This window comes from Pelodiscus sinensis, chromosome 25 (genome assembly GCF_049634645.1).
Source record: "Pelodiscus sinensis isolate JC-2024 chromosome 25, ASM4963464v1, whole genome shotgun sequence".
Taxonomy (NCBI): domain Eukaryota; kingdom Metazoa; phylum Chordata; order Testudines; family Trionychidae; genus Pelodiscus; species Pelodiscus sinensis.
The window spans coordinates 18,931,004-19,002,061 of NC_134735.1; the positions used below are offsets into that span (position 1 = coordinate 18,931,004).

Genomic DNA, 71,058 nt, shown 5'->3' on the forward strand with positions numbered 1-71,058 from the left:
AAGGTCCACCAATGGACACCCTCTTAAGGGGGAGTGTTTGTGACAGAGGATACCCACCATGCATGGTTCAGCGGGAGCTAATCATGATCTGTGGGCTATGCCCCTTCATACTTGCTGGGAATGCTCCAACTGGAACCAGGAAACCAGGATATAAAAGGGAGCAGCTCAGTTCTGTCTAGGCTGACAGCTGAAGGGAGCAGAGGTGCTTTGCAGGCTTTTGTGGAGGGACTGACAGTGCCCTAGGATGCAGAAACCAGCCAGCCTGTGGTTCCAGTTGACCCCCCTCCCTTCCCCACAACCATCCAATGCCACAGATGGAGGAGAGACCACGGAGTTACTGAGATGACCTGCTGCAGAAGAATGGTGGGAAGTAATCTATGTGAACTAAGCATTATTGAGTTGAGGTATTAGACTTTGACTCTGCATGTTTTGGAAGAAACCCCATTGAGCTGCAAGACAAGGCCCTAGGCTGGGACCCTGTGGAGTAGGTAGAGCCTGGTGGAGAAGGGCTGGCCACTAGGCAACACTGGTTTGCCCCAAAGAGTAGTTGAGCACTAGGTTGAACGGTCGTACCTAGAAGGGCTTGGGTCGTTGAGCTGAAGAGCCTCATCAAAGGGCTGCTGCACTGACCCTGACTATTAGGCAATGCTGCTCTAAGAACCAGGCCTGCTATGGTGGTTGGGGAGACTAGGCCACTTGGGCTGCCTTAGTTCTTGAACTCCTCCACAACCTGATACCATCCAAACAGGGTGGACCTACCCTGTGACAGGTGACTTAATTACAGTCTATAATATCTGCATGGGGAAATATATGTAATGACCTAGCAGAGAAAGGCATGACATGATCCAGTGGCTACAAACTGAAACAGGATACATTCAGATGGGAAATAAGGTCTACCTTTTCAGTGGTGGGATATTAGCCATTCAAACCATTTTCCAAGAGTCAAGGGGATCATTTTAAAATCAAGATTGGATTTTTTTCTGAAAGTTCTGCTTTAGGAATTATTTTGGCAATTTCTAAGGCCTGTGTCATACAGAAGGCCTGACTAGTTGATGACAATCATCCCTTTTGGCCTTGGAATCTATGAATTCCATGAACCTGCTTCAGTCATTGAATATTGCTCCTTTGTATGCCCACCTTCTAACTTTCACCCTCTGTTGTAGAGTCTGAGGCAGCTCTTGGAAGTCTCTGGTGAATATAAGATCCTTCTACCTAAAGGGAAATTTCAAGCCATCTGCAGTGCTCTGCACAACCGGGTGAGGGGAACTTCTTCTTGTATCACTTGAGCTTAAGCACAGCAGATCTGAAGCATATTAACAATAAACATCTTTTGAATGCTAGTGAAGAGCTCGGAGACCTTCTTATGCCTTATTGGTTTCTGCTGGCTTAAGAATAAGCAGATAGTGGTCTCATTTTATTAGCTAAAATCCAGCTCAGTTTGTAAAGCAATTTTAGCATAAGCCAGTTATTAGAGGGAGTTAGAGTTATATAGTAAAAACTGATCCCATCCAAATGGGGAGGACCTATCCTGTGACAGGGTGACTTAATTGCAGTCTATAATATCTATGTGGGGAAACATATGTAATAATCTAGCAGAGAAAGGCATAACGTGAGCCAATAACTAGAAAATGAAGCTGGACAAATTCAGACTGGAAATAAGGCCTACATTTTTATGGTGGAATAATTAACCATTTGAACCAGTTACCAAGGATCAAGTCTTGATTCAATTAGCTCTGCTGCTAAAAACACTTTGAAAGCAGGAACTTCTGTTATCCAATGTATCGGTCATTGTTTCTGATTCTTGTTGTGCAGTCAGTACCATTTATTTTGGGTTCAGAGCCCTATTTGGAAAGGTAGGAAGTGAGTGCTTAGAAATTAATTGAGCATCTTCTTTTCAGTTGCTTGTTCTGATTAGTTTTCCTTTGATCACTTCTCTTCTTCCCACAGATCTGTTCTCCAACTCAGCAGCTCATCATGGAAAATCAAATGGAGCTGTGCTATTGTATCCTACTGCTAGGTAGGGGAAGAGACTCCAAATTACACAGTAGTTTCCTTGTAACATCCTTCTTTTGTAGATGTGGTAAGAATGAGCTTTCAGTTGTTAGTGAGGATGTGATTTCTTCCTTTGCAGCCCGTTCTTCTCCTGATGACCTCATAGCTTTTCTGCACTCGCAGCTGAAGATTAAGAATGAGACTGTTCGTGTGGCATCCCTGAATCTGCTCACAGCTATTATTGGTGCTGACTGTAAGTAACACAGGAGTAACTGTGACTGCTGCGATCATCGCCATCGTGCTGGGGGTTGAGTTGGGGACATCCAGAGCTAAAAGCATGAGCTGCTATAGGTTGATCTAAAGAACCAAGGCTTTGCAGGCATGGTAGGGCTATAACATACTCATGATCTCTGCAAATGGGGCACAGAGGATCTGTAACACAGGGGCGGATATAGGGCAGGGCGAGCGGGGTGGCCGCCCCGGGTCCCGCGCTTCAAAAAGCCCCGCGCACGCGCCGTGGTGCCACCGCGCATGCACATGACGTCACTGTGCATGCGCCGTGGCAAAGGGGGGGCCCCGCGGCATTATGCTGCCCGGAGCCCCGCAAAATGGTCATCTGCTCCTGCTGTAACACACAGAGTCATATAGTCATAGATTATTAGAACTGGAAGGGACCTTGAGAGGTCATCAAGTCCAGTCCCCTGCCCTCATGGCAGGACCAAGCACTGTCTAGATCACCCCTGATAGGTGTCTATCCAATCTGCTCTTAAATACTCCAGTGGTGGAGATTCCACAACTTCCCTGGGCAATTTTTCACAGTGTTTAACCAACCTAACAGTTGGGACGTTTTTCCTAATGTCCAACCTAAACCTCCCTTGCTGCAATTTAAGCCCATTGTTTCTTGTCCTATCATCAGAGGCCAAAGAGAACAATTTTTCTCCCTTCTCCTTGCGACACCCTTTTAGCTGCATGCTCACCAGAGGGTTGGAAATTCACTAAAGGGACCCAGTGCTGCTCTAAGTTACTCCCATGTGGTCACACAGAAATCAACAGGGTTAATTAAGTGCTGAATGTAGCCTAAGATATTTTCAAGGTTCAAATACAAATGTAATCTTGTGGCGGATGCATGTTAATAATAATGAGATAAAAACAAAATAGTACTCCTGACTGAATAAGTATTAGACACTCTAGAATAGATTCCGAATTCTGCTATACTGGTGGTAAACACAGACTAACTTCACTGACCTCCATTTGTCTAACTCTCTTACAATATTTCCATCAGGATAGGATGATGGTGCTATTTACAGAAGTGGAAATACTTCAGACTTAGACTGGTGTAACTGAGATCAGAGCCTGGCCCTATATTTTCCCCGCTGATTCTGTATATGAATGAAGCTTGGTAGTACTCTTAAATAGGGCCCAGGACACATTCTAATGTGGAGCATGAGTGTTTGGAACAAAGATATACTATACTGCACACTTCTCCTTATCTTTCAGTGCCTGAGACAAGAGTTAGAAAGTTTCTGATTGTGAAGGCAGTGCAATCTGCTCTCAGTGATCAGAGTGCTAAGGTAAGATTGTGTGTGGAATAGTGGTATTGCTGTTAATATCTGGGAAGTATTTCACTCAGTGGAGAGTCTGGCAACGAGACACATTTTTAGGCTGAGATTATTAATAGGGTTTCAATTAATCACAGTTAACTAAAAATTAATGGGATTAAAAATTGAAATTTATTACATATTTTTGTGGTTTTTTACATTTTCAAATATATTGATTTCAATTACAACACAATGACAAGTGTGTACTATGCACTTTATATTATTTTTATAACAAACATTTGCATTGTAAAATTGACAAAAGAAATACTATTTTTCAATTCATCTCATACAAGTGATGTAGAGCAATCTCTTTAGCGTGAAAATGCAACTTACAAATGTAGATATTTTTTGTTAACTGTAACAAAACAATGTAAAACTTTAGAGTCTACAAGTCCATTCAGACCTACTTCTTGTTCAGCCAGACACTAAGACAAACAAGTTTGTTTACATTTATAGGAGAAAATGCTGCCTTTTTCCTAATTACAGTGTCACCTGAAAGTGAAAACTGGCATTTGCATGGTACTTCTGTAGCCAGTGTTGCAAGGAATTTACATAACGGATGTGTTAATCATTTGTACTTCAGCCACCATTCCAAAGAGATAAAAGCAAAAGCAAAAGGACTCTCATATCCTGTCTCATATTGCATGCAGAAGGGATAATAATAACTCGTGCATAATCTCTACCCTTGCAGGTGAAGATGGCAGCTCTCCATTTTGTCCTGAAGCTGCTCAGTTCAGGAAGTGTGGAGAATTGTGCAGCAGGGGATATGGTTGCATACGTTTTCAGAGAGTTCGATGTGTCCACCAGAAATCTGGTAAGGAGAGTTCTTAACACTTAGGACTCAGTTCTGCCATTCTGGCATGCTGATTGTTCCCCTTGACTTCAGTGGGAGCTTTGGATGCTCAAGGATGCAGCTGGACTGAAGGATTAGAGCTAGAATCTGATCAGTGATATTCGTGTAAAGCCAGGGTAATGCCCCTGACTTCAGTGGCATTATTTTGGATTTACACAAGTGTAACAGAGACCAGAATCTGATTCTGGATATTTATATCTGACAGTGCGACCTACATTCCTTAGACCTCGGGCAAGTCAGTGAAAATTCTGACAACACAATCTTTCAGTGAAATGCTCTTGTATAAGGAAGCACATCTTTTTTATGAATAGACTCTCCAAAGAACACACTGGTGCCCAATCCTGTGGCTGCTGAAGCATACATAAACTATTAGCAAAACACTGAAGTTATGCAGCCTACATCAAGATGTCTAGAACCTGGAAAAGTTTGCTGCACACTTCATACTCTGTTCTATGTGTACTAGTTCAAAATCTTTTCAATGGGTATTTCCAGCTATGGGCAGAGTCATGGACTCCAGACACAGAGTTCCATGATGGGATCCATGATATACATTAACTTTACAGTAAGTTGTTGAGGATCTTAGCTCTGCCTGGCCCTTTAGCTACGAAGTGGGAGCTTATGGCAGTACTCACCAACTGCCTCTTTTTCATGCTACCCATCTCAAAGAAAGTAGGAGGCAACTCTTTCTCATCAGGCCACATTTGCTCTTATTTAAACTGAAATCAGTAGAGCTGATCAATATTTAGTTTGGTGTAAGGAAGAACAGAATTTAGCCTATAGATAGACTCACATTCACTATGCACAGAATGATCAAGCTGCTTGGGGCATCAGAACAAACAGAATGGCTCCCTCTAGGTTCTGCATATTTATGTCCACTGGGCAGAGTCTGAGTGGCTCTCCTCAGAGATAAAAAGAAGAAATGTTCTTTTTTGAAAATTTTTCAAAAAATGAATACTGTTCAGGGAACTCTTTTATAGAATCATAGAACGATAGGGCTTGAAGAGAATTCAGGAAGTCATCGAGTCCAACCCCCTGCTAAAAGCAGAACCAATTCCAACTAAATCATCTCAGCCAGGGCTTTGTCAAGCTGGGACTGAAAAACCTCTAGGGATGGAGATCTCACCACCTCCCTCAGTAACCCATTCCGGTGCTTCATCACCCTCCTCGTGAAATCGTTTTTCCTAAGATCCACCCCCCACACACAACTTGAGACCACTGCTTCTTGTTCTGTCATCTGTCACTACTGAGAACAGCCTCTCTCCATCTTCTTTGTGTCCCCTTGTGCTGGGGTTTTCCTAAGCCTGGGTTCTGACCCACCAGTTAGGTGTTTCTGTTATTCTCTTCCCTTAAGAATCTCCATCATTCGAGGTTTTTAATGCCAGGCTTGGCAAAGCCATGGCTGGAATAATTTAGTTGGGGCTGGCCCTGCTTTGAGCAGGGGGTTGGACTATATGACCTGCTGAGGTCCCTTCCATCCTTAATCCATGATTTTATGATTTGTGCACTCCTAATGCAATGGAAAAGCTCTCATAGGTCAATATTCAGAAAGGCTTTGTAAGAAATAGACACCGCTTCTACAGCCAGTGTTTTCCCACTAGCTAGTAAATTCTATGTATCTATCTCATAGCAGGGGACAAAACTTCCCTCCCAGGATGTTCAGGAAGAAAGCACTATCCAAACTATGTGCATTCACATCCTGCAAGGCCTGGACATATCAGTCACTGGAATGACCCAAGTAAGTGACATGTTGCTACTGCTTCGTGAAATAAAGACATTCTTCCGTATATCTACTGTACCTCTCCATAAGGAAGCTTCTTGCCAGTCAGGATAATGGAGGTACAGCATGTCAAGTTCATGTCAGAGATGATGGGACCTCTGTATCATGGAGGAAGCGATTCACAGTACAGACAAAATAAAAAGGAACTTCACTGGAAGGAACCATAATGCAGTGGTCTTCTGTTAATTACCACGATTGCCTGAGTGCAACGTCTCCTTAGATTCCCCATGAATCCCTTGGAAATGTAGACTTGGTGATCCTGTATTTAAACAGTTATTGGGGCCGTGATTGTGCCTTCTGTATGTCTGAAAAGTGCAGGATGAATTTATGGTGCTGTCTAAGTAGCTTTATAATGCAGGGAAAGATGATTCATCTCCGGATGAGAACCAGATTGCTAATGCTCTCCAAACAAGGCAGTGTACTTAAAATGTAGAGAGAGGGATCACTGGGACAGGTAGAGTGAGATGATGGCGGAGGGGAGGAGAAAGTGAGATCGAGATAAGGTAACGAGATAGGGAAGGGTCAGTGATGACTAAATGGAGAAGGTGCATGACAGAAGGATTCAGCCAGTAGGAGGTGGGGGAATGAAAATAGCCAAGTGTTGAACTGTCTTGCTCTTCTGTGCAGGTGTTATGGCCAAGGCTTCTAACGTATGTGGTGCCAACTCAGTACACTGGCACTTTGAAGCCTCTCTGCAGATGCCTCCAGGAAATGGCTGAGAAAAAGATGCAAGAAGGAGGAGAAGCTGCTTGCCTGGACTACAGTGGACAAGGTTTATAACAGAAACTCTTTCATTTATTCTCACCAGCCACTATGAAATGACCAGATTCAGCCTGTTCCAATTCTCTCATCTTCAGTCAAGAGACTAAAAGGAATGCAGGATGGTCTTGGGATTAAAACATGGCAATGGGAGGGAGCTAGAAATTGGGGGTTCTGGTTCCAGATCACCACCAAAATTCTGATATAACATTGGGGAAATCACTTGCTCTCTCTCAGCTTTCCCACTTGTGAAATTGAGGACTAGTTAATGCCAGTTTCTTAGAGGTGCTATGAGGAGGAATTAACTCATGTTTGTAAAACACTTTTGAGATGCTCTGCCTGAAAACACTATGGAAATGCAAATATTATCAGCTGCATGCAACATTGGTGGGCATATTGGAAATGGCTAGGTGAACAACATCAGCGGGATTCTCCAAAGTCTGGCATAATTAATGATCTTCTATTTCTTTTCCCAGGGAAACTCCCTACACCTCAGGGATTGCTGGCACGACTCCTGGTAAGTAGACCACAGAGAACAGGTTTTCTGAGAAATGTGAAGTGGAACAGTTAAGTATAAAAATCAGTTTTCCAGCTAAATGCTTTAGGCTGAAGAATGTGTATGATTGGGTCTCTCTCCACCCTCCCCGATCAGACAGAGACACACTGTTCTACACCCTCATGCTAGTTAGAATATTTTCTTCTTTAGGAAGTCACTGCAGTAGAAGCAGCAGCTCTACAGTGTGTAGTCTCCACAGTGAGAGAATCTGAAATATTTCCTCCTTCAAGAACAAGCTGGTATCTTGCTGCAGAACTTAGCCTGTGCTTTCTCCCTCGTTGACAGGTTGTAGCCTCATCTCCTTATGAAAGAGAAGGACACGGATATTCTGTCTTGCAGCTGCTAAAAGCCTTGCACCAAAATATCCATGCAGCAGTGGGTGAGATGTGGGGAGTAAAGATTCCAGCTCTGCTGCAGCACCTTGAAGGTAAAGTGCTAGTTGGGAGTGACGTGGTCCATGGAGGATAGAAGAGAAAGCAGAAAATGCAGATTCCTATTGACATGTGTGGTGCCATGCATGTTGCAGTCCGTGGGAATAGTGTGGAATTGAAACTGGGGTTCTAGACACCTCACAAAATTTTTCTACAATTGTGAACCAGTGAGCTAACTCCAGTGTCAAACCGGGGGCCAACCACTTAGGATGGAATCAGGCCAGGAAGGTTTCAGTTGAATGACCATTTTACAGCAGTATCTTCCTGATCTTAGCTAGGTGATAATCTTACATGAGATCATCAGTGTTCTTGCGGAAATTCAAGCGGCCAGTGTAGACAGCTGGCAAGTTTTTCCTCAAGAGCAGATGATTTTGCAGAAAAACTTGCCAGTCTAGACTCAGCCTATGTTTCTTGTCAAGATTAGTTCAATTTAAAAATCCACAGTTTTTCTTTCTGTTAGGAAACTTAATCCATATATTAGCGATAGAATCCATGCCTGTCACAACAAAGCTACGTTGACCAAGTGGGTGCCCTACATATAATGTGTAATCTACGTATTGTAGGCCTGATGTCTTTCACCAATTTTACAGTCGTATGAAACTATTGACATCAGTGGGAAAAAATTTAGCGTTGGTTGTGTCTATACTACGGGGTAATGTCAATATGGTTATAGTGACAAAGCTAGGACAATATAGTCTCTGTACTATGTAACTGTGAGCCAGCAAGCTAAGTTGCACAACTTCAGTTATGTGAATAATGTATCTGAAATCGATACACTTAGATCTACTTACCAGATGCTTTCCTGTCAACTCTACCTACTGTCCTCATTCTGGTGGAATTCTGGAGTTGACAGGAGAGTACTTGGTGGTCAATATATCGCATATATACTAGAGGCAATAAATTGACCCTTTCTGGATCAATCGCTGCCTGTTGATCCAGTGGTTAGTGTAGGTATATCCTAAGTGACGCACAATCCCAATGTGTTTCTGATATATATTGGACCCTACAATTTTCAAGTGGGCTTGCTATTAAAAAAAAAAGAGCTGTATCTTCCCTGGCTGCTGTTTCTGTACAGAGTCCACAGCACTATGTTCTGCAGACATTAAAGAAGGGTAAGTTAGAGCCGGCTGTTCAGAAACAGGGCCAGATTCTTAGTCAATGTAAATCAGTATAATTCCACTGACTTCAGTAAAGCTACACAAGTTTAGGATCAAGTCAGAATCTTGTATTATGCAGGAAAAATGTGCATGCATATTTAAGTCCAGTTTTCTGATGTTCTAAATAGGAATGTAAGTAACTAGTTGACTATCTGATAAGCAAAAGCTTATCGGATACATGACTAGTTCCTTGACCAGTTGCTTCCCCCCCTCTTGCTGCATCTAGCAGCGACAGCAAGTGGGGGGAGCAGGAGCCAGTGCTGGGGAGAGCCGGCTTAAAAGCTGGTTTCCCCCAAGCACCATCTCCGCAGGAGACAGGGTAGTAGCGGGTACTGGATGCGAGCCGGAAATCAGCTTATTCCTGACTTGTGCTCCATCCCAGATGCTGCGACTCTGCTTTTTAAATGTATTAAGAACCTGCCATCTCTTAATACATTAAAAAATCAGAAGCTCAGCAGGGGAGAGCTAGCGTGAGCCAGCAGTCAGGTATCCCGGCTCGCGCTTCAGCCTTTTATATGTATTAAGAGCCTGTCAGCTCTTAATACACTTTAAAGGTAGAGCCGCAGCAGGGTTAGCTGCCGGGACTGAGAGCTAACCCTGCTGCGGCTCCCCCGCTTATTGACTAATCAACTAGTCGATGGAAAATTCATCAACTAGTCAATTAGTCGATTAAACTATATTTAATGTCCCTTGTGCTAAATAGTTTGATGAGACGTCCAGTGCCCCCAGCTCCCATTGAAGTCAAAAGTAATTAGGAGCAGGGCTGTCAGGGGTTGTAGGGCTTGGGGCACTCCCCAGGGGCGAGGCTTAGGGCAGCCCACCAGCCCCAGGCCCTACCTTGCCTCTGCTTCACCTTTTCTCCAAACTCTGCCCCTGTTTTGCCCTACCCTATCCCTTCCTGCCCCTGCTCTGCCCTGCTGCTGAAGCCCCCTCTTCTGAGCTGAGGGATTACTGGGGGGTCCTGGTGCAGGATGGCAGTAGGATGGGCTCCTGCCTTCAAAATCACCAAAGCAACAGGAGTGACAATGGCTCGGCAGCCCGCTTCTTTGCCCCACAGCCCTCTCCCAGCATCGCCGTGGCCATGGGAAGCGCATTGCCTTGGAGCCGGGGCACCTTGCTTCCTACTGCCACAGATACAATGCACACAGCAGGCTGGGAGAGGGCAGTGTGGCAGGGTGGGGCAGGGCAGAGCAGGCTGCTGGGTCTCTCTTGGACCCATCCATAGGACAACTGAGGTGGCCACCATGGGCTCTCCCAAAGTAGGAGCTGGGGTGGCAACCCCAAAGTATCCTATGGAGTGTCCAGCATCTCGCTCCTCGTGGGTTGACTGACTCTGAATAAAAATGATACTTGTTCTTAGCCCAGTAGAGAACTTTGGCATCGGTCCTTTTTATCATTGAAATCCCAGGTATGTTACATTGGCATCGGTCCCTTTTAGCATTGAAATCCCAGGTATGTTACATTGGCATCGGTCCCTTTTAGCATTGAAATCCCAGGTATGTTACATTGGCATCGGTCCCTTTTAGCATTGAAATCCCAGGTATGTTACATTGGCATCGGTCCCTTTTAGCATTGAAAGCTCAGGTAGTTTTAAGAAGATTGACTGCAGAGGGTATATTGGGGACAGCTATTCTTGCTGTTGTAAATTACACTGTTGTTTTGCCTCCTGCTTTATAGGAAACACAGAGAATTCTCTGAACCACGAACAGTGGGAGCACATGCTGCTTCAGGTACAGGATGACTTTCAGATGTATTAGCATACATCCCCGCACCCAAATGTATCAGCTGGGAAAGAATTAATTATAAATTATTCATTATTAGCAGAGTGGGACAAATCATTTTATTTGCAATGTTTCTTTGATGAAATATGGGGGTTTTTTCAAAAACATTTTCATGGAAACTTTTTATTTTGTATTATCTTTCGACCAAAAACAAAACAACCCCAACCCAAACAGAAAATATTTAGGTTTTTTTTTAAACGGATGGGGGGGGGGGGAGGGTTTCAGTAGTTTTCCTGTTTATTTCTTTTTTTATCCTCTTTTCAATCAGAAAATGGAAGAGGGAAAAAAGGGATGGTGATGAGGGGTAAGAAAAGGAGAAAACAAAGAACTGAAAAATGGTTTTAGTTTTTCACTTTTTGTTTGTGGCATTGAAAATCAAGAAAACAAACAAACAAAAAATTCCACCTGTTTTGCGAAACAGACTTACCATTTTTCAGACTGCTCTAATTATAAATAGCTTCATAGTACCACTGGGAATGACACAGAACTTAACCTGAAAACCAGCATGCTAATGATGGTAGTGCATCACTGGGGTACTCGTAAAGGAGTCTTTCTTACTTTTTACATTCAAAAGAAAATCTATGATGTGAAAACCTAAAAAGCAGCAAAGACAAGACAAGGTTTGGTGACTTTCTCATGTATCTTTTTCTAGTTAGAGCTCTTTACAGTCTCGTGTAAATCGAGACAAGGAACATTTTTGTGGCAAGTGCTGAAAACGAAATGAAAGAACTTAGTGACAGATAAGCCTGAGAAGGTCTGGGGAAATTCTGGATTACTCACCAGAATTTTCCATTCTTCTTCAAGTGCTTGCTCCTGTCCATTCCAATACGTGTGTGCATGTTCCATGCACACAATCACTAGGGCTGTGTCTAGACTGGCAGGTTTTTCCGCAAAATCATCTGCTTTTGGGGAAAAACTTGCCAGCTGTCTACACTGGCCGCTTGAATTGCCGCAAAAGCACTGACGATCTCATGTAAGATTGTCAGGTCTTTTGCCGAAATACTGTGCTGCTCCCGTTCGGGCAAATGTCTTTTTCCGAAAACCTTTTGCTCAAAAGGGCCAGTGTAGACAGCAGAGATTTGTTTTCCGCAAAAAAGCCCCGATCGCGAAAATGGCGATTGGGGCTTTTTTGCGGAAAAGCACGTCTAGATTTGCCACAGACACTTTTCCTCAAAAAGTGCTTTTGCGGAAAAGCGTCCGTGCCAATCTAGAAGCTCTTTTCCGAAAATGCTTTTAACGGAAAACTTTTCTGTTAAAAGCATTTCCGGAAAATCATGCCAATATACACGTAGCTTTTTTACTAGCAGTACTGTTGGATCAGATTTGGAAACTTCTGGAGTGGCGCTTTCAGGGTGAGCAATGTATGTTGATCCCTCCTGAGCTGATCAGCCGTCCAGGTCCTTCCTACCGCCAGTGATGGTCTTTGGAGAATTTGATTTCATGTTTTGCAAGGCATCTCTTGCTGTAGTTATTGTACGTTGTTCTGACTTAATTGTCATTTCAGTGTAATAATTAGCATTTTTAGTAGTCAATAGTAAATTTCCTTGGGGGGGGGGGGGTTCCTCTTTTTGTTTTCCATTCTCCCCATTCATGGGGCATGTAGCAACCCTAGGGATTTAAGCACTGTGACTCCTGAGGCTAGACTAGGTCCAGAGAGGACTTGCATGCTGCTTGCTTCACGTGCTTAGGTGGAGGCCATCTGCTAAATAAGTGCATCATTTGCAAAGGCTTTATGCCCAGAACAAAGGAAGAAAGAGACTGGCACTTGAAACTCCTGCTTATAGAGTCTGCACTTCTACCTCCAGTTCTGGAGCTGGCACCGGATCAGATCACCACAGATTTCTGGATGCTGAGCACAGTAGAAGTGGGATATTCTGTCTAGTTCGTTACCCGCCTACCCTCCCACCCACCTGTCACATCCCTCTTCAGGGACTCTTTAACAAGTAACTCTTTGTCGAGGAGGTGCAATGGCTCCTTACACTGGCGGCGATAGAGGGGGTTCCTCAGGAGTTCAGGGACAGGAGTTTCTACTCCTGATATTTCCTTATCCCCAAGGGCAACAGTGGGCTCAGGTCCATTCTGGACCTTCGAAACATCAACACATTCATAAGAAGGTTCAAGTTTCATATGGCCTCTCTGGCCACCATTATCCCCTACCTAGACCCGGGGGACTGGAATGCCACCCTCGATTTGAAGGATACGTACTTCCATATTTCAATCATCTCCGCACACAGCAAATTCCTGAGATTTGTACTCAACAGCCCTGCATTACCAATTCATTCTGCTCCCATTCAGTCTCTCCATGACCCCACCTCTATTCACAAAGTGCATAGGAGTGCAGTGGCAGCCTTCCTGAACAAAAATTGGGTACAGATCTTCCTGTACTTGGATGACTGACTCATCAATGGCCAAGTTTAGAAACAGGCTCTCGATCCTGGGGTGTTGATGTAAGCCATTTCTAGTGACCTAGGTCTCATTCTGAATGTACCTAAGTCCACACTGGTCCCTCCCGACACAAGAGACAGAGTTCTAGACTCCACGTGGGCAAGAGTCTTCCTGCCCAAATCCCAGTTTCACACCATCATAGACCTCATTGGCAGCCTCCAGTGGTTCACCACCACTGCAGAAAGGAGCTACATGAGGCTTCTTGGGCACATGGAGGCCTGCAAATTTGTCCTATAGCATGCCACGCTGTGGCTTTGCCTTTTAAAGGCCTGGTTCGTGTACAAGCCCAACAAGGATTTGTTGCATAATTTGGTCACCCTTCTCACCTTAGTTCTAATCTAGAATATCTCAACTGGTGGCTTCAACCTCAGGGGTCTGTGAGGGAGTGCCCTTTGCCAATCCCAACTCTCTTTCTCTGGTCCTGGACGCATTGGATACAGGCTGCGGGGACATACCTGGGCAGCTCAGAACTAAGGGCCTGTGGTCACAATCAAAACTACTGCTGCACATTGGTGTCAGAGGGCTCAGGGCAGTTCACCTCGCCTTCCTTCCCCAACTGCAGGGCAGGTGTGTCTCATTACTGACAGACAACACCACAGTGATGCCCTGCATAAACCAACAAGGCGGTGCTTGCTTCTCTCTTCTATGCCTGGAACCCCTTCACCTGTGGGACTTCGGTGTAGATCACCACATCTACCTGTTCGCCACTTACCGTCAGGGATGCAAAAAAACCTACAAGACCATTTCAGCTGCTCAGTCAACACCCGTGAATGGTTCCTCAGGACAGATATTGTCCTTTCTGTCTTCCAAAGTTGGTGTTATCCCTAAATGGGCCTAGTTGCCAGAAGGAGCAACAATAAGTGCATCCAGTTCTGTTCCTTCCAGACCCACAGTTGTGGATCGGTAGCAGATGCAATCAAGATATCGTGGTCCAGTCACCTGGTGTACATGTCTCTGCTCTTTCCTCTAGTACACAAGGTTCTCCTCAAGATCTGGCAGGACAAGGCGGAACTCATCCTCATAGCAGCAGTGTAGCTGCAGCAGCATAGGCTCAGCAGCCTGGTGAACCAATTTGTAGACAGACCGATAATCCTTCTGCTCCATAGCCTGATTTCATCACCGAGGACCATCACCAGTTACAGCACCCTCACCTGGGGCACCTCCATTTCATGGTGCAGAAACTCCATGGTTAAACCAGCTCGAGCTACAGTGCTCAGACTCCATTAGAAAGGTTCTGTTGGGCAGGAGGCAACCCTCCCCTTGGGCAACATACCTAACAATCTGGAAGTGATTTTCAGTTTGGTCCCTCCAAAAGTACATCCCCCTACAAGAAACCTCCATCTCCCTTGTGCTTGACTACTTTTTATACCTTAACCAGTGCCAGGGACTGACACTGTCATCCATTAACGGCCACGTAGTGGTTATTTGCCTTCCATCCTGGGGCTGGGGAAAGATCTCTGTTCAGCAATGCTATGCTGGGATGTTTCCTTAAGGGTTTGGAGAGGCTGTATCCCCAGGTCAGACATCCCCATTTCACAGTGGGACCTTAACCTGGTCCTCTCTAGACTTATGGGACTGCTGTCTGAGCTCCTAGCAATCTGCCCTCTAGCTTGCCTCTCTTGGAAGGTGGTCTTTGTGGTGGCTATAACCTTGGCTAGTTAGGTCTCAGAGCTCCGGGCCTTTACCTATGAGTTTCCATACACTGTCATTTGTAAGGACAAAGTGCAGCTCTGTCCGCATCTGGTGTTCCTACCCAAGGTTGTCTCCCTCTTCCATCTAAACCAGGACATTTTCCTCTTGGTTTTCTTCCCAAAACATCATGCCAACCATGTGTCAGACAGACCCTACCCTAGCCTTCTACGCTGAATGCACAAAGCCATTTTGTAAATCACCACAGCTCTTTATTGTCATGGCTGAAGGAATGAAGGGACTTCTCATCTCATCCCAGTATATCTCATTGTGGATATTTCCTGTTATTACTTTGCCAAAATTCCAGCGCCATCAGCTCACTCCACCAGAGCACAGGCATCTTTGGCAGCGTTTCTCCTACAGATTCCCATTGAGGATATTTGCAGGGCAGCAACGTGTTCCTCTATTTGCACCGTCATGTCACACCACAGCATCACCCAACAGGTAAGGGGTGATGTGATGTTTCAATTAATTCTGGCCCCCTCCTCCATGGGAACTGCTTGGGTGTCATCTATCAGAATAGACATGAGCAAGCCCTCGAAAAAGAAACAAACCAGTTACCTACCTTTTTGTAACTGCTGTTCGAGATGTGTGGTCATGTCCTTTCCAAATCCCACCCCTCCCCACTGTCAGAGTAGGCTGGCCTGAAGGAACTGGATGGACGGTAGGTCAGCAGGGACCTATATATGTCTCCATGAAGGCTCTCTTGTGAGGTTTCCAGTATAACCTGGCTGCTGTTCAAAATTTGGATCTCCTACTGACTTCAATGGGAGTTGAGGGTATGACTTTGGAAACTGACAGAGGTTGCGGGGTGCATAGAATTGCCAGGATCCTCTAGAGCTGATCTCTACATTTCAGTTCATCAAAGAGTATCATGTAAAGCCTCTGCTGGCCACACTGATCATCATAATCATTGCAAAATGTCTGGATGGATAATATATAAGGCCTTCTGGACAGGCCTTACAAGCTGCGTGTCTGCATGGCCACGCACAACAAATTTTAAGCCCACACACCTCGCCTGCAGAGCCACGCAGCAGCACTCTCCTCTCACTGTCCTGCTGGATCGGAAGGTGAGTGGTGACAGAGGCAGTTTAGCAGGGCCGCATGATGGCAAGCAGGCTGCCCTGCCCCTGTTTGCTCCGGCTGGAGCCAGGGCATGGTGAGGCTTTCGCTGCTCCAGTTCCAGCTGGAGTGGACAGGCCACCACGGCCCCGTTGGTGGGGCCAGGTGGCCAGGGGTAGCTGCTTGGACGGCCGGGGCTCGAGCCGCGTGGCCAGTGGTGGCTGCCAGCAGCGGCTGTTTGGGTGGCTTTGGCCGCCCTCCTAACTTTCCAGTAATAAGCTGAGGCAGGACCAATCACCTTCATCACAAACAAGTAACATCACAAATACCTCAGTCCTCTGCTATCCCTTCAGTGGAGTTTGGATACTGCAGTGGGATCTGGCAAGCATCTTGGGTTTAATTTCCTCATGTTGCGACGTATGGGCTCTGCTGAGCTACTCAAGCTTGGCTCCTGAATTGGCTTGTACTGGATACTTTGGGCACAGAAACCCAGTTTCGTCAGTTCTGTTGGGCCCTGAGGGATTGGCTTCTCTTGGTAGGGATCAAGAGTCCCTCAGGCTCTGTTCCTTCTTTCTGGTTTGATGGCTTTACAGGTCAAATTGAAGACATAAATTACGGTAACCAGCTGCCACTCACTCCTAAGACCAAAGTGAAGTGCCTTTCAGAATAGACTATGACTGATGTCCTCACTATATTACATGCTTTGTATGAGCAACACAATAACCAATGAATACATTTAAATATCATCACTGGGCATCCAACTTAATTCATGATTGACCCAAATAAGGCAATTCATGTGTAGCAGAGCTATTTTTTATGACTTTCTGAAAATACGTGCAGCTATCACCATGTCTCTTAGTTGCACTTGCTTCACATTTTAAAGAGTCTTCACAACTACAGCTCTCTGAAAAAACCTGAATTTTTAAAATGTCAACTGCTTTGGGGGTTTTAAGAGGTTTTTTTTAAATTGTTCAAATGTGCTTTTTCAAGTAGGTTAGAATGCACACTATTTTAAGTATCACCATAATGTTTTGCAAACTTTAAAAAGAACAGACATTTCTTTTCTGCACACTTTTTAAAAAGTTATGATTTGAGAGAATATGATGGCAGTCTGAAGAAAGAAAAAGACTGCATATATATATACAGTATATATATGTATGTTAATAACTGGTAGGTGCCACAGCAGCGCACAAGACAAATCTCATTCCGTTCATGGATCGGAAATCTCAGGGTGTGTCTAGACTACAGGGTTTTTTCGAAAAAAGTGGCCTTTTTTTTGAAAAACTTCCTCTGCATATAGACGGCCACTGCATTCTTTTGAAATTAAATTGAAAGAATGCAGCCATTTTTTCGACCGCGGTAAACCTCATTTTAAAAGGAATAAAGCCTTTTTTTGAAAAGAGGTGTTATTGAATGCAAATGGGGCTTTTTCGAAAAAAGGCTTTATTGAATGCAAATGGAGCTTTTTCGAAAGAGAGCATCCAGATTGCCTGGGTGCTCTCTTTCAAAAAAACGGCTCGCTTTTTTGAAATAAGTGGTTGCAGTCTAGATGTTCTCTTTCGAAAGAGGCTTGCAGTCTAGACGTAGCCTTAGAGGGAATACTACTTCTGGATGTATACTGAAAATTTATGCTTTTGAGGTCTATGAGTTGAGGCTGGTCACCAGAAGGTGAAAAGCAACTTTGTCTGGCTGTATGTAGACTGAGTAATTATTCACAATGGATGTTAATTGACTGAGAAAATTCTAATTAAGTGATTGCAAAGTCTCCAGAGGCGACTCTATCCAAGAAAACCAAACAATAGGGGATACCTGTTTACTAGTGAGATGCTTGAAACTATTTTGGGAGGTCCAGAGGTATCCTGTACCAGTTATCCTTCATCTAGGGAATAAGCTGCCAACTTGCTTGACTTCGGAGGATCACATTTGGTCTGGGTGCTTCAAGCTGGGAGAGCTATCCTTTGTGAGACAGAGGAATGTTTGGTTATCTAAGTTTAACCTTTAGGAAGTGTGTGGTGATTTTACTTTTACGTAATCTTTGTTTACATTAATTCTGCTTGCTGCTTCTCAAATTTCCATTCTTTGTGAATGAAACTCTACTTATTTTCACTGTATATGCACCTAAGAGCGGTGTGTTAAATGGATCAGTGATGCTGAGGTGAAAATAGTAAGGTGGTAAGTAGTAAACCTGTGAATTCTGGGAGTGTCCAGTGGAACAGGGGCTGGACCTTCTGGGAATATGTAGAGGGTGTGATGATTGAAGCATGCCTATTGCTTATCTGCAGGACAGCAAAGCTGGGTCCGGGTGAGAAGGGTGTGCTTGCATTTCCTGTGTCTGGCAGAGTCAGGAGCTGACACCTGGCAGGCATAGAGAATGCTTCCTCATGCCAAGGGCAGGTGGTAGTGAGATACCTCACAACCCTGCATACCCGCAGAAAGTGTTATGAAGAGTCTGTAGCACTTCAGAGAAGGTGCTTGGCTCTTTGTTAATGATGGCCCATTGATCAAAGTTCACTAGACCTATCCTCTGTCTGCTATAAAATCAATGGTCAGATCTCATTCTCCAATTTGCTGTGCATCTGAGTTTGGGGACTGAGCAGAATCATAAGGCAAAGGTTAAAGAACAACCGGCAGAGGAAGTCTGGGTTGTCAATGCTCATAGTTCTCAATAGGGAAATAATCTTTCTATGACACCTGAATATTGGAATGGTTACAACAGAGAACAAGGAAGGGAAAAAACTCTCAAGCCCCAACCAAAAATTCTTTCAATAAACCAGCTCTTGTTTTACACACAGTTCCTCAGAACATCTCTGGAGCAGATAAATGACAATGCCTGGAGCAGCCAGCTAAGCTCTGAGTTGAGCCAGCAGATGGCCGGCTATGCCAGCCCCTCCAAAGAGAAGGTTTGTTCTCTGTTAAGGTTTAGTTTCTAGTTAATTGCTCTTGGAATTCTTGTTGGAGGGCTGCATGAGACTTCTCTCTGCTTCATTGGTTTTTTTGTGTATAAAATTTGTGTTTGCTTGTTCCCTGCTCTTCCCCTGCTGGCATTTGCTTGGAGCAGCTATTGGTACTGAATTGTTCCCTAACTGGGTGGCGGAAGATGATGGGATGTGTCTGCAGCAGGGGTGCTTGGTCTTGGCTCGGTTGTTTTTTCCTGTGTCAGTGTGTGTTGCTGGGTTGGTTCTATACTGACAAGCATGTGGTGTTCTTGATATCTCAATGCTGGCCTCTTTCTTTCAGTGTTTCCTCTATAAGGCACTAGGAATTTGCTTGGCAGTTTGTCAGGACCCGGTCCATATTAAATCACAGATTCAGAAGTTTCTGAAGACAACAGATTACATGGAAGCCCCTGATAGACTGGTAAGGACCCTGTCCCTCTCCCTACCTTATCATGTACCCTCTGAATGTCCCCTGGGCAACTCAGCTCTCAGTTGTCCTGGGACAGATGCCATTTTGCTTCATGTCCTCTTTGTTGCTATTTCACTCACCCTTTGCTCCCCCCTCCCATAGGTCTCAGGCCTAATTGGCACTTTACACTACTTTGGGTGAAAGGAATTGACTTGTGGGGGTCTATTGGGCACCTGGTCAGATTCACTAACCAATATTTTTCTTGAGTAACAGGGAGTCATTTCCATCCTTTCATTCTCTGCCGAGAGCCACTTGGACCTTATCTTGAACACACTTCAGGAGTTTGGGGCAGCAATGGATAAACTTACGATTTCTGGGTTTATTGGTCACCTGAAGGTAAAGGAGCCAGGGGGTTCTCTCAAACTTCCTCTCCCTCTAAACTAGAGACAGTATCTCCTGCCCCCGGTAGAGTCTCATTGGTCAGCTAACACTGTCCCCCAATGGATGTGCTCTGTGTGATGCTTACATTTAAGCAGAGAGGAGCACAGTCTGGATCCGTGGCTCTCTCAACTGATTTTTAGCATCTGATGATTCATGGCTTGAATGCCTCTCCTATGCACAGTGTGTAGGAACTATACCAGTTAATTATATGGAAAAGTGTTGAATGTATTTGTAGCTGTTTTTTAAATCCAGGTTAGTAGCTGTAAAGGAGGAGGTGTTGCAAGCAACATGTGACTAACCAACCTGCTCTCTGGACAACTGTTATGGACCCTGTGCTCTAGAGCAGCGGTTCTAAAACTTTCCACACTAATATACCCATTTTAGAAATCTGAGTTGTCTAGTGTGCCCCAAGTTTCACCTCATTTTAAACCTTCTTTCTTAGAAAATCAGGCATAAAAATACAAAAAAGTGTCACAACACACTATTACTGAAAAAATGCTTAATTTCCCATTTTCATATGCCATACCAATTAAAATAAATTAATTTAAATATAAATATGTTCCTTACATTTCAATGTGCAGTATATAGAGCAGTGTAAATAGGTCATTGTGTGTATGAAATTTTAGTTTGTAACTTTGCTAATGCTTTTTAGGTAGCCTGCTCTAAAACTAGGCAAATATCGAAATGATCTGATCTGTCCTCCTCGAAAACTTCTGCGTACCTTTGGTTGAGAACCATTTATCCAGAGGATAAAACAGCATATTAGGTCTCTTGGCCACCATTGCCAGATTTGCTGTTTACTCACTGTGCAGATTTAGGCATATCATTTAGCACCTAATTCTGTGCCTATCAGTGTCAATGACAAATCTCCCATTTATATCACTGGGGTAGGGTCAAAACTTTGGGCTCTCTGTGTCAGAATTATCCAATCAGTATGTTTGAGACACCAATACCTCTGTGCCTCACGCAGTTATGGTTTGGCTTAAATACATTTTTCAAGTACAAGCTATTATCGCTGCCAAAAGCAATTCCTCAGTCAGCAACAGATCAGAATTTCAAGGCAAAATGAATCAGAAGTAATTGTCTCTTGTGACATTTCCAATTGTCCAGGACTACCATCACGGGAAAAGAGCCAAGACCCGCAGCACGCTGATGCTGACATACAGCAAAGTGGCTATGCATGCTCCAAAAGAGCAACTTCTGTCTCGGGTGGAGGCAGACATCACAGAGAACATCCTACACCATTATAGAACCGGTTGCCAAGTAAGAGTTTTTGCATAAGTGTTGGGGATATTACTCTGAAGTTAGATCAGTGCTTCCACTGGACCTGAGTTTTCTAAGAGAGGGCTTATTTTTCTAAAAATCTCCTTTGAACAACCGTTTGTCATGTGCATCAAATCTAAAACCTTCATGGATGGAGTGTGAGCTGTAACAAATATCTTATTTGTTGCTGTTGTTTGTATTTTCTCTAGTTTTTCTGTGTTCTTCTGAAATTCTCTAGGTCACAGTTACATAGTATTTCGGATGCAGTCACACTCAGGCTGTGCAGTATAACACTCTAAGGCTATGTTTACACTGTGAACCTATTTCAGGGTATCAGAAGTATCCCGAAATAGCTATTCCGCATCTTTTGAGTGCGCCCGTTATTTTGAAATCTAACGGGCTCACTATCCCAACATCCCTGTAAACCTTGTTCCATGAGGGTTAAGGGACTTTTTGGAATAGTGCTTCATTTCAAAATTTGTTGCTGTGTAGACAATGCCAAATTTCAAAATAAGCTATTTCGAGGTAAGGGTGACCTGTCGATGCACCTTAATTTCCTTAAGATGTATGAGTATCTAGCTCTACCTCTTGCTACTCAAGGGAGAATAGTGCTAGCTTGTATTTAGTTTATTTGCTATCACTGTTTCTTGGACTATCTACTTCCCTTTCCCCATATCTGTCTTCCTATTTGTCTGCCTGCTCATTATTTCTGCTCCTTAGATATATGGCTGTCCACTTGCCAGCCCTGATTCTGGTCTCAGTGCATAGTTCTAATCTCTCCACATCACTTTGCCATTCCATTCTACTCTGTCTAAGGCTATGTCTAGGCTGCAGTACTTTTCCGGGATCCCAGAGGGATCCCAGAAAAGCAATACCGCATCCACTTTTTGGAAAAGTGGATGCGTTCTTTCACCATCCCTGTAAACCTTGATTTATGAGGAAGGAAGGGATGGCTTGAAAGAGCAGGTTTTCCCAAATTTCGAAAAAGCCTTTTTTGAAAGAAAAGCAGAGACAGATTCATACTTTGCGTATCTTTTTCAGACTTTGCAGTCTAGACTTAGCCTAACTGAGACTCTCATTGTCAAAAAAAGTTGATCACAAATGAACCAAGTTGACATTTTCCAGTAGTTCACAAATACAAATAATAAGAACTATGGCCCCTGATATTGTCCACTGCAACACACCCAGACTGGGCACATTTCCTGCTTTTTTGGAAGAGTCAGTAATAGTGATATCTCTCTACTTCATATTCATTAACCAGGATATTTGTAGAATGTGCATAATGTGGCACAATAGAAATTGCTAGTAGCGGTTTTACATTTTGTTTTTCAGGTGTTGGGGATCAATGTTGCGAACAAGTTAAATTCTAAATAATCTGCCCTCGTATCTTGTGCATTTACTATGCACAAGTTTCTTGTTTAAATTGCATAAAATTTGTTTTCCCTCCCACATCAAGCAGGAGTCATGACTACTCTGTGTAAATGGACCTGGGTTTACTTGATCAACCTGGGCCTTTTCTTTTTCTGAGATGGGTGTAGAGCTGGGGTTCTCTGTCTTCTGGGGTCTGCAGACACTTCTCCTGAGACTAGATCTAATTTCTACTCTTCTGGAATCTGATTCTCTCAGTTTCTCACCCACATCCTCTTCTTTTTCCTGGAAATGTAGGACATGGACCTGAAATCAACCCTCATCCAGAATGCAACAGAGATTAGCTGTGCAGTTTTGAAGACTGGAGACTCCCAGGCATTTGAATTCTCTTACAAACTGGAGCTCCTTGATTACATGATGGTGAGTGATTAGGAACTTTGAAGCCTGAGCTACAAGGGATTTTGTTATTATGTAATGAGACTGATTGTCCGGGTAGATGTTATTCTTTCCATTGGCTGTAGCTATACTACTGCAGTGTCATGATTTACCTGCCTGGCACCCAGAATGCTGGGTCCACTGTGCTTGGCCGGGATGCTGGCATATTGTGGGCTGTAACTGGAAGGAATGGATAGTGTCTGATGAGTTGCCAGGATACAGCTTGATGACCTGTGTATAGCAGATGTCTCTACGGTCCATTTCTGAGGCAGAGAGCCACTGAAACAGCGTCTGTTTCTTACAGGTCTGGCATAAAGCCCTGTTTCAGAAGGTGAGGGGGAGGCTTCTCTGCCTTTCAAACCCACTTCCTATTTTTATGTCTCTGTTCATGCATTTCAGGACTTCATTAAAAAGGAACCATTGGATTCCCTGGTGTCTCCAGTTCGTTACGAGGCAATGTTTGCGATTGGACAGCTGTGGTATGATATTCTATGCCATATTTCTTGGCACTGTGATGTCTTCTCATTTGTTAATTCATGAGTGTCAGGTTGGGAGCAGGCTGATGCTCACATGGTGTTTTTGTTTTGAGGGTTTGAATGCGTCATGTCTGTTTGGAGATTTGTGCTTGAAAGGCACAAGAGTGGAGGTTGTGGGGCATGCCATACTACGGAGAAGAGTTCAGGTGGGGATGGAGGTGTCTGGCTAGCTGGCAGGGGGAAGGAAGCTGGTGGATTCCTCTAAAAAGGGAATTGAAGTTTTAGCTTTACTTCTAGATGAGCAAATAATTAACAGAGGTACAAAGAGGTGCACAGCTGCAAAGTGAAGGGCTGTTTGCATTTGGGGTTCTAGATTGGGATAATCTTTATTCATTTAACCCATTTTTTACTTGGCTATGGTATTGAATCTAACACGTGACTTCTCTTTCTGTCTTCGGACAGCAAACTCAAACCATCTCTGACCCTGGAGGAAAACCGTGAGATCCTTGATCTGTGTTTTAAAAGTGTATTTCCCCTTCCTCCCTTGGAGAAGATGAAAGAGGAAGGCAAGAAACTAGAGGATACTCTGCACATAGAGGTATATGACACCAATTCCCCTCTGGCAGACTCCACTGAGATCTCTGCCCAGCAAGCACTGGGTGATAGCAGCCACACATGGCCTCCCTGCGAAGTCATGGCTAACTTCACCTCCACCTCCTGCAGAAATTATCTGGTGTTGAGCCTCGCTCCTTCTCTTCTGGTTTCAGTTGATGTATGAGTGCTCCTTAGAAACCCTTAGTGAGCTAATGAAGATCCTGCTTGAGGAAGAACCAACCCCAGACTGGTTCCAGGAAATGTTTCATGTGAGTAGCCCATAGGACCAGGGTGATAATTGTTTCTTGTGTTATAGCAGGGATGATGCTCAAGCTTCTGTTGTGGAGGAATTTTCCGCAGCGGGTGAATTTTAGGGAGAAAGCATCAGTTTTTTCCTGAAGTAAGTGGGAATGTGTCCCATTGAAATCCATGGGAGCTGTTCCATTTTATGCCAGTGGTGGACTGAGATCTAGTTTTTCCAGTATAGTTAACACTACATGGACAGGAAAGAAAATCATCAGTGCAGTAACCAAATTCAAGAGGACCAGTGAGAACTGATCACCTCTTGTAAAAGGAATGAATTAGTATTGAGTTAAGCTCTGTGTATGGAAACTCATTCACCAAAGACTTCCTGCTCTTCAGACATAAACAGAATAGTTTGAAGAGCGGAGGGGAGGGGAGTTAGGTGCAACGTTGGTATGAAAATAAAGTTATAAAAGGAGCTGGGCTGGGGAGACTTCTCTGCTCCTCTCTGTCATTTGCCACTCAGCATGGGAGAAGCTGTCCAGGAAAGAGAACACAGCACCGGACCCCAAACTGCATGCAATGTGCTAGACAGCTGCCATCAGACAGTCTACAGAAGCCCTCACATACACAGAGCCAGACTCATCTCTCATGTAACTCCTTTGGCTTTGATGGAGTTACGTACACCAGAGGTGAATCTGGTCCCTGGGACTTGTATATACAAGGGTCTCTTTTTGGAGACATATAAATCTTTTGCTATATGGAAGTTAAATGCTTTGGAGAGGGATTTTAGTGACAATCAAACCTATTTAAAAGAAACGTTTGGGAGGGATTTTCTGGTACTAACTTTGTCCATTCTCCTGCTTTGCCAACAGCTACTAGAGACCTGGCTCAGTTCAGAGAAGGAGTGGGAGAGAGGAAGGGCCTTGCAGGCCAGTGTCTGGCTGCTAACTGCCTATCAGGAGATAGTTAATAGCACAGTGAGTATAGTTCTACTCTTCCTTGAGCTGACTTCCCCACTTAAATCAAATCTGACATTCAACGTGAATGCATGAGAAATTCTACTAGGCCTGCAGCTGGGGCCTCAAAGTGACTAAGATCCCTCTGCTTCCATAAGAGAAAGGTTTCCATAAGAGTGCTGTGACAGTACTCAGGCCAGACTGTAAGAAACAGGGCAGGCAGTTCCCCAGACGAGTGATTTTATAATTAGATTCACCAAACCAGTAAGAAAAGAGCTTCTACTCTGGTTAACAAAATACCAAACAATAGTACCCTTTAGGCATTCCAGACCTTGGTTCCCATCTAGACAACTAAGTCTAATATAATCACCAATCACAAAGGACTAGACACTTATCCTTAGGTTAATATGAATCACAGGTCTTCCCTAAATATCAGCCAATCCTTAATAACCGAATATCAGATTTGTTGTTAAAAGGAAAAAGAAGAGAGTTACAAATGGTTAAGTGATAGATATTTGTTAAAATGACTTTCACTTTTCATAGTTCAGGATCACAACCATGGTGGAATAAACGGCTGGCTTGTAAAAGTCTCTCTGGAATCATGCTAACCGGTCAACATCCAGAGTCAGTTTAGATGCAAAGGCTGTTAGTTTTTCCATGCATTTCCCAGACTATTCCAAATAATTATTTGGAAGATCTATGTCCTATGGCTTACACGTCCCCTGTTCAAAGTTTAAGCAGACTGGAGAGAGAAGATCAGTCCCATAACTTGTCTTTTATAGTTATTCTAGCCGGTTGGCAAGCCTCCTCACAGAAATTGTCGAAGCAGGATCTCTCCCTGAGAAAGAATAGGTCATGCAGATCTCCTGTCGTGCTTTGTTTTGAAGTTAATTTTCTATTTCCTATGCATACACTGGTAAATGGGTGATAGTCATTCACATAAGGTAATTAGCCGATCGTGGTCTTCCATTACAACACAGATAGTTAAGCTGAAGGCAATGTAAAAAATATTTTCTTGTACTGTCTTATATCTTTGATCTTAAGGTTAACTGAAGACAGTTGCATATCATTAAGGCAATTAAGACATGAAAAGGAATTGGAATCTACAAGCTAATTTGGTTATGTTAAACTTCTAGCAAGATATAAATACAGACAATAATACATAACATCTACCTTTCATATCTATTACCAAAATGCATGATGTTGGTGATCGCTAGTCTAGAACTTTTCTTTGGGTTCGTCTAGACTACAGGGTTTTGTCGACAGAAGTTTTGTCGACAGTATCTGTCGACAAAACTTCTGTCGACAAAGAGGGTCTGGACACATTCAGTTCTGTTGACAAAGCAAGCTGCTTTGTCAACAAAACCCTGTAGTCTAGACACAACCCTACATGCAATAACACCTTCTGTCGACAGAAATCTGTCGACAGAAGGTGTTATGCCTCGTAAAATGAGGTTTACCAGCGTCGACAAAACTGCTGAGTTCTGTCGACGTTATGTCGACAGAACTCAGCGGTAGTGTAGATGCAGGTATAGTTGTGTCGACAAAAGTCCACTTTTGTCGACAAAACTCAGTAGTCTAGACACACCCTTTGAAATAACATATAAGTGACTTGTCTTGATACAATTGCAGTGCCGCTTGTTAAGTTATTGTGGGTCACACATAGGTTGGCTGTGTCAGTGTCATAGATGCATACTTATACTCTCAGGCTGTTAAAGTTGAATTTCTATTTCTATTTAATCAGATAAGAACATAAAACATGAATGGCCATTCTGGATCCCCCAGACAAATGGTTCATGTATCCTGTCTTCTGACAGTGGTGGGTGTTATATGCATCAGAGGGAACAAACAGAACAAGGCAATTGTTGAGTGATCTCTCCCCTGTTGTCCAGTCCCAGCCCCAGGCAGTCAGAGATATAGGGACACCCATATCATGCATCTCTGATCATCTTATATGGCTCTATCATACCCCCCTGTAAGCATCTCTTTTCTAAGATGAATGGTCCCAGTCCTTTTAACTTCTCCTTGTATGAGTTGTCCCATATCCCATATCATTTTTGTTGCTTTTCTCTGAACTTTTTCCAATTATAACCTAACTTTATTTAAGTTGGAGGACTACAATTGCTTGCAGTATTCAAGGTGTGGGTGTACCATGGATTTGAAACAGTGGCATGATAAGAACATAAGAACATAAGAACATAAGAACGGCCGTACTGGGTCAGACCAAAGGTCCATCTAACCCAGTATCCTGTCTACCGACAGTGGCCAGCACCAGGTGCCCCAGAGAGGCTGGACCGAAGACAATGTTCAAGCGATTTGTCTCCTGCCATCCCTCTCCAGCCTCTGACAAACAGAGGCCAAGGACACCATTTTATCCCCTGGCTAATAGCCTTTCATGCACCTAGCCTCCATGAAATTATCTAGCTTCTCTTTAAACTCTATTATAGTCCTAGCCTTCACAGCCTGATCTGGCAAGGAGTTCCACAGGTTGACTACACGCTGTGTGAAGAAGAACTTTCTTTTATTAGTTTTAAACCTGCTACCCATTAATTTCATTTGGTGTCCTCTAGTTCTTCTATTTAGGGAACTAATAAATAACTTTTCTTTATCAGCCCTCTCCACACCACTCATGATTTTATAGACCTCTATCATATCCCCCCCCAGTCTCCTCTTTTCTAAACTGAAAAGTCCCAGTCGCTTTAACCTCTCCTCATATGGGACCCGTTCCAAACCCCTAATCAGTTTAGTTGCCCTTTTCTGAACCCTTTCAAAGGCCAAAATATCTTTTTTGAGGTGAAGAGACCACATCTGTACACAGTATTCAAGATGTGGGCGTACCATAGTTTTATACAGGGGTAGTAAGATATTCTGGGTCCTATTTTCTATCCCTTTCTTAATAATTCCCAGCATCCTATTTGCCTTTTTGACCGCCGCTGCACACTGCGTGGAAGTTTTCAGAGAACTGTCCACGATAACTCCAAGATCCCTTTCCTGATTTGTCGTAGCCAAATTAGCCCCCATCATACTGTACGTATAGTTGGGGTTATTTTTCCCGATGTGCATTACTTTACATTTATCCACATTAAATTTCATTTGCCATTTTGTTGCCCAATCACTCAGTTTGGTGAGATCTTTTTGGAGTCCCTCACAGTCTGCTTCTGTCTTGACTATCCTAAACAGTTTTGTATCATCTGCAAACTTTACTACCTCACTGCTTACCCCTTTCTCCAGAGCATTTATGAATAAGTTGAAAAGGATTGGTCCCAGGACTGACCCTTGGGGTACACCACTAGTTACCCCTCTCCAATCTGAAAATTTACCATTTATTCCTACCCTTTGTTTCCTGTCTTTTAACCAGTTCTCAATCCAAGAAAGGACCTTCCCTCTTATCCCATGGCCATGTAATTTACACAAGAGCCTTTGGTGAGGGACCTTGTCAAAGGCTTTCTGAAAATCCAAGTATACTATAACTACTGGATCCCCCTTGTCTGCATGTTTGTTAACCCCTTCAAAGAACTCTAACAGATTAGTAAGACAGGATTTCCTTTTACAGAAACCATGTTGACTTTTGTCCAATAAATTATGCTCTTCTACATGCTTCACAATTTTATTCTTTACTATTGTTTCAACTAATTTGCCCGGTACTGAAGTTAGACTTACCGGTCTGTAATTGTCAGGATCGCCTCTAGAGCCCTTTTTAAATATTGGTGTCACGTTAGCTACCTTCCAGTCATTAGGTACGGAAGCCGATTTAAAGGATAGGTTACAAACTACAGATAATAGTTCACCAATTTCCCATTTGAGTTCTTTTAGAACCCTTGGATGAATGCCATCCGGTCCCGGAGATTTGTTAACATTAAGTTTTTCTATTTGTTCCAAAACCTCCTCTAATGACACTTCAATCCGGGACAGTTCCTCAGATTCATCACCCACAAAGGACGGTGCAGATTCAGGAATCTCCCCAACGTCCTCAGCCGTGAAGACTGAAGCAAAGAAATCATTTAGTTTCTCCGCAATGGCTTTATAGTCCTTGATTGCTCCTTTTATAGCTCAATCATCTAAGGGACCCTCAGGTTTTTTAGCAGGCTTCCTGCTTCTAATGTACTTAAAAAAACATTTTGTTATTTCTTTTTGAGTTTTTGGCTAGCTGTTCCTCAAAATCTTTTTTTGCTTTTCTTATTACATTTTTACACTTGATTTGACAGTGTTTATGTTCCTTTCTATTTATCTCACTAGGATTGGACTTCCACTTCTGAAAAGATACCTTTTTGTCCCTCACTGCTTCTTTTACATGGTGGTTAAGCCACGGTGACTCTTTTTTAGGTCTCTTGCTATGTTTTTTAATTTGGGGTATACATTTAAGTTGGGCCCCTGTTATGGTGTCTTTAAAAAGTTTCCATGCAGCTTTCAGGGACTTTGCTCTAGTCACTGTGCCTTTTAATTTCTGTTTAACTAACCTCCTCATTTTTGGTGAAATTCCCCTTTTTGAAATTAAATGCCAGGGTGCTGGACTGCTGAGGTGTTCTTCCCACCACAGGAATGTTGAATGTTATTATATTATGGTCACTATTCCCAAGCGGTCCGGTAACGGTTATATCCTGGCCCTGATCCTGCACTCCACTCAGGACTAAATCAAGAATTGCCTCTCCCCTTGTGGGTTCCTGCACCAGCTGCTCCAAGAAGCAGTCATTTAAGCCATTGAGAAATTTTATCTCCGCTTCTCTTCCTGAGGTGACATGTATCCAGTCAATATGGGGCTAATTAAAGTCCCCCATTATTATAGAGTTCTTTATTTTGGTAGCCTCTCTAATCTCCCTCAGCATTTCAATGTCAGTATCGCTGTCCTGGTCAGGTGGTCGGTAATATATCCCTATTGCTAATTTATTATTATTTATCATATTATTATTCATCCGTTTTCCTAGTGGTTCCTAACATACCATTAGCATTTTTAACTGCAGCTGCGTGTTGAACAGATGTTTTTAGAGGACTATCCACAATGACTCTGAGATTTTTCTTGAGTGCTACAGCTAATTTAGACCCCATCAATTTGCATGTACAACAAGGATTATGTTTTCCAATGTGCCGTACCCAGGTACAGTAATGGAGTTCACAATAAGGAAGGCAAATAATGTCCAGTATAGCCGGAGAACTTTCATTCTTCATTCTTTTTTAATTAGCCTCAGGAAACTTTTGATCACTTTGGATATCTGATTGGGCTATTAGCACCATATACCTGTGCTTCAATTACCTCATCGCGTCAGTGGGTGGTTGACTGTATCAACTGTATTCTCAATATACAAGGTGAGGAGACCATGAGCAGGTGTAAGTAACTCTTCACTTTCTTTCATTGTTGTAATGACCATTTTTTCCATCTGTAATTCTTTCTGTCTTGTTAGCGACACTTATATAACAGAATGATTGGGGCCTTGTAAGTACATTGCTGGAAGAGAACTGCACAAATAATAAATAATCTGCAAATATTAGAGGGTGGGCAAAATATAGCACACAGGCCAGATCTGCCCTTCTCCCCAGAATTTCTGTCTGGAGCGCTCAGCTGATTAGCAAGCATGCCAGCAGCATGTGTTCAGCTGCCCCTCTCCGACCTTGCTCCATCCTATCTGCTGCTAGTGGTGTGTGGAGGGGAGGTGAGCAGGGAGGCGTGCAGAAGTCAGGGTGACCCCTTTGCCCCTGTCATCATCTCTGCAGAGCAGAGTTTGGGGAGAGGGACACATACAATAGTGCTGCTCCAGTCTGAAGTATGGTGAGTAACGGAGTGCCTATCTAAAGAGGCAGTGCACTGCTTCTAAGATTTCTCTGGCAGCCAGCATGTCCCTCTCTCTCTCTCTCTCTCTCTCTCTCTCTCTCTCACACACACACACACATTGTCTCACACACACTCTCTCCCCTGCCATATGCCCATATGTCCCCCCCTCTGCAGAGTGGGGTGGGGAGAGGGAGATGACAGAGCAGGACAGCTTTCCCTTAAAGAGACAGTTCATGATTTAGAAGTGAGCGAAGAGCCTGGGTTTCCTACCTAAGCTTTTGGTCAGCCCCATCTCTTTTACAATGAGAGTTCAGTAGAGGGATTCTCCTCCAAATCAGAACCTCAGAACAATCTACATGAGTTGTGCTTGACTAAGAGATTAGATTTAAATACTGAGAGCAGAGTGGCTACTGAAACCAGATATACAGAGAAAGATGCTCCACACAGAATACAGTGCCTGTTTAATCCTGTATGAATCACAATGAATCACATGCCATTACTGTTAACTTTCAGACATAGGGGCTACGTCTAGACTACATCCCTTTTTCGGAGGGATAAGGGATCTTTCGGGAAAGGCTTAATTTTCCACAAGATCAGCATCTAGACTGGCGCTTTTCTCCAGCAAAGCTCCGTGCCGAAAAAAGCTGCAGCCATTTTTATGCTAATGAAGTGGGGGAGATTTAAATCCCCACTTCATTAGCAATTGCGATACGTCTAATTTACATCCCTTTTCCGAAAAAGGGATATAGTCCACACATAGCCTGATGGTAAAATTCTAACTCCATTAAAGTCAACAAGAATTTCGTCATTGGCTTTAGTGGGGCCAAAATTTCACACACAGCTGGTAATAACATACCCCCATAGATCCGCCTGTATGATTATCTATGGATCAGAGGTTCAGTTTTATTACATGTTGCCATACTTTTTCTCCTTTTCTCTATCCTAGGTCAGTGCAGAAACCTGGGGTCAGCAGAGGAGGAGCTGAGATGTCTCCGTGAGGCACTAACAACTCCAGACCCTGAGGCTCTGTTTCAAGCATCTTGCAAAATGGCTAAGGTAACAGACACTAGGGGTGTGTCTAGACTACAGGGTTTTGTCGACAAAAGTGGACTTTTGTCGACAAAACTATACCTGCGTCCACACTGCCGCTGAGTTCTGTCAACATAACGTCGACAGAACTCAGCAGTTTTGTTGACGCTGGTAAACCTCATTTTACGAGGCATAACACCTTCTGTCGACAGAGTTCTGTCGACAGATGGTGTTATTGCCTGTAGGGTTGCGTCTAGACTACACTGCCATGTCGACAAAGCAGCTTGCTTTGTCGACAGAACTCAATGTAGTCTAGACGCTCTTTGTGGACAGAAGCCTGTAGTCTAGACGTACCCTAAGTGACTGTTCTAGTGGCTGTGCACCATTCATTTTCCCTTGTCCATCTATAAAAAGGGAAATAAGAACAACCCAGGAAACTACAGACCAGTTAGTTTAACTTCTGTGCCTGGGAAGATAATGGAGCAAGTAATTAAAGAAATCGTCTGTAAACACTTGGAAAGCGGCAAGGTGCTAGGGAACAGCCAGCCTGGATTTGTAAAGAACAAATCATGTCAAACCAATCTGATAGTTTTCTTTGATAGGATAACGAGTCTTGTGGATAAGGGAGAAGTGGTGGATATAGTATACCTAGACTTTAGTAAGGCATTTGATACAGTCTCGCATGATATTCTTATCAATAAACTAGGTATTTACAACTTAGATGGGGCTACTAAAAGGTGGGTGGATAACTGGCTGGATAACCATACTCAGAGAGTAGTTATTAATGGGTCACAATCCTGCTGGAAAGGCAAACAAGTGGGGTTCCACAGGGGTCTGTTTTGGGACCGGCTTTGTTCAATATCTTCATCAACAATTTAGATATTGGTATAGAAAGTACGCTTATTAAGTTTGCAGATGATACCAAGCTGGGAGGGGTTGCGACTAATCTGCAGGATAGGGTCATAATTCAAAATGACTTGGAGAAATGGTCTGAGGTAAATATGATGAAGTTTAAGACAAATGCCAAGTTCTCCACTTAGGAAGGAACAATCAGATTCATACATACAGAATGGGAAGCGACTGTCTGGGAAGGAGTACGGCAGAAAGGGATCTAGGGGTTATAGTGGACCACAAGTTGAATATGAGTCAGCAGTGTGATGCCGTTGCAAAGAAAGCAAACATGATTCTGGGATGCATTAACAGGGGTGTTGTGAGCAAGACATGAGAAGTCATTCTTCTGCTCTACTCTGCGCTGGTTAGGCCTCAATTGGAGTATTGTGTTCAGTTCTGAGCACCGCATTTCAAGAAAGATGTGGAGAAATTGTAGAGGGTCCAGAGAAGAGCAACGAGAATGATGAAAGGTCTAGAGAACATGACCTATGAGGGAAGGCTGAAGGAATTAGGTTTGTTTAGTTTAGAAAAGAGAAGATCGAGGGGGAACATGATAGCAGTTTTCAGATATCTAAAAGGGTGCCATAAGGAGGAGGGAGAAAACTTGTTCATCTTGGCCTATGGGGATAGAACAAGAAGCAATGGGCTTAAACTGCAGCAAGGGAGATTTAGATTGGACATTAGGAAAAAGTTCCTAATTGTCAGGGTAGTCAAACACTGGAATAAATTGCCCAGGGAGGTTGTGGAATCTCCGTCTCTGGAGATATTTAAGAGTAGGTTAAATAAATGTCTATCAGGGATGGTCTAGACAGTATTTGGTCCTGCCATGAGGGCAGGGGATTGGACTCGATGACCTCTCAAGGTCCCTTCCAGTCCTAGTATTCTATGTTTCCATGATTGTTTTATGCTTTCGTGATGTCTTTCCACACTTGGAGCGAGCTATGGGAGTGAGGCATTCATGTGTAATCAGTAACATGCTTTTCATAGGTATATGCTATGAATGCCATGTAAAAACAGATTCCAGACAGTTGCATGAACATGCCCATGCATGTGCGTGCGCACATCCATCCATCCATCCATCCATCCATCCAGGGGGAAAATATGTGAGCGGGACATCAAGCTGAGAAACCAGTCTTGTCACCTTGTGTGTTTACCTGAACCTATATTTGTGTGCATGCATCTCTTTGCATATTTTTATATTTTGTGAAAAGATGTCATGTACATCATAGAATATAAACTGGAAATTTACATCCTGTTTGTCCCATACAATGTTGTGCTAACTGTACAACCTAAGATCTAACCTGATATTATTAGTGTAGAATAGAGATGTGGTAGCTAGAAAGATTACAGAGAAAATTTTAATTGCAACTGCCTTGCCAGATATGAGCCCAATTAGCAATTTGCTGATGAATACATTATTTTCCTATACAGCTCTTAGGCCTCCTTTCTTAAAAGTACTGGAGCCGACTATCATTGCAATCTTTCCTGGTTTTGATCTGTCCACAGGTGGTTAGTAAGTACTTTCCCTCTGACCAAGCCACAGATTTTATTGAGGCCATACTGGATGGTATGCTGTCTGCTAGTCCCTCCTGTGCCACAGCAGCCGGTCTGTGGATGAAGATTATCCTGAAGGAGTGTGGAGGTGCCATGCTGGATGAGGTAAAATAGAAGCTGGAGAGGTTTTTCTGGCTAACCTGCAGGCTTTCAGGTCTTTGCCATCATTTGCAGTGAACACAAGTCTTGCTGTTTCTCCCCCTGGGATTGGAAGTTAATTCCATCTGTGTTCCTATCCTGAGTCAGGCAATGGGGGAATCAACAGCAGAAGACAGAGATAATCTAACGGTACATCTGCACTAGCTCGTTAGTTCGAGCTAGGTAGGGTAATGAGGGCAAGCGGAGTTGCAAATGAAGCCCGAGATTTAAATATCCCGGGCTTCATTTGCATGTTCCCTGGCGCCACCATTTTTAAATCCCCCTTAGTCCGAACTCTGTGCCCGCGGCTACATGCGGCATGGACTAGGTAGTTCAAATTAAAGATCCTAATTCGAACTACCGTTACTCCTCATGGAATTAGGATCTTTAATTAGAACTACCTACTCCGTGCCGCATGTAGCCGCGGGCACGGTGTTCGGATTAAGGGGGATTTTAAAATGGCAGCACCCAGGAACATGCAAATGAAGCCCAGGATATTTAAATCCTGGGCTTCATTTGCAACTCTGCTTGCCCTCATTACACTACCTAGCTCGAACTAACGAGCTAGTGTAACCGTACCCCAAGTGAAAAGGAAGATGCTTGATTATTTGTCTATCTTGTTGTCACAGTTTCCAGCCATGAAAGGCTTGGAAAAATTAGACTCCGAGTAAAATGCAAAAAGAGAATATCCGGCCCCAAGAGACAAGCTAAGTGAACTATATCTTAGGGCCTCAGATAATGAGGGGTCTCTAAAAATACCCCAAAATTGCTAGTTTTTACTTGCCTCTTTGCCTATGTATAGATAGATAGATAGATAGATAGATAGATAGATAGATAGATAGATAGATAGATAACTTTATTATTTCTATTTTCATTTTCCTTTCTGTTAGAATAATACATGGTTTTTTTTGGAAATGCAATGAGGCCTCTTTAACTTGACATAGCTTCGGGCCTCAGCATGTCTTAACCCGGTGTTGCAGCCAGGTATGGGCAGAGATATGTATAATTTTTGTGGGTTAAATCTATGCAGCCATGTCTAAATACTTGTTTTTTGAAGGGAGGATTTTCTACAAGAACAGCAAATTGCTGAACGACTAAATAAACGTTTTGGTTCTGCAGAATGAATGGAGAGAATGGAAAAGGGACATTTTTTCTGGTTTTATTCTGTCCAGGTGCCAGATATCCTGAGTAGAATATATCTTCATATGCCTACCATCAAGCAGGGTAGCTTGAGGCAGTTCCTGGTGGAGTCAGTGTCCATTCTAGCTCACCATCACCTAGAGGCAGTGATCTTCAGCCTCCTCATCAAACGTCTGCCGATGGACAGGTATATACTGCTCCTTACAGTGTTCATTTTGGTAACCATGGATCCCACGGCTTCACTGGAAGATGTAAGGCTTCATTTAAGCCACAGACAGTTTGAGATAATTCCTAAAGGTTAATAGCTTGGGTCTTTCTGCAGAAAGGTCCAAGACCATGTCAAGGTGGGTGCAGGGAGAAATTAAGTGTCATTCTGTTTCCATTAATTAATAGTTGCTTTGGCATCCTAAAGACTTCCCTTTACTGGCATCACTGGAGTGGATTTTTGCTTCTCCAGACCCCTGAACTAACATCACCCTGGAAATTGCCAGTGACTGTTCGTTTTCTGGTAGCATGAAAGCTTCAAATCCAAATTCCTGGCTGATTAGCAAGGATAGGGTACCAGGCTTTTGGTATCAGCAAGGGTATGGCTGCTGGAATGGAGTTGTCATTCTTGGTACTTAAAGACAGGGCGGTAAGCATATCTATCATTTCATTCAAACATCCCTAGCTGAATTATCAGTCATCAGTGCTGGAATCTAAGAACATAAGAACGGCTGTAGTGGGTCAGACCAAATGTCCATCTAGCCCAGGATCCTGTCTTCAGACAGTGGCCAATGCCAGGTGCCCCATAGGGAGTGAACAGAACATGCCCATTCTGGCAAATAGAGGCCAGGGAATGCCATTTGTGAAGAGGTCATGGGCTAGCCACAAATATTTGTTCTCGTAGTTGTACATCCAGTTAGTAGGAAGATCATGATTCCATATCTACTGAGAAGTAGGAAAACAGGAACTGTGATTAGAGCTCTGTGTCCTTTCCTTCTGAAGTCTAGCATTAATGGTTATGGTGCAGTAAGACTAGGGTTGTGTCTATACAGCACCCTAAACTTGAAATAAGATGCACAATTTGCACTCCGCAAATTGCGTATCATATTTTGCATAGCCTATTTTGAAATGTGGCGCTTCTACACAGCACCAAATGTCGAAATAATGCGCTATTTCAAGCCATCCCTTATCCCTCATGCAACAAAGTTTCTTGGGATGGCAAAATAGTGTGCCCATTATTTTGAAAAATATTTCAAAATAACGGGCTGCTTGTGTAAATGTGGGGTAGCTATTTCGGGATACCTCCAGGATCCCAAAATAGTCATGCACTGTAGAAATGTAACCTGAAATGTAACTTAACTTAGTTCTGTAACTAGAAACTCAATATGTAAAACATGAGGACCATATAAGGAGGACAGCACTCTGAACTTGCTCATCATAGGCAGGGCTTGACAAATAATACAATCTACTCACCCATGGCGTGTAGATTGTAACCTGGAAGAGCCGGGTTCGGGCGACCTGTGCATGCGCAGAACGATCTGTGCATGCACAGTTCGCCGGACAGCGCGGTTGGTGAGCCCTGATCATAGTCAAGGAGAAAATGTGTTCTTTACTTGAATATGATGCATATAGTCAGAGCCACAAAAGTCTCCAGGGGTCACATATAACTTATGTTAAATTGCAGTGACACCACTGAGCTGTGGAGATCTCTGGGGACAGATCCCTTGCTCGCCCCTCAAGTCCTGAAGGTCCTAATAGAAAAAATAAAGACTCCAACAAGCCAAGAAGGAAGGATGACCTCAGAGACAAAAACTGACCTGCATTTAGCAGCTGCTGAACCTCTCACAGTAAGTTAGACGACAGACATGTATTTCTCTGCCTTGTGACAAACATGCTGATGGAAAGCTAGATGAGTGGTATAATATTGTCATATGGGCACTTCTTTTCTGAAGTCCTGTTTCCTGGATTCCAGCTGTGCTTTCTGTGGAACAACAGATGGCAGATTTAGAGTATGTGGCTGATTCACTTAATACTATCTGGCAATTAGAAAGTCTTTGAATCAGATTTCTTACAGTGCTTTGCAGATGTTTTGTACAACTCACAACATGCCTTGATAGGTCGTACACATTTTTACAGATATGGGACGCTAAGGCACACATGGAGTGAATTGCTCTCGGTCATTCATCAAGTTAGTGACAGGAGTGAGAATTTAGTCCAGCAGGTATCAGAAGGGGAGAGAGTGTGATAGTGTTAGGAAGAGACCTCTTCTTTTACCATGCTCTCCTTTCAGGCAACATGTGCCATCTTTGAAGTGGTGTCAGCATTGCAGCTGAGCAAAACTGTGCAGGAGCTGTTCCCGGAGTTGTTTACTGTTCTCCTGCAGCAGATCAGCCAAACCCTAAGACAAAAGATGCCTTTGCCCAGGATGAGCAGCCGAAGGAGGTTATTCAGAAAAGGACAACAACTATGTGAGGGCAACCCTTGCAGGTAATTAGAAGAAAGGGAGCAAAACAAAGAGAATCCCAGTCCATTTGGGTGACACTCCCCAGGAGTTCTCAGGGTTATGAGGCACCTTACCATCACCTGCTTTTAATATGAGAAAGTCTTGTTTGTGCTTGCTATAGGTCAGTTCCCTGAAACCACCAAGCTCTGGCAACACAAACACTACTATCTAGGCCTCCTCAGGCCTCAGTCTCTTTGTCCTCTCTTTCTGACTACAGCTTAGAGAATCTCTATCAACGGATTCTCCTCTAAGAGAAGTCTCCCTGCGATGTACGTGCATCTCCGCACCAATCAGCGTTCCCCCATCTCTTAGTTTAAAAACTGCTCTACGGCCTTTTAATGTTTAGTGCCAGTAGTCTGGTTCCACCCTGGTTTAGGTGGAGCCCATCCTTCCTGTATAGGCTCCCCCTCTCCCAAAAGTGTCCCCAGTTCCTGATAAATCCAAACCCCTCTTCCCTACACCATCGTCTCATCCATGCATTGAGACTCTGAAGCTTTGCCTGCCTACCTGGTCCTGTGCGTGGAACTGGAAGCATTTCCAAGAATGCCACCATAGAGGTCCTGGATTTCAGTCTCTTTCCTAGCAACCTAAATTTGGCCTCCAGGACATCTCTCCTACCCTTCCCTATGTCATTGATACCTACATGTACCACGACCACCGGCTCCTCCCCAGCACTAGACATAAGTCTATCTAGATACCTCGAGAGATCTGCAACCTTTGCACCAGGCAGTCAAGTGACCATACAGTTCTCCTGGTCATCACAAACCCAACTATCTATGTTTCTAACGATCGAATCACCCACTACTAACACCTGCCTCTTCCTAACATCTGGCATTCCCTCCCCCTCAGAGGTATCGTTGGTGCGAGAGGATACCGCAACATCCTCGGGAAGGAGGGTCCCAACTACGGGATGGTTTCCCTCTGCTCCCATTGAATTCTCTGTTCCCTTGAGACTTTCATCCTCCTTAAGAGCACTGGGACTCTCAGACTGGAGGTGGGACAGTACTACAGTGTCCTGGAAAGTCTCATCAACATAGCTCTCTACCTCTGTTAGCTCCTCCAGTTCAGCCACCCTGGCCTCCAAAGCCCGAACTCGGTCTCTGAGGGCCAGGAGCTCCTTGCAACAGGTGCACACATACGCCACTCGCCCACAGGGCAGGTAATCATACATGTTACACTCGACGTAATAAACAGGATAGCCCCCACTCTGCTGCTGGGCTTCTGTCTCCATTTTTTTATGAATAAATTTAAGTAAAAACTGGGCTTATTAAATCTCTGGAATATAGATTATTATAAAAGTTAGGTTTAAAGAAGATCAGAAGTCACTAGTGCCCTCTAAACTCCCACTCCAAAGTCCCTCTCCAAGCTCCCTGTTCGCGGACTCACAGGCTTATATAGCTCTGGTAGCCCCTCCCCCGACTGAGGCTCAGCCAATTAACATAGGCTTCTAGATTTCAAACCTTTTAGAAGCTCCTTCAAACAAACAAACAAACAAACAAACAAACAAACAAACAAACAAACAGACAAACACCAAACTAAACCAAACAGAGAAACACAAGCTCAGCACACAATAAATACCCCCCCCCACACACACACACAAACACACTCCCTTTTCATCCATCTCACACACAACAGTCTTGAGCCCCCACTCAGTAGCTTGGGAAATTCACACACCTCTGGACGCCTCTGAGAGGCAATGCTTCCCCACTTGCAAGCACAGAGTCTGAGTGTAGAAAAGAAACTTTTAATGAAAGAGAGAGAGAGAGAGGTCACATGGCATTAGCTTGGGAAAATACCACAGCCAGAGTTCATAACCAACCCACGAGTAACCATCCCAGCTCAAATGGATTGAGCAATGTCCTTTGCCCCTCAGGCTCACTAGTCCAACAATGTAAGGGTCCCATTCACCTACCCAAACTTTCTCCATACCCCACTTCAAACGCCCCACTTACAGCTCTGTCAGTACAGTCCCAGACACATCACCCTGATGACTCCACCCATTGAGCCTGAGGCCATGCCACCTTCGTGCTGCTCTTGTGGTCTGCTGCTCCACCAGCCGCTCTGCTGGCTGCCTGCCACTGCTCCTCTCCAGCTGCCCTGCTGGCCACCCTCTGGTCTCTCCCACCAGCCCCTCTGCTGTCCGCAATGGGTCTGGCTCCAGGCCAAACCAGTGACTTCAGCTCTTAGTGATTTCAACTCTTTAGCTACCACCTAGGCTGGCAAAAAGATTCCAGCTTCCACTGGAATAACAAAAAGACTCCTAATGGAGTCTGCTTTAGGTCTACCCTTAGAAGGCGGGGGGGGGGGGGGGGGGGGAAGGAGAGAGACAGGTTGAACCAGCCTTACAGCTGACACCTGGCAGGCATGAAGCAGGCTGGCTCAAGCCCTTTGTCCCCAACTCAGTTCACTCAGCTCTGGAAGGGGGAGGCTTGTTTATCTGAGACCCCTGATGATGACCCACCAATGATGGTGTCTCTCCTGCAAGCACTGGTGTCATATTTTACAGTTCCTACATTTAGGGGTAGCATGGTTTGTGACCCCACAACAGCCAAATTAGTTACAATACATCACATTCCATTCTGACAACCAGTCCTCCATGAGCCCTGGCTGAATTGGATTTATATAACCACACCCCAGATTCCTTCCCCATCCCAGCATGAAGCAGTTAATTATCAGACAGGCCTGTATTTACATATCAACAGTTAATTATCTTACAGGGCTAAACAATTTGAGTGAGCATGCCCACCCCCAAAATGTGGTGTAGTCTCTCCTTTTCGCTGGCTGATTGCAAGCAGTAGTTCAGCCCCTGCTTACACTTATACTTTAGAACTCAGCTCTGGAAAACATACAACACTTAGATGTATTTATAGGGAAAACAAGAACTGGTATATTATCAAAGAACAGAGATGTCAGTGATAATGAGTTAGAATACAGGCAAAAAATGGTTAGAGCCCTGCGCGAATACAAACATCTACTCCTGGACACGGAGATCTGCAGATAGACATTGGGTTCTGCACATCCACAGGGCTCTGCTCCCAAGAGCCATTGTGACCAACAGAGAGGCGCATGGCCCTGTCATGCCTGGGAACCAGTGTCCTGCACCAGCAGCTCCTCCCATCCGCACTGCTGTGTGGTGTCAGTTGAAGGGCACACATTGCTCTGTGTCTCGCAGGTCCACCTGCTGCTCTTTTAAGGGTAGCCAAAACTACATCAGGGTTATTTTCAGGCCCCACTTTGCAGAACGCTACCTTCTGTGGCTGGTTTCCATTTCCTGTCATAAAACTCTCCAAACTTCGGAGGAGTCGTTGCCCGTGTTGAGACTTTCTTGTCTGTACATACCGATGTGTAGACTATGTGCAGTGTTTTAATCCGCCTGTCCATGCATAGCACCGTTACATTATATCTCAGCTTTCTAGTCCCTCCTCCAGATGGAGGGAAAGTGTTTCCATTCAGAGAACTCCCTTTGAAAGGCTCTCCTAGCATTTGTCTCTTTTGCTCTCTGTTTCCCTCAAACACTCCTCTGTGTGTCCCTTTAGGCAGATTCCTTATTAATGGGATAATAGGTTTGTTGATTCTATAGCCCCACTCTAGCCAGGCAATCAGGTACATTTCTATCCAATTAGGCTTTCTCTGGGGAAGCTAATTAGTACTAGTAGTTACCAGAGTGCTGACCCCAAGTACAAGCTCTCAGCACCCTGTCACATCTCGCTGGACATAGGGCCCCAAAATATCCATTAGTGATCACTAATCTCTCTGTGTCCCAGCTTTTGGGGTCTGATTGTGAATATTTTCCATATTACTGTACTGTGCTAGTGCCCATACGCCTTGCAGATAGGAGAAAGTGACTGCAAAATGTTGTCCATAGCAACACTAGTAATATGAGATGTATGAGACTGAAATACCTCCTGGAATTAAGTCCTTCCAAAAACAGTGGTCCCCAGGATACTGTCAATGGATGAACTGTCAATGAACAACAGCCCTGACAAGTAACTGGGGTTTCCTGACTGCTTAGGCTGTGCCTTTCTATTGGTTACTACAGTTCTGTGCCTCTTTTCCCCCAGGCTTTCTATTGAAGCATTAGAGGCTGTGCTTCTCAAGGCTGTGAATGAGAAGCTGATAAGAACACTCTGGAAGCAGAGAACTTGGATGCTTCTTGAAAATCCGCAGACTCACCACGAGGGGGTGTGTTTGCTGGTGAGGTAAGAGATCTAGGAGACAGCATTTCATCCTCAGGGATCGGCAACAAATAGAGTGACTGACAGGGAACTTTCAGGTATAGCTTTGTGCGGGGTGTCCTGGGTGAGAAACACAGAGCTTCCATGCGTAGGTTTTAGGTTGTATGGTCATAGCAGCTAAGCTTTTGAAGTGCACAGTCTGCCCCATAAGTGGTTCCTTTTGTCTTCCAGTGTTCTGCAAAGATCTGGACTAATAACATTGGAGATCATACAGAGCCTCCTCCCCTGGGTAAATTCCCCATCAGAAAATCAGCGAGTCACCAGCACAGCTTTCTTTGCTCAGGTATGAGCAGTTCCACCATTAGGCTGTTATCTGTTGTTTACCTTTCTCTGAGGAGTTGTACAGTTCACTTCATAGGAATTCATTTTAGATAGTAGAATGTGTCCTTTGTAAGGAAATCTCACAAGGAACTTCATTACACCTTTCTTAATCATTTTCTCTTTGTTATTTTTGGGGTCTATACTAGCCTGGCCTAGCTGCCTATTCTAGTTGCTGGTTAAGAGAGAGTGAGAAAGATATAGATAGGCTACGTCTACATTGGCAAGATTTTGCGCAAATAAGGTATGTCTAACCTACAGCACTAATTCAATTTAACTTAATTCGAATTAGTTAATTCGAAATAAGCTAATTCAAATGAGTGCATCTAGACCTAAAAACTAATTCGAATTAGCATTTTGCTAATTCGAAATAGCATGTCCACATTGAGTGGACCCTGAACCGAAGTCAAGGCTGGCCAGAACCAGTGCCATCAGGGCATCAGGTTAGGACTTAAGGTGTGGAGCTGCTTCCTCAGGCTAGCCGAGGGCTGTGCTTAAAAGGACCCGACCCCCACCCTGGACAGACAGTTCTCAGGATTCCCCGCTTGCTTGTCTAACTCGATGGGGACAGCAAAGCAGTCCTGTCTTGGAGTGCCCTGAATGCCCACACTCGGCACATTACAGCACTCGACCATCAGCCCGGCTGCACTTGCCGCAGGCTGCCATCTGGGGGAGGTCAATCAGGGGGCTGTCAGGATCCAGGAGGCCCTACAGGAAAGCTTCCACCCCGAGGAGCCCGCAGAGCCACCCCAGTCCTCCCCATCGGGGGCTCGTGCCCCATTCCTCCCTCACCTCCTTCCACTTACCCTTCCCGAGCCCCCTCTTCCTGATGTAAAAAATAAAGGACACGTGTTCAAAAATAGAAACTCTCTTTATTTAACAAAACTGGGGGTGGGGGGGGTGAGTTAACCTCTGGGGGACTGGGAAAAGGAGGTGGGAGAGGGGAAGAAAGAGGGTGGGAGAGGGGAGGTGGAAACCTGGGAGGAGGGAGCTGGAAGGGGGAAGCCAGGGGAAGAAGGAGGAGGGGAAGTATAAACCTATGGTACGCCATATCTTCAGAACTGTGTACAGATGTGGTCTTCTCACCTCAAAAAAGATATGGCCTTGGAAAGGGTTCAGAAAAGGGCAAGTACAATGATTAGGGGTTTGGAACAGGTCCCATATGAAGAGAGGCTAAAGAGACTGGGACTTTTCAGCTTAGAAAAGAGGAGACTGAGGGGGGATATGATAGAGGTCTATAAAATCATGAGTGGTGTGGAGAGGGTGCATAAAGAAAAGTTCTTCATTAGTTCCCATAATATAAGGACTAGAGGACACCAAATGAAATGAATGGACATCAGGTTTAAAACTAATAAAAGAAAGTTCTTCTTCACACAAAGTTCTTCTTATAGTCAACCTGTGGAACTCCTTGCCACTGGAGGATGTGAAGCCTAGAACTATAACAGAGTTTAAAGAGAAGTTAGATAAATTCATGGAGGTTGGGTCCGTGGAGTGCTATTAGCCAGGGGGTAGGAATGGTGTCCCTGGCCTCTGTTTGTGGAAGGCTGAAGATGGATGGCACGAGACAAATCGCTTGGTCATTGTCTTCGGTCCATCCCCTCTGGGGTACCTGGTGTTGGCCGCTGTCGGCAGACAGGCTACTGGACTAGATGGACCTTTGGTCTGACCCAGTACGGCCATTCTTATGTTCTTATGTTCTAAGCGCAGGGCTCAGGGTCGGGGGTCTCACTGGAACAACTTGATTTTCATGCAAACCTGCTCCTGGATTTGGATGTGGCCTTTGGTGGCCAGGCTGGCAGCTATCCTGCCCTAGACGGCTGCATTCCTGTGCCTAGTGTGGAGGTCGTGGACGCTGGAGGCCTCCCCCCCCAAACCTCGATAATGTCCACGATCTCCGCACTAGACCACGCGGGCGCCTGCCTCTTGTGGCCCTGGGCAGGCTCCTAGGAGCCGCCAACCTGGTCCTGGGAAGAGGCGGAGGGCTGGGTGGCAGCGGGTGGCTGGCTCATGCCATGCCAGGTGCAGGGTCTGCTGGCTGGGTGCTGGCAGGCTTGCCACTGGCACAGGCACTGTAGCCAAACCGTGCCCCTTTAAGGGCTCTGGGGCTGGGAGAGGGGCAGAAAAGTTTCCCTGGTTTGGCCCAGAGTGGCCATCAGGGCAACCTGATTAGGGTTAGCCTCCAACTAGTTCGAATTAAGTGGCTACACAGCCCTTAATTTGAACTACTTAATTCGAACGAGGCGTTACTCCTCGTAGAATGAGGTTTACCTAGTTCAAATTAAGCGCTCCGCTAGTTCGATTTAAATTCGAACTAGCAGTTTGTATGTATAGCCGCTATTAAAGTTAATTCGAACTAACGGCTGTTAGTTCGAATTAACTTTGTAGTGTAGACATACCCATACTTTTAACGCGAGAGTTTTTGCGTTAGAATATTTGCGCAAGAGAGCGTCTACACTGGCATGTGCTGTTGCGCTAAGAGGCGCTTTTGTGCAAAATCATCCGTGCCAGTGTAGACGCTCTCTTGCGCAAGAAAGCCATTGGGCTTTCTTGCACAAGAAATTAATGTGGCCTGTCTACACTGGCCTCTTGCGCAAGAACAGTTGCACAGGAGGGCTTTTTCCTGAGCGGGAGCATCATAGTTTTTGCGCAAGAAGCACTGATTTTAGACATTAGAATGTCAGTGTTCTTGCGCAAGAACTCCCCGCCAGTGTAGACAGGCAGCTGCTTTTGCGCAAAATCATGCCAATGTAGATGTAGCCATAGAATTTGAGTTACTAGACCTTTTCTGACAATTCCTAGGGCTAATACTAACCAACAGCTCCTGATTTTGGTCTAGCTCAGCAAATCTTCTAAATGAATCTAGTGTCCTAATACTATAAAATAAGCAACATACAAATACATTAACATCTATCTTAGATTCTCATTAATGTAGAATAATAGATTCATAGAACATTCGAACTGGAAGGGATCTTGAGAGGTCTTCGAGTCCCATCCCCAGCCATCACGGCAGGACCAAGCACAGTCTAGATCATCCCTGACAGGTGTTTGTCTAACCTGCTCTTAAATATTTCTAGTGATGCAGATTCCACAACCTCCTGAGGCAATTTATTGCAGGGTTTAACCACCCTGACAGGCAGGACGTTTTTCCTGCTGTCCAACCTAAACCTCCCTTGATGTAATTTAAGCTCATTGCTTCTTATCCTATCCTTAGAGGCCAAGGAGAACAATTTTTCTCCATCTTCCTTAAAACATCCTTTTAGAAACTTGTATTATCTGAGTACTTCAAAATGATAATGTAGTATCTGAGTGCCTCAAAACTCTTTAAAAGTATGTATCCCTACAATACCCCTGTGAGGCAGGGAAACACTATTAGTCCCATTTTGCAAAGAGGAAACTGATGCACAGAAGGCCTAAGTGACTTGCCCAACATCATCTAGGAAGTCTTTGAGGGTGCAGGAAATTGAACTGGAACCTCCTAAGTCCTAGGCTGCTAACTACTGGAGCATCCTCCCTCTCCACAGCCTTGCTATAACGTCTGTGTCATATTTCACATTTACGCTAAGTCGCTATTTTAGAGGCTCATCTGGTGGTTCTAGGAATCTGTTTGTGCCCCAAAATCTTTCTACACCCCACCTAGGAAAGGAGTCACAAACGTGGGTTTTCAAGGTCTGCCTAGAGAGGCCTCATGAAAGCTGCCAATCAGAGCCCAGCTGGCTCAGATATATGGAGCTACAGGGCTTTATTAGGTCAGTTTCTTTCAGGAAGTGGAGGGCCAAGAAAGGATGCTATTCTCTGGCCAAACCAATTCACAGGGGTTTATTTCAGGCAGCATTTTCTGAAGCTGAATTTGCAGAGAGAGAGTCCTTACGAGCCTTAAACATATAATTTGAGGGAGAAACTGAAAGTGGCCCCATAGGAAGAACCCAAGGAAAAAGTAGCAATGAACTGAAATGAAGCAATGACTCGCTGCTATTTCTAGGTTGGAACCAAGAGTAGTGGGCAGGCCCAGGTTCCCCAGTGGCATAAACCCGATGAAGGGGTGTGTCTAGACTACATGCCTCCTTCGACGGAGGCATGTAGATTAGCCACATCGGAAGAGGGAAATGAAGCTGCGATTAAAATAATCGCGGCTTCATTTAAATTTAAATGGCTGCCCCGATCTGCCGATCAGCTGTTTGTCGGCAGATCGGGGGAGTCTGGACGCGATGCCCCGACAAAGAAGCCTTTCTTCATCGACACAGGTAAGCCTGGTTTCACGAGGCTTACCTGTGTCGATGAAGAAAGGCTTCTTTGTCGGGGCATCGCGTCCAGACTCCCCCGATCTGCCGACAAACAGCTGATCGGCAGATCGGGGCAGCCATTTAAATTTAAATGAAGCCGCGATTATTTTAATCGCGGCTTCATTTCCCTCTTCCGATCTGGCTAATCTACATGCCTCCGTCGAAGGAGGCATGTAGTCTAGACACACCCAAGGGGACAGGGCTTATGGAGAGGTTGAACAAAGAACAGAATATAAAGGGTCCAGAGTTGGGGCTGAAGACCCTAGTGAGGGCAACAGGACCTAAAAGGCATTTGTTTGGACTTTGGGACTTGGCCAGAGGGCTGAGCCATGGAAGACTCACTAAGATCGACTGGCAGGATGCACCTGGGCGAGAAAAGGACTGTGGTATCAAATGCAGTCACTGAGAGGCTCTCAAGGGATGAGCAATCACCCATTATAGTGCCTAAAAGGAAAAATCCATGTTTTTAACACAGTACTCATTCGTATAGAATAATAAATTACAGTGTATTACGTGTCTCCTCAAATTATATTCGCTATCTTAATGAACATATTAGAGCTAATGGACATGTTGATTTTCTTTCAGCTAATGACTGATCCCATACTCAGGGAGAAGAGGTTGCTTAAGTCTGTCTTACACATCTTAGAAGAAAGGTTAGAGGACAATAACTGGATTGTCCGTCGAATGGCTGTAAGAGGCCTGGGAAATGTAGTCTATGGGGCACCTGAGAAGGTAAGATAGAATACTGAATACAATGCAGCATAACTAGAGAAACTAAAGGAAACAATTGCTCAGGATTTACAGAGGCCATGCACAATGCACTAGGCCAACTTCTGCTCTCTCATACCCCTGGAACCTCTTTGCAGTCAATACACAGCAGGTTGGTTCCCTTGGTAAGCTGGGCATAAGGAAACAATATGTACTTAATATGATCATATGTAAATGTATACTCCTAGGAATGAAGAGTGTAGGCCATACTTCCAAGATGAGAGAGATTCTATTCCAGGAAACAGAGACACTAAAAAACTCAAATCATGATAGATAATCAGCTGAACGTAAGCGCCCAGTACAAAGCTGTGACCAAAAGAGCTGAGGTGATCCTCGGAGGCATAGACAGAGGGATTCTGAATAAGAATAAAGAAGTTATTTTACCTCTGCTTATGGCACTGGTGTGAGAACTGCTAGAATACTATGTCAGGATCATGCCTGCAATTCAAGAAGGATGCTGATAAATTGGAGAAGAGTCACAAGAATTTTCAAAGGACTAGAAAATGTGCCTTTAGATTCAATGGGGGGGGGGGGGGAGGAATGAAGCTAAACTAATTCAGACTGCTAGTAAGGCATACATTTTAATGGTAATTTTAATCATTGGAACCATTTACCAAGGGTTGTGGTGGGTTCTCTATCAGTAGCAACTTTAAAAACAAGATGGGCTGTTTTTCTAAAAGAGGTACTCTAGTCAAACAGACATTATTTTGGGGAGGTTCTGTGTTGTGAAGGAGGTCACAATGGTCCCTTTTGGCCTTCAAATCTAAGTAATTAGAAATCTAATAGGATTACATAGGTGTAATATGGCACAGAGTTTGGCTTATTGTAGCTAGTACCTGATGTAAAATATAGCTATAGGTCACTAGGGGGCAGATGAAATTCCCACTGCTTCATAATTGCTAAAAAAACATATTAGAAATGTGGTTAGTGGAAAGTGTTTTTTAATGTCATATGTCTGAACAGGTGAAAAAGTACAAGAAGTTTCTTCTGGAGACACTGATCAGGACTTTAGAAGAGACTTTCAGTTTTGAAATCATTGTCGAATGCATGAAGGCACTGGCCAAAGTCCTGAAGGAGCTGAAAGGGAAGGACATAGGTTCTTCCTTCAGAGACCTCACCATAGAGATCCGGAAGTACTTCGATAATGTACGTGAACAGAAGCCTTCAACCCCAGTTCAGCTGACATTGATGAGGCTCCATTTACAATGCATGATGTGTCCTCACTGGGCATTGTTCATGTCAGAATGAAGTGATTTTAGGCCTTAGGGAAGAGATGTGTTTTATGGCGGAGCAGAGAATTAAGAAAATGAGGATGCCATCCCTGCTCCTTCAGTCTCACCCTTCTGTTCATCTTTATTTCCAATGAGAATGGCAAAGGAAGTATGAATACTAGATTAGGTAGCTGCATAACAAGGAAAATGGGCATACAGGGTGTAATAGACTGTTTTGGGCCTGCTCCATACGATTTTTATGTCACCTGGTTGAAATTATTCCATTTTGCAGAGAAGTTTGAGATTTCAAATTTTGGTTTTGTTCCTATTTGGGGGACACACCCCCCAGCCCAAATTTCAAATCTCTTTGTGAAACAGTAATACTATTCTCAACCCAGCTCTACTGGGAGCCTTGCCTGAGGGCAGTCTACTGGCAGACTATGCTGGAGACAGGGAACCTGGAAACACTGGGAATTAGAGGTGCCAGGGTGCACATTTCCTGGCTCCTTGTCAGCCTGCCAGACAGGCTGTTCTGAAGGTGAGGGCCAGGAAGCCCAAGATCTCAGTTAGCCTGCTAGATGGGTCACCAAGAAGCTGACCAAGTACCCCTACTTGGCTTCTGGAAGAATTTTGTCAAAATTGAACTGTCTTCAAAGTATTTTGAAGAATCAACACATTTGGCCCAAACGTGATTAATTCCAGTTCTTCTAAACTTCTGTAGTTGGAATCACTCTACTCTAATGTAGAAGAGACAGCTGTGCTAGATACATGATGTGGTTATCTCTTCGTTACCAACCTGTGTGGCTTTCTTGGCTATAGAAGGACAACACTCTTCGTGCATTGGCCTTTGTCCTGTTTGGTATCCTGGCCGGCTCTGCAAAGAGAAAATGGAAGGACTATTTTGCCAAGCAGGTTAGACAGAGCTGGGTCACGCTTCTGTTGCACCTGCAAGATCCAAGCCCTGAAGTTTCAATGGTAAGAATGACAGTGACTTAAATACTAAGCAAAAAGAATCTTCCTCCTGTTGCCAGGGGAGCTCTGCTATTCCTTCCTGCAGTGGAGACCTAAATTCTTCCCTCAGTTCATTGCCCTCCTTTTGAGTCAATCCCAGACAGGCTGGTCCTTAGCAGCCAGGGTTATCTCACTGGAGTTCAGGATAGGTCATGGGTCTGATCCCAAGAGTTCATTCCTGCCTATCTCTGCACCCCACGTTCCTGCCTCCCCACAACAGAGGAAAGATCACAGCTATGCCTAGTGAAGCAGCTTTCATAGCTACATCTGTTCTGAAAAAACATTGCTGCTATCTCCAGTTTTCAGTATTATAAAATCATAGAACCATAGGTTTGGAGGAGACCTCAGGAGGTCACTGAGTCCAACCTCCTGCCCAAAACAGGACCAGCCACAACTAAACAATCCCAGCCAGGGCTTTGTCAAGCTAGGACTTGAAAACTCTAGATTTAGAGGTTCCGTTGCCTCCCTAGGTAACCCATTCCAGTGCTTCACCACCTTCCTAGTAAAATAGTTTTTCCGAATATCCAACCTAGACCTCCCCCACTGTAACTTGAGACCATTGCTCCTCATTCAGTCATCTAGTACCACTGAGAACAGCCTCTCTCCATCCTCTTTGAAATCCCCCTTCAGGTAGTTAAAGCCTTCTATCAAAGCTCCCCTCACTCTTCTCTTCTGAAGACTAAATAATCCCAAATCCCTCAGCCTCTCCTTGTAAATCATGTGTTCCAGCCTCCTAATCATTTTTGTTGCCCTCCGTTGGACTTTCTCCAATGTATCAACATGTTTTAAGTAATGGGGTGCCCAGAATTGGATGCAATACTCCAGAAGTAGAATCCCTTTCCCCCTATTAAAGTCATGCTGGCATATTTTCTGTCTATTACTTCAGGGGAATCCCTTTTATTCTTGGGGTAGATGAGCAGTCAAGGACATGAGTTCCATTTGAATGAGCACAATACGTGTTATGGAACAATTCAATGGTGCAACCCTCTTTTTCAGGAGTGCAGAGCTACATTTCATCTCTGTGCCCCATTTTTGGGACTGAAGAGGCTCCAAACTATACTTAATGAGCATCTTAGTTGCAGAACCGAGCTGAACCCTGAGGAGCTCCAGATGGATATCTGCAGACACCTTGTGAGTGACCTATAGAATTATATGAGATTATTGACAGCATAGGCTTGTGATGTAGAAGCAGGGGGAATGTGTGATGGGCAATGTAAGTATCTATGGGTATGTCTACGCTACAAAGTTAGTTTGAACTAACGGACGTTAGTTCGAACTAACTTTCATAGGCGCTACACTAGCGCTCCGTTAGTTTGAATTTAATTCGAACTAGCGGAGCGCTTAGTTCGAACTAGGTAATCCTCATTCCACGAGGATTAAGCCTAGTTCAAATTTACTAGTTCGAATTAAGGGGTGTGTAGCCTCTTAATGCGAACTAGTGGGAGGCTAGCCCTCCCCAGGTTTCCCTGGTGGCCACTCCGGCCAACACCAGGGAAACTCTATGCCCCCCTCCCGGCCCCGGACCCCTTAAAGGGGCACGGGATGGCTACGGTGCCCGTGCCAGGTGCAAGCCTGCCAGCACCCAGCCAGCAGACCCTGCACCTGGTGCGGATCGAGCCACCCACCCGATGCCCCCCAGCCCTCCCCCTCTTCCCGGGACCAGGCTGGCGGTTCCTGGGAGCTTGCCCGGGACCGCAAAAGGCGGGCTCCCTCCTGGGCTAGTGCGGACATCGTGGACCTCGTCCACGATCTCCACACTAGGCACAGGAAGGTGGCCGGCTAGGGCAGGAGAGCTGCCAGCCTGGCCACCCAGGAGCAGGAGTGCATGAAAATCAAGGTGGTCCACTGAGACCCCACGACCCTGAGCCCTGAGCATACAATGGCCATCCTGGGTCAGACCAAAGGTTCATCTATCCCGTAGCCTGTCTGCCGACAGCGGCCAACCCTAGGGACCCTGGAGGGGATGGACCGAAGACAGTGACCAAGCCATTTGTCTCGTGCCATCCCTCTCCAGCCTTCCACAAACTTTGGGCAGGGACACCTCTCCTACCCCCTGGCTAATACCACTCCATGGACCCAACCTCCATGGCTTGATCTCACTTCCCTTTAAACTCTGTTCTAGTTGTAGCCTTCACAGCCTCCTGCAGCAAGGAGTTCCACAGGTTGACTCTGTGCTTTGTGAAGAACAACTTTCTGTTACTAGTTTGAAGCCTGTTACCCATTCCTTTCCTTTGGTGTCCTCTAGTCCTTCTTTATGGGAACTAATGAAGAACTTTTCTGTATGCACCCTCTCCACCCAACTCCTGGTTTTAGAGACCTCTATCCTGTCCCCCCTCCGTCTCCTCTTTTCTAAGCTGAACAGTCCCAGTCTCTTTAGCCTCTCTTCATATGAGACCTGTTCCCAACCCCTGATCATTTTAGTTGCCCTCCCCTCTGCCACCCTCTCTCTTCCCCTCTCCCACCCCCTTTTCCCAGTCTCCCCCAGTTTTGTTCAATAAAGACAGATTCCATTTTTGAACACAATTGTCCTTTATTTTGTACATCAAGAAGAGGGGCTAGGGAAGGGTAAGGGGAAGGAGTTGAGGGAGGAATGGGGTACGCGCCCCCGATGGGGAGGACTGGGCTGGCTCTGCGGGCTTTTGGGGTGGAAGCTCTCCTGCAGCCCCCCAATTGCCCCATCTCCCCAGATGGCAGGCTGCGGCAAGTGCAGCCGGTCTGATGGCCAAGTGCTGTGATGTGCCCAGTGTGGGTACTCCGGGCACTCCAAGCCAAGACTGCTTTGCAAGCGGGGCACCCCTGAGAACTGTCTGTCCGGGGTGGGGGTTGGGACCCTTTAAGCACAGCCCTCGGCTAGCCTGAGACAGCATCTCCACGCTCTAAGTCCTCCTCTGATGCCCTGCCGGCACTGCTTCCGGCCATCCTTAAGCCCGGTTCAGGGTCCACTTAATGTGGACGTGCTAGTTCGAATTAGTAAAATGCTAATTCGAACTAGTTTTTTAGTCTAGATCCGTTAGTTTGAATTAGCTTAGTTCGAATTAAGTAATTCGAACTAAGTTAGTTCGAATTAACGTTGTAGTGTAGACGTACCCTATTAGAGTGGGATACAGGACTGAGGGTGAGAGGAATGTAAATCTGCCCTAGATTCCCACTTTCCCCACTTCTACACAGCCTCCTGTCCTTTCTTCTATTTACTTGTTTAAATTAAAAAAAAAAGTCTGAGTGAGTCCAATAACTGACAGCAGTGGCAAGAGGAACACAGACTGTTTACTTGTGGTTTGTAAAGGCATGTGTTGGCAGTCAAAGGGCATTTCTAGCCAGAGAGAGCTCATGTGTCCCTGATTTTCTCTAGGCCAAAGAGAAGGCTGAGCTACTGGAGAACTTTTACAAAACCACCATCAGATACTTCCGCAGCAGCTGGGAAGAGATCCGGGCAGCTGCAGCCAAGTTAGCTGGTGAGAGAAAGTGTGCCATGTCCCTTTTGGTATTCCCTTTGAGGTAGACAGAAAAAGTCCCTGTGTGCAGCACTGAGCTACTATTAATCTCTCCGTGCTGTGACTTCTCATGCATAAATGGAGATGTTAATGTTCTCCTACTTCTCCAGTGTGGTGTTAGGAGGAATTTGTAATTTGCAATTGAATGCTTTGAGATGGCGCAGTCATTTAGTAGCAGAGGCTGGCACACTGTCACGTAGGGTATGTTTATTCTCCGATCAAACTAGTGTGCTAAAAATAGAGTAGCTGTGGCAGGAGTAGCAGGAGGGGTTAACTATTCCAAGGATGATCCCATCCAAACCCAAAAGTCTGTTCTCAAGGTGGCTAGCTCCTCCGACTGCTTCTGTCATCTGACCTGCACTCTATTTTTAGTAGTCAGAGTTAGTGTGGACTCAAACTATAGACCTAAGCTCAGTGTTGTTCACTGTTCCTTACTGGTGCTTCATCACTGGGAGGTAGGCAGGCCACCGCCACACAGTGCCTGCTGTTGCAGGTTCCTGATTGCCTTGCCCAGGAAGCACTAGATTCCTCCCCTTTGGCCCTGTGCCATCCTTTCCTTAGCACACCCATGCAAGCCAGGCAAGCATTGTGGCCTAATTAATTTATCCATGTGAGATCCTTGCTTAGTACGCACTTATTCCTGGCCCCAGCCCTTTGTTCACACCACTAGATTAATACACTATCCTAGTATATCTCCAATAACTGACAGCAGTGGCAAGAGGAACATAGATTGTTTAAAGCAAATGAGGTTTTATGTAAACATTCTTAATTTTTTTCTCTTATTCTCTTCAGTGTGGACGCTAAACTTTTCTAGTATTTTCTTGCCTACAACTCACCGTAGACCCACAATAGAAGCCAAAGGGCCAATGTTATCACCTTGCACTTAACAAGAGAAGGTTTTTTATTGATGTTTATTTTACACTGCTTATTTAGGCATCATCCTGGAACATACGGACACCAAGAATATGAAATGGCTGGACATGGAACATCTGTTGACCTGTAAGTAACAAATACAGGTGAAATCCCATTCATTAGTGAGTTATAAAGAAATTTAGCTGACAAGCAAGCAGTAACTGATACCACAGGTGTGAAGTGCATCAGCCACACATCAAAGGACAGATTCAGCTTTAGTCTGCTCTGAAAGAGGTACGTCTACACTACAGCGTTAATTCAAGTTAACTTAATTCGAAATAGTTAATTTGAAATAAGCTAATTCGAATTATGCATCTATACACAAAACCTATTTCAAAATAGCATTTTGTTATTTTGAAATAGCGCGTCCACACTGAGTGGACCCTGAACCGAAGTTCAGGCTGGCCGGAACCAGTGCTGGCAGGGCATCAGGTTAGGACATAGTGTGTGGGGCTGCTGCCTCAGGCTAACTGAGCTCCGTGCTTCACGGGACCCTACCCCCACCCCGAACAGACAGTTCTCAGGGTTCCCCGCTCGCTTGTCTACCCCGATGAGGGACAGCAAAGCAGTCCTGTCTTGGAGTGCCCTGAGTGCCTGCACTCGGGACACCACAGCACTCGGCCACATGGAGCCAGAGCTGCCCCTGGGCACACCGGTGCGTCTCGTAGGGTTGTTGCCATCAGCCCAGCTGCACTTGCTGCAGGCTACCGTCCGGGGAGTCCATCGGGGGGCTGTCAGGATCCAGGAGGCCCTGCAGGAGAGTGTCCACCCCGAGGAGCCCTCAGAGCCACCCCGGTCCTCCCCACCGGGGGCTCGTGCCCCATTCCTCCCTCACGTCCATCTACTTACTCCTCCCTAGCCTCCCTTCCTGATGTCAAATAAAAGACATGTATGTTCAAAAATAGAAACTGGGTTTATTGAACAACAGGGTGAACCTCTGGGGAGACTGGGAAAAGGAGGTGGGAGAGAGGAATAGAGTGGGTGGGAGAGGGGAGGGTGAAACCTGGGAGGAGGAAGTTGGAAGGGAGAAGCAAAGGGAAGAAAGGAGAAGGGAAGATCAGGGCCCAAGGTTGGGGGTCTCACCGCACCAACTTGATTGTCTGCAAACCTGCTCCTGGGTTCGCATGTGGCCTTTGGTGGCCAGGCTGGCAGCTATCCTGCCATTGGCGGCCGTGTTCCTCTGTCTAGTGCGGAGATCATGGATGCTGGGGCATCCCTCCCAAACCTGAATAAGGTCCATGATCTCCACCCTGGACCAGGAAGGCACCCGCCTTCTCCAGCCCCTGTCAGGCTCCTGGGTGCTGGCAGACTGCTCCTGAGGAGCAGTGGAGGGTTGGCTGCCAGTGCCTTGCTGGCTCACGTTTTGTGGCTACTGGCTCAGGGGCCCCGGTGGCCACTGCTGGCTCTTGGCTGGTAGGCTTGGATCTGGCACGGGCCAGGGTCTATCCCTTTAATGGCTCTGGGGCCAGGGGGAGAGGAGAGTAAGTTTTCCTGGTTGTGCCCAGAGTGGCCACCAGGGCTCCCTGGGAAGGGCTGGAGGCCCCCTATTTTGAATTAATTGTCTACACAGCACTTAATTTGAAATAGCTATTTCAAATTTGGTGTTACTCCTCGTAGAATGAGGTTTACCAAATTTGAATTAAGCGCTCTGCTATTTCGAATTAATTTCGAAATAGCGGTTTGCATGTATAGATGCTATTAAAGTTAATTCAAAATAACAGCTGTTATTTTGAATTAACTTTGCGGTGTAGACGTACCTGGAGGAAACTGCAGCCAGTGTGATATAAGTCAGTGCATCTCCTGGCTATCCTGGCAATGCCTCTTCCCAACCTGTGTGATCCACTCTTTGGGCTCCATCGGCTCCCTGGGAGCCACTTTTTGCTACCCCAAACTCCACACCATCAGATTTATTTCTGTCAGGAGATGTAAAATAACTTAAAAGCAGAAGCTATTGAGTCAATGGAGCACCTTCCAATTGGATGAGTTTCTGGTAGGGTCAGGGTCTCCCCTCTCCCCCCTCCTCCATCTCAGTTTGGAGCTTGGAAGGATCCCAATGGAGGAACCTAAAGCTTTGTTTGTACAGAGAGCTTCTGTAGCTTGGTACTCACTGGTACTAAATCTCCAGCTACTGCAGGCATAGGTGACTATATGAAAAGTGAGTCATATTCTCTGTAATTCCAGCTCTCCAGGTCCTACAGAATGACCCAAGTCCCATTGTCCAGCTGGTGGCAACTCAGGTCCTAAGAGACATCTGACCTGGATGAGTGCTCGGGGAATGAAGCACAGACAAATAGAACAAAGAGCTCCTGCTACCTTGTCACATCCATTGCTTCACTGGGGATTGCTGGAGGACAATGTGCTCTGTCTGTGCCAGCTTCTGTTTCCAGCTTGCACCTCATATACTTGGGTGGGAAGCGAGACATGGGTGGTATGCGGCCAGCTACAGTGACTGAACGCTATATCTGCTAGCTCTCCATGGGGTAAGGGAGTAGTATAAGGGCCCTACCATCAATCAAACATTAGCCCCGCCCCCTGAATCCGGAAGTCCCCACCCCCCCGACTCCCCGGAAGTCCCTTCTCCCTTGTCACCGGCAGTCCCGCCCCTGGAGGGTAGTACATCCGGGTCGAGAGGGACAGGTGACCGGAAGTTAAAAAGGATGTCATGTGACCCCCATTAGGCCCGTCCCCTGCCACCGGAAGTCCCGCCCTTGGGGGTAATACATCCGGGGTCAAGAGGGGCAGGTGACCGGAAGTAAGGGGTGTCATGTGACCCCTCTAAGGACTTGCCCCGCCTCCCTCTACCAATCAGGAAGGGCTTTCCCCGTAGGATCGCCCCGCGAACCGCTTTGACCAATGGAGGGGCAATTCCGGGACCGGATGACCCGCCCAGAAGTGGGTCATGTGACCCCTCTAAGAACTCGCCCCACCTCCCTCCACCAATCAGGAGGGGTTTTTTCCCTGTAGGACCGCCTCGTGAACTGCTTTGACCAATCGGGGGGCAGTTCCGGGACCGGATGACCCGCCCAGCAGTGGGTTGTGTGACCCCTCTAAGAACTCACCCTGCCTCCCTCTACCAATCAGGAGGGTTTTTTTCCCTGTAGGACCACCCCACAAATCGCTTTCACCATTCGGGGGGTGCTGTTCTGGGACCCGTTGACCAGACCGGAAGCTGGTCGTGTGACCCCTCTAAGAGCTTCCCGTGACACCCTCTGTCAATCAGAGCATAGCACTTCCCCATAAGTTCTAGCGCCACACTAAAGAGGCCATCTTGTTCCAAGAGCGCGTGTTTCAGAGAGCGTGCAAACGCTGAGCGGAAACACGGACTCCTTCACCACCCCCACCAGGAGTTTGGAGTTTGTTTTGGTGACGAGGGCCTTCCACCACATGAGAAGAAAGCGCCACATCAGCAACAGTTCCGAGGACAAGGGAGAGGCGAAAAGGGGCCCTTTGCCCCCTCTGCTATTGGATACACCAGAATCATCCTTGGCGTTCTCGTCAATGCTTTGTATCAGTGTTGAGCAAAAACAAGGTGGGCCCGGTTCGTCTTCCTCGTCCGATGCAATGCTGTCCCGGGTCTGACGGTCAGCTAGAAAGGCATCATCAAGCTGTCAAAAGATTGCCAGAAAGAAATAATGTAAGACGCTCTGGTCATTTTTTTTTTAAAGTTTTCAAAATCCCGGTTTCCTAACCCCATGATGCCCCAACTTCGATCTTTCATTTACCTATTTGGCTTCTTTTCCATGCGTCTTGTCCGACTCCTGGGAGCCATGGGCACCTTCTTCCTCCAGGCCATCTAGCTTGTCTGGCTGCATCGTGAGCGGTTGGGTTTCGGCGTCAGATATTGGTGTATCCATCAGCGGCTGGGCCAAAGGGCTCCCTTCAACTTCTCCTTCCTCCTCGGAACTGTCGCTGATGTAGCGCTTTCTTCTCGGCACCAAAACAAAGTTGGTGAAAGAAGCCATGTTTCCGCTCAGCGTTTGCACGCTCTCTGAAACACGCGCTCTTGGAACAAGATGGCCTTTTTTGTGTGGTGCTAGAACTTACGGGGAAGTTCTATGCTCTGATTGGCAAAGGGTGTCACGGGAAGCTCTTAGAGGGGTCACACGACCCGCCTCCGGTCTGGTCAACGGGTCCCGGAACTGCACTCTCCGGATTGGTCAAAGCAATTCGTGGGGCGGTCCTACAGGGAAAAAACCCTCCTGATTGGTAGAGGGAGGCGGGGCGAGTTCTTAGAGGGGTCACACAACCCACTGCTGGGCGGGTCATCCGGTCCCAAAACTGCCCCCCAATTGGTCAAAGGAGTTCGCGGGGCGGTCCTACAGGGAAAAACCCCCTCCTGATTGGTGGAGGGAGGCGGGGCAAGTTCTTAGAGGGGTCACACGACCCACATCTGGGCGAGTCATCGGATCCCAGAACTGCCACCCCGATTGGTCAAAGCGGTTCGCGGGGCGGTCCTACAGGGGAAAAACCTTTCCTGATTGGTTGAGGGAGGCGGGGCGAGTCCTTAGAGGGGTCACATGACACTCCTTACTTCCGGTCACCTGCCCCTCTTGACCCCGGATGTGTTACCCCCAAGGGCGGGACTTCCGGTGACAGGGGACGGGCCTAACGGGGGTCACATGACACCCGGTCAGCTGTCCCTCTTGACCCGGATGTACTACCATCCAGTGGCCGGACTTCCGGTGACAGGGGAGAAGGGAATTCTGGCGGTCAGGGGGCGGGACTTCCGGGGTCAGGGGGCAGGGCTAACATTTGATTGATGGTAGGGCCCTTGTACTACTTAGGGGATTACACATGCCGGGGGAATTCAATAAGGGTGTCTTTAATTGGCATTTAAGCATCTAACTGTGGATTTTGGTGATTTCCTTTAGATATCCAGGGCCTTTAACTGTGCTTGTATTGTCCAGTCCCATAAGTTGCTGAGTGTCCCCAAACTCCCTCTGATGTTATTGGGAGTTCAGAACACTCTGCCCTTCAAAGAAGGTACTCAGCAGATATCATTCGTCCTCCAAATTTAGAGGCTATGATCCTCCACCTCATAGAAAAAGTTTCCTGAATAGTTAGGTTTCTAGTCTCTCTCAGCACTTTACTCTTGCCCTCCTGGGTTCTGGGCCTATGAGGAGTCACCAGACAACAGTTAGCAAAGGAGGGTAAAAGGCTGAGGGGGTCTGGGATATCATTGTCTGTGGTTCTCAATGGGGAGAGAATCTTCCTGTGATGGCTGAATATGGGAAGGGGATCAGTGTTTTCCCCTGTTGAATTGACACTTTCTGATAATTCCCTATATTAGGTAATAGGAGTTCCCCTAATCTTGTGGTGTTTCCTGTTTTGGACATTGTTTTCCATTCCATATCCAGCAGCTTAATCCCAACCCATGTTATTATATTTATTAAGGGGCATTGTACAAATGCTGATGACTCGGTAAGTTTATTTCTCAGGTGCTGGCCATGCTGTGTCTCACAAACAGTCACCTGTAAATAACCCTCCCCTGTAAATAATATAGTGTTTGTATTTACTGTGCACATGTTTCCAATTAAACTCTTTGAAGTATCTGTTTCAATTACTCAGGGGCCTGATTTCTTCTTTCAGAGTATGTCTACACTACAGCATTATTTCAAAATATCTTATTTCGAAATAGCGCGTCTACACACAAAACGCATTTTGAAATAGCGTTTTGCTATTTCGAAATAGCGCGTCCACACTGAGTGGACGGTGAATCGCATTTAAGGCCGGACAGAACCAGGTCCGGCAGGGCATCAGGTCAGGAGTTACTTTGTGTGGCTGCTGCCTGAGGCCTGTGCTTAAAGGCACCCCCCTGGACAGCCAGTTCTCAGGTTTCCCTGCTTGCTTGCCTACCTCCATGAGGGACAGGAAACCATTTTGTCTCTGTGTGCTCTGGTTGCCTTCACTCGGGACATCACAGCACTCTGCAACCTGAAGCCAGAGCTGCCCCTGGGCACTCTGGTGCTTTTCGTGGACGCGTTGCTGCGGACCTGTCTGAACCTTCTGCAGGCTGCCATCTGAGAGGTCCATCAGGGGGCTGTCAGTATCCAGGAGGCCCTGCGGGAGAGCTTCCATCCTGAGGAGCCCTCAGAGCCTCTCTGGTCTGCCCCACTGGGGGCTTGTGCCTCATTCCTCCCTCACGTCCTTCCACTTACCTCTCCCTCAGCCCCCTTCCTGATGTCAAATAAAATACACGTATTTTCATGAACACAAACTATCTTTATTTAACAAAACCCCGGGGGAGAGGGGGGAGAATGAAACTCTGGTGAGACTGGGGAAAGGAGGCGGGAGAGGGGAGAAGAGAGGGGGGAGAGGGAAGGGGGAAAACTTGGGGGGAGGAAGCAAGGGGAAGAAAGGGGAGGGGAAGGTCAAGGCTCAGGGTTGGGGGGCTCTCCAGACCAACTTGATTTTCATGCAAACTTGCTCCTGGGTTCACATGTGGCCTTTAGTGCCACGCTGGCAGCTATCCTGCCATTGATGGCCGCACTCCTCTCTCTAGTGCAGAGATCATGGACATTGGGGGCAATCCCCCCAAACCTGAATAAGGTCCATGATCTCCACCCTGGACCAGGAAGGCACCCGCCTTCTCCAGCCCCTGTCAGGCTCCTGGGAGCTGGCAGACTGCTCCTGGCGAGTGGTGGAGGGCTGGCTGCCAGTCTTTGCTGGCTCATGTTTGGGGGCCACTGGGTCAGGGGTAGTGACTGCTGGCTCTGGCCTGGCAGGCTTGGAACTGGCACAGACACTGTGGCCAGAGTCAACCCCTAAAGGCTCCGGGGAGGGAGGAAGGAGAGGAGTGATCTTGGTTGAGGCTGGAGTGGCCACCAGGGCACCCTGGGAAGTGTCAAAGTCAGACAGGACTCACAGATTTGGCAGACTGCTCTGTTTATTTCAGCAAAGCTTTGCTAAAATGCATTCAGAAAATGTGAGTACCATACAAGGTTCAAACCCCTTGATTTTATACAGTCAAAAGGCCAAGTTAACAAGATCAAAGGGTGTGGCAAAACTTCACATTATTAGTGTGGTTAAGTATCTTCATTTCAATATCAAGCACACAGCAATCTCCTGGCTATATCTCCCTGATTATCTAGAATTGCTTTCTGTCTAACACCTAATGTTTCTCTTCCTGTTAAACTCAGGCCCAAATTGGCTAGCACCTTGATCTGCATACCTACAATCAACATTAACATACTTTTCTTCTTCCTCTTAAAAGACAAACAGAATTCCTTCAACTTATTCAATTATTACAGTACAATTCATCTTTCTCTTACAGCATAATTCTTTCTACTTTCACAATCCCTCCTTTTGGTCAAGCCTCGCCTATGACCAACAATTACTGGGTTCCTTGCATTAACCGTTCTTTGTCTTTTTGTTCATTAGTGATATTTAAAATCATCAGATTAGCCCTCTGATGAGGGGACATGTCTGTGACATGTCTTGCACAGTTTTGGATACAACAGGAGATTAACTGAAAACATACAAAAATTATTAAGATTCCAAATAGGATAGTCAGGGCTTCCTGAAACAACCAGTTTCCTATGCCAGAGAAATTGGACAAGTTACTTAGCCATTTTCACAGGGAACTTGGCTCTTCGTTGGAAAGGTATGCAATCTTTTTTAAGTAGCTAGCGCGAACTATTATATCATTGGTGTTGTCTGGTATATATACACAACATTCTTTGCCAATGAGAGCACAGGTCCCTCCTTTTGCTGCCAGCACTATATCCAATGCCTGACGGTTTTGGAGGACCACTTGTCTGATCGCTCCTGTTTCTTTGGCCAGGGCCCTTAAACTTTTTCCAGTTTCATTTTCCATGATTTTAACTACTGTTTGTAACCTCAGAAGCCTTTTTGCATGATGTATTACTCCCCCAAGTGGGTCAAAGGAACCACCAATAGCCTCTTCCCTAGTTAAAGGGCTTATGTGATTCACCATTGGGCATCCGACAAGTCCCTTCTTTTTCGCCTAAAATTACGGAGGCGTTCTCATGGGAAGGACTCTAACACTCGGAATTGTGGGAAGAGTTGGGCGGGATAACAGATACCTGACCAGTTAACTGGTAATGTGGTATAGGCCTTTGTTCCACAGACCCAATGATGCCCTATCAAAGCCGGGAAGGGTCGGCTGCACCCCTTTGCCATATAGGTGTCTACAAAGGAGGAGTAATATCCCCCGAAGGGCACACGGTGATTCTCCTTACGGGGAGTGGTGTTATGTGCATGGCATTAAAGATTGTACTGATGTTACAATATGCTGGAGACAACTGCTCCTCCCCAGATTCAGCCCCGTCCCATTACACACCAAACACCAGTGACCTTTTTTCTCCTCCACACTTATCCGTTTAGATACATTTATTCCCACAATTATTCCCACTGCTTCCCAAGTGTCATTACTGTTCCATGTCTTGTTAAACGGGTGAGGCCTGGGGAATTAAGTGGGATTGCCAAGACAGGAACCAGCTTGTGAGTGGGATGGAATGTGGCTGCAGACCCAGCAATTAGAGATATTAAGGGTCTGAGCGATCCATACTTGCTGGTGGATAAAAGAATTGTCATTGTCATTGTGGATTCCCCAGATCTTAAGACACCAGTGGCCGAGGAACAGGCCCCACCAGAGGCACATGTTGGAGGCAAGACCCTTTTGGTTCTGACAACCTCCACTGAGGGAACCGCAGTTACGGTTTTATGTCCACCAGGCAGCAGGCGCTAGGCTCACTACTGCTTCTTCTTGGGCCTTGCTTTTGGTCCTCATCTGCTTCAGGCAATCCTTACGCGAACGTAGGTTGTAAGGTATTGCAGGCTGTTCCTCTACGTCTTCTTCTGGAGTCAAAATTGACTCTGCATGGTCCTGAGGTGATGATTGGTCCGCTGGGGATGGTGCCTTCTTACACTGCGAAGCCTGTATCCGTGCTGCGATGCCGGATAACTTAACAGCCGTCTGGGCAGTGAGCAGCACCTGATGCAGGTCCTTCCACCGGGGTTCCATGGCGTGTTTTCGTTGGTGGTGTCGTACGTAGACCCAATCACCTGTCTCGAGAGTGTGGCAGGCATCCGAGGTGGGTTCCGTCGGCCAGGCGGCTCGAACCTGTAAATGGAAATGACTTACAGCTTGCATTAGTCCCTTGCAGTACTGAAGGAGTGTACTGTGAGTCAAGTTCAAGTCTGAGACTGGAGTAATGGAAGCCATTGTTCACATAAACAATTTCAAAAGGACTTAATTTATGTCTTTGGGATGGTAGGGACAGTGCAGCAGGTGTGTGACATGTAACACACGATCCAGGTGCTGAACAAGTTGTTCAGTAAAACGTGTACCCCGGTCACTGGACAGAGTGGCAGGAGTTTCTTTGGCAGGCATAATATGATTTAACAAACATTTGGCAACAGACAGCGAATCAGCTTTGCGACAAGGAAAGACTTCAATCCAACCCGAAAATAAGCATACCATAACCAAACTAAATTCATATAGTTGACACACAGGCATTTGTACAAAATCAAGCTGCCAATGCAAGAACAGTGCTTGGGGCAGGCCCCAGAACCCTTGAGCTACCTTTACAGGTTTGCCAACATTGTAGCTTTGGCAAGTGGTACAGGCGGCACAGTGGTGAGCTGCAAAAGAGCTGAAATGGGGGGCCCACCATTCTGCCTTAGTTACAGCAGAGATCATACCCTCCTTTCCGACATGCGAAACGCCGTGTAGCAAGGCGGCCAGAGCTGGGTAGAGCGAAAAGGGGGCCACAAAGGCACCAATAAGGGGGCGCCAAAGGGAATCAGGGTGTAGAGAGCAACCCTGGGCGACCCAGGAGTCTTTTTCTGTTTCTGAGGCAGAGTCTTGGAGCAGGGTGACTTTCGAAAGGGACTGCGGTGGTACAGAAACAGAAAGGGAACCGAGAAACGCACCTGGGGAAGGTTCTATGGCAGCATTACCCTTAGCAACATCAGTATCTGCTGTGGAGTGACCAGGGCACTTAACAATAGCTAATGCAGATGGGAGTGCATACAGGAGAGCAGCAATGTAGGGGCCATTCTTGATAGGGGTACCAGCAGAGGTAAGGAAACCCCGAGCTTGCCAGAGGGTGCCAAAGTCATGTACAACCCCAAAAGCGTATCGAGAATCAGTATAAATGGTGGCGGAGCGTCCCTCAGCCAGAAAGCAAGCGCGGGTTAGGGCAACTAGTTCAGCGACTTGTGCTGAGGTGACAGAAGGTAAAGGCGCAGCTTCTAGGGTTTCAGAGAGTGATACCACAGCGTATCCTGCGAGGAGACGACCTTGGCTATCTCTAAAGCAGGAACCGTCAGTGAATAACACAAGGTCGGAGTTAGAGAGAGGGACATCAGAAAGGTCGGGGCATGAGACGGTGACAGCAGAGACACTTGCAAGGCAGTCGTGGGGTTCACCGTCATTAGACAGAGGAAGGAGAGTGGCAGGGTTCAACTGAGAACAGCACTTTATGGTGATATGCGAAGCCGAAAGCAGTAAAAGTGAGGCGGGCGGAGGAAAGGTGAGCTGTATTACATTGTAGCAGGAGAGTATCTATAGAGTGAGGGACCATGAGAGAAACAGGAGAGCGGAGGACAAGGGACTCAGACATTTCAATTAGGCGTGCCGCGGCAGCCACAGCACGCAGACAGGGGGGTAGACCTTGGGCAACAGGATCCAAGGTGGCAGAGAAATAAGCTACTGGACGATTTTTGCCACCATGCTCCTGAGTAAGAACCCCAAGTGCACAACCAGATTGCTCGTGGCAGAAAAGGGTAAAGGCTTACAGTAGTCAGGTAACCCTAAGGTGGGGGGGGGGGGGGGGGGGCAGTGAGAAGCACTAAAGAGTCAGTTTCTGAGGCAGATAATGAAGGGGAACAGAGGAGTAGATCATTTACACATTGGACCAATGTGGACCCAGAGGGGAAGACCAGGTCAACAAGGTCTTTGGCTAATGCTTGGGAAAAGTAAGACGGGCTTTCTGTGTACCCCTTGGGAAGCATACTGCTGCTCCTTGTAAGAAAAGGCAAAAAGATACTGGGACTTAGGGTGAACCGGGACAGAAAAGAAAGCAGAACACAGATCAACATCAGTAAAATGAGTTGCATCTGGCAGGATAGAAGCCAGATTAGTTGCTGGGTTAGGGATTACAGGAAAGGTGGGTACAACAATGCAGTTAATAGCTTGAAGATCCTGAACAAACCACCATGATTTACCATCAGCTTTTCGAACTGGGAGGAGGATAGGGGTGTTATAGGGGCTGGAACAGGGGACAATAATGCCTTGTTCCCACAGGGTGGATATGACCAGAGCTGAAACCTTTAAATCCCAAAAACCCGGTGCCACGACCCCTTCTCTGACCTTATCCCCATTCTTGGTACCCTCCCCATTCCCAGTACTGTCTGCCCTGCCCTGAATAATGCTGTATTTGCAGAGCTATCAACTTTTGTGAGGACTGCTTCTCTTTCTTTTTAGAGTGCAGTGGCAATGCTCTGCCACTGCTTGCAATTTGTCCATGGTCTTGGCCTCCCATCCAACACTTATTTGCTTTAACATACTGCTAATAGCAGATAAGAGGCTATTAACAAACGCATGCGCCAGGGCGCCCTGTCCATTTTTACCTGGTTGCTGTATCCCAAAAAACCCCCAAAAAACCAACCAACCAAACAAAAAAAACCATCAGTCAGTCTGTGTGATAGTTGCCCGGGTTTTTTTCTTTGTTGCTGTTTACGGGGTTATGAGTAGTTTACACAGTTGCAGGAGGTCTGCTTCAGAGGGTTCATAGGCATTGCACACTAGCAAAATTCCTCTGCAAATTTGGTAGGGTTTTCCTGGGGCTTTGGAAAACCTTTTAAAATCGAGTGGAGCTCCGTGTGGGTCCAGGGTTTATAGCTTCAAGTGGGACCGGTCTGAGTCTTCTTGGAGGACGGGGTAAAGGGAAGCACTCGGTCTGGTGGTGGGAGAGGAGGTTTCCAATAAAGCTTTTTCTTATAATTAGAATTTTTAAGGGAGGCGAGCTTCGATTCAGTTCATTTAAGATTTGCCTCGTCCCACCACTGCATGAAGCAATCTACCTCTCCTCTAGCCAATTTAGTTTTGGGAAGGCCAAGTTTGTCTTTTAAGACGTCCACTTGGTCTTTGTTCCAAGATCCTAACAGTGGCCACTGAGTTTTGGGATCCCCCCAGAGTTAATCTAGATCATTTTTCCAGAAATTTACAGGAGTCCGGACCCTTTCTAAAATATATAAACTGAGCCAGGGTCCCTTTAGGGAACTATCCCTGCTTAGACGTCTAGTTACCCATACAGGAGGACTTCATACACCAATCACACAAGGAGGAAATTCGGGTTCGTCAGAGCGGTGCCCAGTGCAACACACAAAAGAAGCCCACAGGCTACTGCCTCAATCGCCCTTGCGTTCACTCCAAGGATTTTATCCAAGGTGCGGTGCGGCTGCGATTGTGCAGATTCCAGTCACGCAGACCGCGGGGACAGGAGCCCCTTGGTCGGCCAGTCCCCGGGCAGGGATGGCTCCCAGACTCACTCACACCACAGGGAAGACGGATAGACACAGAGACAAGACAGTCCTCAGTCCGGACAAAATAATTACCTGACCAGAGTCCTGATGTTAGATCCCGGGATCCCTACCAGAACAGAGCAGGAACCAACAGGTTCGATGGCGTAGACTTCGCTGTGGTTGTGCACCTTTCCGTTCTGGCGGAGGACCGCTCGGGCCAAATGCCCAGGTGCCAGCTACCACGGTCATCCTGCAAAACAGTCAGGGATCACACAGCCTCAGCGAAGACGGTTGCCATCTCGGGTAGAACCTCCAAATTGTCAAAGTCAGACAGGACTCACAGATTTGGCAGACTGCTCTGTTTATTTCAGCAAAGCTTTGCTAAAATGCATTCAGAAAATGTGAGTACCATACAAGGTTCAAACCCCTTGATTTTATACAGTCAAAAGGCCAAGTTAACAAGATCAAAGGGTGTGGCAAAACTTCACATTATTAGTGTGGTTAAGTATCTTCATTTCAATATCAAGCACACAGCAATCTCCTGGCTATATCTCCCTGATTATCTAGAATTGCTTTCTGTCTAACACCTAATGTTTCTCTTCCTGTTAAACTCAGGCCCAAATTGGCTAGCACCTTGATCTGCATACCTACAATCAACATTAACATACGTTTTTTTCTTCCTCTTAAAAGACAAACAGAATTCCTTCAACTTATTCAATTATTACAGCACAATTCATCTTTCTCTTACAGTATAATTCTTTCTACTTTCACAGGGGGTTCAACAAAAAATGGGTAAAATGGTGAAATATTTTTGAAATCTAATATCACTAGATAAAAATAACTTTTCATCTAAAACATGGGGGGAAATGACCAAAATGAACATTTCCAGCAACCATTTTCATATTGATCAGTCATTTATATATAGATTGCTTTTTAAAAAGTTGTAGCAGCATCATTTTGACCAGCTCTGGCATTAACACAAGTTCCCTGGCATTGCAAGCAGAGTTCATATTAATATATTCAGTCTCTTTCCTCAGATTCCACAACCATTGGATTTGACAGGGCCAGCACTCAGGTAAGTGAAAGCGTGAAAGTTATTAGTTTATTGACCATACCATAGTGCCAGGACGAAAGAAACTGAACTGTGCAGTTAAGCCAGCATTTTGTAGCTAACAGATTTACCAGAAAATGTGAAGGCTGTCCTTCTTATTGCTATGTTTCCACTGTCTTCAAGAAGTATGATTTACAGAAGTGACTGAGCAAGTTAGTAATAATTCTCCTACCTCTCATAGATGTTTTTAAAATCTCAGTCTCAATTTTAATAACTAATTTCCTCCCAGAGATACTACTTTCTCATTTGTTGTTACTGCCGCTCTGCCATATCTATTGGTCAAACTGGTCAGTCTCTATGACAAAGAATAAATGAACACAAATCAAACATCAGAAATGGTAACACATATAAACCTATAGGGAAACTTTTTAACCTGCTTGGGTGCTCATTCTTGGATGTAAAAGTAATCATTCTTCTACAAAGGAATTTCACCAGCCAATTACAGAGAGAGTGTGCGGAACTGATCTTCATTTGTAAATTTGACACTGTTTCCCTGGGTTTGACATTGACATTAACTGGATGTGGCATTATAAAGCCAGTCTCCACTGCCTTTAACCCTGCATTTTTACATCAAAAGCTAAGTATATGACACTTCCAGCCCATTTGTTTAGCCTCGTTAGCACTGGTCCTACAATTGACAGGTACCTTTCTTTCCTTTCTTTTTCTGTTATCATTTCTGGGTTTTTGTTATTCCTTTACAGCTCATCTGATGAAGTGGGTTTTGCCCACGAAAGTTCATGCTACTGTGTATATATTTTTGTTAGTCTCTAAGGTGCCTCAGGACTACTTGTTGTTTTACAAGTTCTTTAGTGACTCAGCCATTTTGATTAAACATTAATTTTGTCCCTCTTGTTTATAAATTGCCTCGGCGGGTTGTGGAATCTCCATCACTGGACATGTTTATGAGCAGGCTAGACAGACACCTGTCAGGGATGATCTAGACAGTCCTTGGTCCTGCCGTGAGGGCAAGGGACTTGACCTGATGATCTCTTGATGTGCTAGTGTTCTATGATTCTATTATTCTATTTATTAAAGGATCTATTGCATTTTCCTCCCAATAAACTTATAAAAGCTCTTATTTCCCCTAACTTCTTTGCCTGTATCACCCACACCTGGTCATTACTGCCCTCTGTCTCCCTCTAGAGGTCATTAGACCACCTGTGACGATGCTCAGGTTACTCAGAGTTCTAAGGCATCTCGTTAATGCCTGCTATTACCATGAGGAATCTTCTCTCTGCCTGCTAGGGGTCAGCTGGCTGATCCTATCAGCCACAGGCAACCCATGTGGGCTCCAGTGTTTCTCAGAGAGGCAAGTGCCAGGCAAACTCCAAACCTGAGTACTCTGAGTGGGGCCCCTGTGACATTCAGCATCTTAACCACTTACAGAATTACCAGTTCCCAAAGGCCCAGTACCCAGCAGCTTATAGTTACACCTGAGAACACAGCTCAGCATTGTACACAGCACTTAGTTCACGGGAAAAGCACCTGTGAGCTTATTTATCAAAGGAGAGAGATTCAATGGCAGCCGACAGAAATGCTGGAAAAAAGGGTTACATGTCCATCAAAACCAGCCAAAGTCCTTCTCACTGCATTTTAACCAAGATAGAAACTACACCCACTGGCACTTTGTCCCCTTCCCCTGGTAAAGGACCTTAGAGCATCTTTCTGCATTCCTAGATATCTCAGTCGAGTACTTCATTCTTCACCTGTAAAGCAGCCACCCCACCCCCGCTTTTAACATCATTCTCATAATTATCCCCCTGCCTTCTCTCCATGCACAGGTGACTCACTATGCGAATAGAGTACTACTGTAAGACACACGATGGTCAGCAAGGGAAAGAAGCATCTCCCACCTCCTTGCCTTGAGCTACAAGGTCTAAAGAACACAACTTCCAATAGACACATACCTCCTTCCGTATTCTCTGCACAGACATTTAGAGAAGATTATGAGGACCGGTGTGACACACACTTTCATGTGACACTGTTTGGTGAACTAGAAGGTAAACACCAGTCCCATGGGACCCCCGTAACTTTTATACCCCCGTGCCCTCTGCAGACGGCTGCAAGAGCCCATGGGTTACACCACCCTCCTGGTTAATAAATCTACTTTCCACTAGCTGAGGCTACACAAACTCCCAGTTTTAGATCCAGAAGTTCTATAGACAATCCCGACTGCAGGCAATTTCCTGAGGGATTGCACCCACGTTTTAGCCTTTGCCCATATAGCTCTTCTGCAGCCTTCACAGACTCATTTACACACTAACGTATGTGCCCTTTTTCCACAGGGCTCACAGCCCAGCGGAGACACAGCGGTGACCTGCACAACAGTAGGTCCTTGCACAGACCAGACAGCAGGTCTTTCGCCAGCTGGGGAAACAGATGACTTGCATCCTTATGGCACTGGTGAGCTCACCTGGCAAGTACGAACCCCTTTGAGGAGGGACCTAGGTCACACAGCTTAGGTTGGAGTTAAAGCTTCCCCAAAGTGCAGAGGCATTTGCATTTGACATTCTGGTTTGGACCCATCCTAGAGATGCTGTTTTAATCTATGTAGGTTCTTATCCCACCCACCCCATGACAGTACCCGTGGATTTTCCAGTAGCGCATTAAGCAAGACGACTAATGTCTGTCCCGTGGGGTTCATTCTCTCATCTGGCTGGGGAAATGGATTTTCTGCCCCCAAAAACATTCAGAGCTTATCCAAGAATTTCACCCAGAAATCAGGACACGCGACCTACAATTTTGAATATTTTCCATGAGACAAAATGAAGAAAAGAATGTGGGGGGTGAAATGAAAACTTTTATTTTGATTAAACAAGAGGGCTTTGCACCCTGCTCGCTACACTAACCAAGCTCCATCACTGTGGGTAGGCAGCCCCAGCTCTCCCGCTGGGCCACTGGAGGCTTATGTCAAGGCTGACCCGGCTCTTTTCCTCCATCCACCAGGGCGTTGGCCTGGGCCAAGGCTACCTGGCTCTCTCCCTCTGGCTGCGAGGGATGA

The 71,058-nt window shown here is 45.6% G+C and overlaps 3 protein-coding genes and 1 long non-coding RNA gene across 4 annotated transcripts; all 4 read left to right on the plus strand.

The window, feature by feature from the left end:
• The first annotated feature begins 24,198 nt into the window (after positions 1-24,198).
• On the plus strand, positions 24,199-34,576 carry LOC142819879 (maestro heat-like repeat-containing protein family member 2B). Its single transcript, XM_075908525.1, has 5 exons — positions 24,199-24,291; positions 25,141-25,245; positions 30,402-30,525; positions 31,935-32,044; positions 34,415-34,576. Exons 1-5 carry the CDS (start codon positions 24,199-24,201, stop codon positions 34,574-34,576), a joined length of 594 nt encoding a protein of 197 aa, XP_075764640.1.
• A 1,204-nt stretch (positions 34,577-35,780) lies between these two features.
• Positions 35,781-38,203, plus strand: LOC142819970 (uncharacterized). The gene is made up of 3 exons (XR_012897669.1): positions 35,781-35,927; positions 37,410-37,572; positions 38,016-38,203. It is a non-coding gene; the product is annotated as an uncharacterized LOC142819970 (long non-coding RNA).
• A 4,451-nt stretch (positions 38,204-42,654) lies between these two features.
• Positions 42,655-50,036, plus strand: LOC142819880 (protein maestro-like). Its single transcript, XM_075908526.1, has 4 exons — positions 42,655-42,746; positions 47,647-47,793; positions 48,793-48,975; positions 49,860-50,036. Exons 2-4 carry the CDS (start codon positions 47,650-47,652, stop codon positions 50,034-50,036), a joined length of 504 nt encoding a protein of 167 aa, XP_075764641.1. The 5' UTR covers positions 42,655-42,746; positions 47,647-47,649.
• A 1,027-nt stretch (positions 50,037-51,063) lies between these two features.
• Positions 51,064-57,088, plus strand: LOC142819925 (maestro heat-like repeat-containing protein family member 1). The gene is made up of 4 exons (XM_075908839.1): positions 51,064-51,182; positions 53,401-53,503; positions 54,476-54,541; positions 56,636-57,088. Exons 1-4 carry the CDS (start codon positions 51,162-51,164, stop codon positions 56,707-56,709), a joined length of 264 nt encoding a protein of 87 aa, XP_075764954.1. The 5' UTR covers positions 51,064-51,161; the 3' UTR covers positions 56,710-57,088.
• Positions 57,089-71,058: the final 13,970 nt, after the last annotated feature.

Coding starts and splice junctions, on each gene's coding strand:
- LOC142819879 (XM_075908525.1), top strand. CDS start 24,199: ATGTATGAGTGCTCCTTAGAAACCCTTAGTGAGCTAATGAAGATCCTG. Junction 24,292..25,140: donor GGTTCCAGGAAATGTTTCAT/GTGAGTAGCCCA, acceptor CTTTGCCAACAG/CTACTAGAGACCTGGCTCAG. Junction 25,246..30,401: donor AGGAGATAGTTAATAGCACA/GTGAGTATAGTT, acceptor TTTTTTAATTAG/CCTCAGGAAACTTTTGATCA.
- LOC142819880 (XM_075908526.1), top strand. CDS start 47,650: ATGACTGATCCCATACTCAGGGAGAAGAGGTTGCTTAAGTCTGTCTTA. Junction 47,794..48,792: donor TCTATGGGGCACCTGAGAAG/GTAAGATAGAAT, acceptor ATGTCTGAACAG/GTGAAAAAGTACAAGAAGTT. Junction 48,976..49,859: donor TCCGGAAGTACTTCGATAAT/GTACGTGAACAG, acceptor TCTTGGCTATAG/AAGGACAACACTCTTCGTGC.
- LOC142819925 (XM_075908839.1), top strand. CDS start 51,162: ATGGATATCTGCAGACACCTT. Junction 51,183..53,400: donor TGGATATCTGCAGACACCTT/GTGAGTGACCTA, acceptor GATTTTCTCTAG/GCCAAAGAGAAGGCTGAGCT. Junction 53,504..54,475: donor AGCTGCAGCCAAGTTAGCTG/GTGAGAGAAAGT, acceptor CTGCTTATTTAG/GCATCATCCTGGAACATACG.